We start from the raw sequence: 72089 nt of genomic DNA, 5'->3' as shown, positions 1-72089 counted from the left end.
CTATAAAGCCAGGGTCAAGTTCATGGTTAGATGAGGAAGATGGTGATGGCTCAAAGAACTCGCCCATTGGGGTAGAGAGCTTGGGAAAGGATAGCTGCTCCAAGGGTAGCGGGGGTAGAGGTAGAAGGAAATAAAATGAAAAAGATAGGACGACTGAGTCTGAAGATAATGTAGCTGCCGTTCCCCAGCAACGGCGCCAGAAAGCTTGTTGGTATTTTGTAACGTCACGAATAAAATCCGCAAGTGCACGGATACCACTGTAGCTTTCACCCAAGAGTATTCCAGGGTATCGTATCCAGTAGGGAACGTGAGTACACTACCTACGGGTTCAGACTGTCCAAGGACACACACACACTGGTGCAGGAGGATAGGAAAGAGATGACTTTCTAAGATCTAGAATCTATGTTTAGAAGAAGAGATCATGTCGCAGTTATACTTCGAGCTAAAGGTATCAACCGGCTTATACAAGCCGATAGTTCCAATATGTGCTCTATCCAATATCCGAACGTGGAGGATTACTAAGAGGCTCAAATAGGGCTGTCACCACCTGCCGGCTACCTCTATAAACCGTGTGACTATTAGACAACCGAGTGGTATAGTCCAGCCTAGACACCACGTCTACGCCTTTCCCTACTAACTCTAGAGGCATACAGGGTCATCCTTTTCTATCCAGAGCCCAAGTCTAGAGTCAAATGCTACTCGCTAGCATACACATCAACTAATATAAGGCAGAGATGATAACTTGCGATCTAAACTCTAATTCTAAATAAGCAAAGAAAGTCTCGAACACTTACAACCGAATAAGCATCCATCGAGGTACAAGCGGAGAAGAGCGCAGACAAGCCTGGCACATCCCCCGACTATCTCCCTCACTCTCGTAGAGGTACAATTTGGAGAAGAGCGCCGTTGCCGGTGCCCCTCCTGAGTACCTCTACTCCTAACTCCCTAAGACAACTCTACACCTCAAGTGAGGACTCAAGAGAAGAGTGGAATGTGTTGTGTGTGTTGTGTGTGTTGTGTCTTGTGTCTTCATTTGGACCCCCTCCCCTTGTATTTATAGGAGGGAACCACCAGCCATTCGCCCGAGAAATGAGCCTAACCGCCATTAGGGATCAACCACACCTCGCCACGTGTCATCTGAGAGGCAGTGGGTCTCGTGGGCCGTCGCCACTGGGCCGGCCGACCTGGCTGGTCGGCCGACCATGGGATGGCTCCGTTCGCCCCAGTCTTTGGTCAGAAGACTATTAGGTGGGCCCCCATGTCATGTATATAGGTAAGGGCCTGTCTTGAGTCGGTTTGGTAGCTCTGGTGGGCCTGTGGATCCTCGTGAACGCATCGGATTCGTCGAGAAGGTGTTGCCTCGGATTGATGATGTGTCACCTTGCTTATGGGCTGCGTCTCTCTCTCATGTGCAGCTGCCAAGTGGGCCCTTTTGGCCTTTGGGCTTGCTTGTGATTGGCCCAGAAATTTATGCCTTGGATAATATGCTTGTTACACGCAGTTTTGGCCCAAATTTACCTGCACACATTCTCAGACCAGCATCTGTGGAACTCGTCAAATAATCATCCTATGCTAACATTTATTCCTTCTGATGCTCGACTTTTGCACGATAGTTGCTGGTCAAAATGGGTCGTTAGTGACCGTCAATAATGTCCCACCTGCTCGACATGTTTTTTATGGTTGTCTTGCATATGTTTTATTCCATGCTTATCACCTTGATGCTTGTGAATAAAAATATTTAGAAAAGCATGCTTATCTAGGTAGTTGATGTTTGAGATATAGTTTGAATGATATGACCTCCGCTCTTAATGTTTAAGTGCTTGGGAACTTTATTTTGAACATTATGAAAACCCCTTTGCAAAGATCCTCTTTGATTTGCCAAAGTCCTACCAAAGCCATATGATGATTCATCTTGAAAACCTTATACACAAATGCTGCTTGTCTTGCATTGAGCTTTGTCAAATTGTTGTGATCCTTGAGAGAAATTTTTGTCATGATTTCATGATCAAAATTCACATGCACATTATGTACCCCCTTACTATGCTACTATGAAAAGTTAGCATTGTACCATCCACTCATTCCACAAAATAAATGCTCCACAATATGTGTTGGCCTCTCTCTCCAGTTTTTGTTAAAAATGAAGAAGAGAGGCATGGGCTATCAAGAAAAAAAAATGGACACATGAAGGTCTAAGTATTGAAAAAAAAGAGAGAAAAAATATATGGACACATGAAGGTCCATGATGAAAAAAATAAAAAGATAGCTATACTCTCAAAAGAATTTATATATAGAGATCATACAAAAGGAGTTTCCATTCCATCCACCATAATCCATACACGTGCACATCTTGATCTGATTGTATGATTTATTTTTCTCTTTGGATCCAGTTTTTGACTTTGCAAAATATGTGATACAAGTATGCCCTATCCTTCATGTCCTACCTTGAGCTCCACATATAGCCATCATTAGAGGTAGGATGAAGAAAAGGCAAGCCAAATGCCTTGGTAAGGACATATACATATTGAGTGATTTGAGAGAATCAAATGAGGAGCCAAGCAAAGGTTTGTTTTGAAAACTTATTGAAAAATCCCAAGCTGCTTGACATGAGGAGTAGAAGTGACTTGATTCAATACCGTTCCATGCCTCAACTACCCAAGATGGCATGATAGACACTTTAAAAGTTCACAAGTGCAAGGTATGTCTAGGAATATCTCTTATACTCGCTTCATACCTTTTGCATGATAGACACTAAATTTATGTTCTACCTTAGTCCTTTCTCCTTCACTCGAGGGCGAGCAAAGGCTAAGTGTCGGGGTGTTGTTGACGACGCTTAAGTATCAATTCTGCACCGTCAATTCCTGCATAAGCACATAAAATATAAACATCAACATAGTGGTAGGGTTTTATTACTTACCATTTCCACAAGTGTTGGTAATTATTTGTATTCAGGTGAAATATGGGTGAAAACACACTCCTCAGTTCAAGGCAAAAGGCGCAACCAATCAGAGCATGAGAATCAGGCTGAAATGGATCAAAAGAGGCCCAAGTGCTAAAGCAAACCAGCTTAGGACAGGCCATGACCCATGGGATTAGGACAAGGGACACCAAGACAGCCTAAATACCAAAGATGGGCTGATTCGGGGCCGGCCGACAACCATGGTCGGCCGACCAAGCCCATGGGTCCCACCGCCTCAACTTTGATGCGTGGCAGCTCCTCACTGGCTCCCAAGGTCGGTTCCAAGAGGCATAGCTACATTCCCCGGCCGAGGAGAGGGTGGCTCCCTCCTATATATATATGAGGGGAGGGGCTCCATTTCAACACATCCACCAAGTGCAACTTCAAGCCTTCTCTTTGGTTTAGAGCTTCCTAGCTTAGGGAGAGGGTAGAGGTACTCAGGAGGGGCGCCGGTCTTCGGCTCTCTTCTCCATTTTGTACCTCTACGAGAGTGAGAGAGTAGTTCAGGAGAAGTGCCGGGGTGTCGGCACTTTGCTTCTAGCTTGTACCTCTACGGATGCCGCTACATTCTTCGGGTTTAGTAAGTATTCGTGGTTCCTATCTCTAGTTTATAATTGGTATGGTATATGCTAGTAGAGCTTGTAGTTGAGTGAGATCAGTTTTGTTACTCGCGGGTTCGTCGCTCTGTATTCATATAGAGTGCTATAGTTTGCTATGGAATATCATAAGTAGTTAGACTACAGTTGTAATCAGTAGTGTAGGCGTGGTGTCTAGGCTAAGGATTATCCTTCGTTTGCCTTATATCCAACGGTTTGTTAGAGGTAGGCCGTAGGTGGTGACAGCCCTATTGGTCCTTCGTAATCCTCCACGTTCGGATATAGCATAGAGCTGTTGGCCGGAGTTCACTGGCAGACCAGTTGTAAGCCGGTACCGGAAACGAGTATTGTGCCCGAGGAATCGACCTTTAACTCAGCTATAGTGCTATCTTAGGAATCCTCTCTTCCCTTCAACCTATCTTGGTGTGTCCGTGGATTGACTAGATTAGAAGATAGTGCACACACATTCCCTGTGGATTCGATAACCCTTTGAATACTCTGAGGTGAAAGCTACAACGGTATCCGTGCGCTTCTGGATTTATTCGTGACGCTAAAATACCCAACACCTGTTTCAGCAGCCCTTTCTGCCAGGGACACCAAAGACTCCAGACAGACTTACTCCAGTGGTACACACAGTACACCTAGCTCTCCGGAAGTGTTTGCTCTATAGGCAGGGCTACAACGAGGGGGTCACAGCTCTGCAATAGTGGTTGTTACTTCACATTATGATAGGCCAGGATTTCGATATTGTTGATCTTTTCATTTGTGAGATTGAGGATGTGAAGATTGGTTTGGAAAGACGATACACCGTCAGCAACCTTTTGCCCACTGGATTAGTTGGATCCTCGCTCAGCTCGAACATAATGCCTGTATGGATCAGCTAGAGCAGTCGAGGACGAGCTTCAAGGAATATTCTCCTACTACTCCTCGTGACGGTCATCGTGGCCCGAGAGGCCAGCGTAGAGCACAGCAGAGACTCGACGAGCGAGCATTGGCCGAGGGTAGAGTGGCAGATGATCCTATAGTAGCAGAGGATGCTTCTCTTGCTACTGCAGAGGCCCAGCTCCTTGCTTACTTGGCCACAGACACTAAGGACGATGAGGACTTCATTCCCACTATTCCCATCCGCCGAGCCGCTCACGACGATGAGGTAGGCACCTCAGGAGCCCGTGATCCAGCTCCAGCACCTCCGGTTACAGCTACTCAGGTCGTACAGCCTGATTCACTTGCTGCCATCCTTCGGCGACTCACATATCAGCAGAGCAGGTTTGCCAAGGAGCAGTGTCAGCAGCGCGAGGTTCAGACTCAGTTACTAGTTGCGCAGGCCCGTCAGCAGGAGGCATAGATGCTCATGTTTCAGGAGATGAGGCAGCAGCAGGAGGCCACATGGCAACAGCTCCTTCAGCAGTCCCAGATTCAGCAGCAGATGTTTACTTTCTTCTCGGGCTGCCTCGGGACACTCTACCGACACTCTGATCTACCCGAGCCTCCGCTTCCTAGACCTCAACAGCTCCAGTACAACCCTGCTACACCTCCTCCACCTGCTGGCGGCTTCATGCAGACACCTTTGGCCTCATTCTTGATATCTCCACTCCTTCAGATCGGGGTGTTTGCAGCTCCAACTCCAGATCCAGTACTGTAGGAGGCGCAACGTGCTTTTTACCTCGAGCAGCAACAGTTTCTTTAGAGGCTTATGCACCCCTCAGCTCAGTCACTGCTGATCACCACACTCACATTTGAGTCACCCTTGCTGTTGTTGACGGTCGTTAAGTGCAAAATATGACCGTCAACTATACTCACAAAAGAAGGAAAACCATGCCTCTTACTCACATATTTGTATCACTAACCTAGCTCCATAGTTGTTTTGGAGAATTTATGTTTTCAGGAGCACTAGTCCGGAATAAGAAGAAAACATGAAGAATACTGTTGACAGCTCTTAAGTACCAAATTTAGGCCGTCAACTCCTTCATAAATACATAAAATGTAAACATCAATATAGTGGTAGGGGTTTATTACTGACCATTCCACGAGTGTTGGTAAATATTTGTATGCAGGTGAATTAAGGGAGAAAACACACTTTAAGAGCAAGGAAACACACTCCTCAATCCAAGGGAAAAGACGTCGACCAATCAGAGTGCACCATTCAGCCTCACAAGGATTTATGGGCCCACATGCATCAAGAAACTGACATACCCAAAGCTTAGACACGTACAACAGGGATAAGGGGACACGTGGCGACCCACCAGAGGAAGCTGGAGGCGGTGGGACCCAGTGGGCCGTTGGCCGACCAGCTTGGTCGAGCCCACCAAGGCTCCACCGACTCTCCCCTTTGATGTGTCACTTGCTCATTGATCCTAGAAGGCGGTTTGGCAAGGCATAGCTACAGCTCTCACCCGTGCACACCCTTGGCTCCCTCCTATAAATATGAGAGGAGGGGGTAAGAATCAACACACCACCAAGTTGGAGTTCACATCCATCAAGTGCTCATCCAAGCCTCCTCTTGCATTTAGAGTTGTCTTAGAGTAGGGAGAGGGTAGAGGTACTCAGGAGAGGCGCCGGTCTTCGGCGCTCTTCTCCAAATTGTACCTCTACGAGAGTGAGGGGGTAGTTCGGGAGAAGTGCCGGAGTGTCGGCATTCTGCTCCCAGCTTGTACCTCTACACATGCTGCTACACTCTTCGGTATTTAGTAAGTATTCGTGGTTCCTATCTCTAGTATTATACTTGGTTTAGTGTATGCTAGTAGTGCTTGTAGTTGAGTGAGATCAGTTCTCTTACTCGCGGGTTCGTCGCTCCGTATTCGTACGGAGTCCTATAGTTTGCTACGGGTCGACATACGTAGTTAGACTGCAGTAGTAATCAATAGCGTAGATGTGGTGTCTAGGCTAGGGGTTATCCTTCATTTGCCTTATATCCCATGGTTTGTAGATGTAGGTCGTAGGTGGTGACAGCCCGATTGGTCCTTCGTAATCCTCCACATTTGGATATAGCGCAGAGCTGTTGGCCGGAGTCGACTGGCAGACCAGTTGTAAGCCAGTGTCCGAAGCGAGTATTGTGCCCGAGATATCAACATTTAACTCAGCAGTAGTGCTATCTTAGGAATCCTCTCTTCCATTCAACCTATCTTGGTGTGTCCTTGGACCGACTAGAATAGGAGTTAGTGCACACATGTTCCTTGTGCATTCGATAACTCTTGGAATACTCTGAGGTGAAAGCTACAACGGTATCCGTGCGCTTGCGAATTTATTTGTGATGCTAAAATACCCAACAAATATGCAGACAAAGTCACAGAATATCGCATCCTACGTAACACAAGCAAAGGAGGCCCATCAGATAGACCAAACCGACCAACCAAGCCCCGGCACCAATCATTTGACAGCAGGACCCACCAGGCAGTGACCCAGAGAAAGACGGTGGCCAGAGGCGGCAAAGTGGGGCCGGCCGAACCACAGGTTCAGCCGAACCTGGACGAGCACCGGTCCAGGTGCATTTTGGCAGGAAGATCGATCCTATCCTCTTGAAGGCGGTTTGGCATGTTTCCATGTATGGAGATGGCGGGAACCGACCTCTCTCCAAGCTATAAAAGGGGCCTCCCACCGCTCTCACCACACACACCACTTGGAGAAGCCTCTCTCTCTCACTCTCATTGTGACTTGCACTCCTTCGGGTAGTGGAGCTAGGCTAGCACTTCATTTCTTTAGCGAATCCCGTCGTCTCGGGGTCGGCGAGCAATCCTCGGCCTCTAGTATGGCTTTGTATTCCGATTCTCGATATGCTTTTCATAAAGAGCTCATTCTTGGTTATCTTGCTATGTTCTTAGCCTGCCTAGCCAAGTTCTGTTCTTATTCAAGTTGAATTAGTTGCCTGCTTAGACCAGATGATCTGGGTAAGGATATTGGTTCGTTGTGCCTTCAGGCTTGCCTTAGCGTCTTACCTGTCCATCCGAAGGGTGGGGGACCCAGGGACGCTAGGGTAGTGACTTCGTATGCGGGCATGGGGCTTGGGTATGCGGGATCCTTCGGATATGATGGTGCTCCATGGAGTGACTGGGGTAGACCACAGGTGGTGACAGCCCGGTCGGTCCACCAGGAAGCTGCTTCTCGGTTAGCGTACTCCCCGACGTTTGGGTATTCGTATAGGAGTTCATGCAAAGATGAAATGGACTGGACATTCTCCAGTACGGGTCATTCTCCCCGATGTCCCTAATTCCCCAGCACCTGCAGCTCTAAGCTTGTGACTAACATAACATTCTCCAGTACGAGTCATTCTCCCCGATGTCCCTAATTCCCCGACACCTGCAGCTCTAAGCATGTGACTAACATAGCTTCTCTGCTAACATGAATAGTATACTAGGATCTTGTTTGCCTATGCTCCCACTAACCTTAGGTGTATTTTTTATTCTTTATTCATGAGAGTTAGCTAATCTTGTGTGTGTCACATTACCCTCGATTATCTTTATTATCACATACCCCTGTATGATCAGCAGTTTACACCTTATCTCATAATTGTTATGGATATGTATCTAGTAAACATCTTTACACACCATAGCCATCCCTTGGGAAAATATAAATTACGATACCCTGAATACTTCCGGGTGAAATGCTACAACGGTATATCCGTGTGCTTGCGGATCCTTCTATAATCATTAAGACATAAAGCACACCATCCCATGGCGTCACCGCTGTGGGGTGGCCGTCCTGGCATTTCTTGGCGCTATTGCTAGGAACTAACCATTCCTAGTGATTGTGTTAAGAAATGCCAACAAGCATTTCTGGCGTCGTTGCCGGGGATGGCACTAGGTGTAAAGATTTTACTAATACATAAACATGGCATTGTGAATAAGAGGTAGCTACTGCTTATACAGGGTAGTGTATGACTGGTTTCTCTTTGCCGACAAACTTTGTTGAAAATCCCGAGAAGCTAGTGAGAAGGGTCGGACCTCACGTCGTCCCTCCTCAGCTCTCGTTGTCGACAAGCGAGCCAGCTTTCCAGGCACCAGTAACAACAGCCGAACCCATGGCTGAGAAGACTCTTCGTGACTTTTCCGTCCCCTCAGCCGCCAATGTGGCGACTGGACCCAACGCTGATGTTGGGGACGTGAACTTCGAGCTGAAGTCCAGCCTCATAAACATGGTGCAGGCTAGCCCATTCTGTGGCAAGCCAAGCAAGGACGCCAATGGTCACTGTGACATCTCAGGTGTCTTTCCTGTTAGAACATAGAATAATATGTGAATTTATGTTTATTCATGTGTGAAAGTTTTTTTTAATCCAAAATTAGGGGTATTTTTGTAATTACAGAAAAATTACAAGTCCCTTTTTGCAAAAGTTTTTAACTTAGGAAGCAAATTCAACTTTATTAAGGGCTTTCTTGCAAATGTGCTATTAATTATTACTTTGGCAGCTTTATTGCAATTGAGTCCTAAATTTGTTGAAATTTGCTACCAAAAAGTACTTTTCCTTTATTAAATAGAGTTCTTTTGAACTTTTGAAAATATTTCAAAATCCTTTGATCTAGTGAAAATTTGTACAACATGAAATTATAGATCTTGAAAAACTGAACAACTTTCATTTTGGGCACTTTTTCATTTGAACCTTAGAATAGTGGGAATTTTTAGATTACAGTGAAGCCCCTGAGGTTTTCACAATTTCCACTATAGTCCCTACCTACTTTTCTCCTACCTCCAGCCCTGCCAGACCTGCAAAGGGCCGCCGCCGCCATTTCCCCGCTGCGGTTTGGCACCTGCGCCGCCTCTGGAGTGCCACTCGGCCTCCTTGACATCCCCTGGTCCCATTCCCCTCCTCTGCTGGCGCTCTTTCCCCATGCCACGCCGCGCCGCTGAATCGCCGCCTCTGTTTTGCCTCTCCGACGAGCGCACCGCCGCGGGAAGCCACCCCCCTGCCCCTGTTCGGCACCCCCACCGACTCCACGCGCCGCGCGCAAGGCTCCCACCGCCACTCCGCCACCTCTGCTGGCCTACTAACCCCGCGCCACGCCACCCCGAAGCCTCCTCGTCGCGCCACCTCGCCGGCCGCCGTAGAGAAGACAGCGCCATCGCCAATTTCGTCTTCTCCCAGTCGATTTCGCTCCCAGAGCTTTTCCTCTCGCTCATCCACTTCTTTCCTGGCCTATATAAAGCCTCGGCCGGGCTTCTTCGCCGGCATACACCTCCGCCGCCCCCTTCTTCTTCTCCGGCGAGCTCTGCCCACTGTCGACCTGCCACCACAGCGTCGCCTCAGCGACCCCAACCTCCTTGCCAGCTTCGCCGTGATCCCGCGAAGCTCTCTGGCCCCCTGGCCCTCGCCGCCGGCGATCACCCCCGCTGGAATAAGGCCGGTCAATGTCATCCCCATCTCTGACCCCGGCCAAGGACCCAATTGCTGGGATTCAAAACTTCCCAGGGTCCATTCTGCAAAAAGACTTTTATTTTTCTTTCTTTTTCAAATGAACTTTGAAAAATCCTAGAAAAATGTAGAAAAATCAGAAAAATGCCAAATTAATTTTGTTGTGTTCCTTTTAATTAGCTCTATAGTTTGATGTGATGAGTTTGAGTTGTTTTCTTTTGTAGCTAATTCTAAAAATAGGGTTAACATCTAGCCCTTTTTATTTATATCTTTATTTCCAAAGCTTATTTTGAGTGAGCTTTTGACCACATGCTCTTTTGAGTATGTCAAGCTCTATTTTTTTAAAAAACTATTATTGGACTCTAGTTGTGCTTTTAAAATTTCTTTTTGGTGTTTTGCTTATGTTATTCATGATTTCTTTTAAAAAATCATTTTTATTGTTTGTTGTGTGGAAATAAAAACCACTTTTCCATATTATTTTATGAAATCTATTGTGTACATCTTTTACTCTATAAGCAATTGCCCAGTAAAGTAAAACTTTTAAGTTTAATCTTAAATGTTTACTTTATTGGTTTTTCAACTTTATAGTGAAGGAAAGCTATACTTAAGCACTTCACTAATTTTCAATTATTGCATTGCATATAGAAACAACATCGTTAGCAGACGGAACATACGAGCTCATCTAGGAACCAACATCGTTTTTCAATTTTTCTGAAGCTCAGGCTAATATTCTGGAATTAACTGAAGTCCCGAACTCCGATTCGGAAGAGTTAAAGCCTACTAACTTTATAGACACCATTGAAGGCAAGCCTGTAACACCCGGTTTATAAAAGAACATAAACCGAGCAATCATATACGTGCCAGGATCAAGTCACACGTATATACAACAGAATGAACAGTATATCGCAGCACATATCACGTAAAAAAGATATAATAAAGCGAGTACGAATGTTATTTATTACATTAATGACAAAATGTCTGATACAGCGGAAGCGAAGTACAAATACGGTAAAAAAACTCTCCGAAGCTGAGCAGGGCGCCACAGGGACGTCGACTGGGAGACGAACGCCTAGAAGTCCACGTAGTCCTGGTAGCGCTGAGCGAACTCCCTTGCATCGGCAGGAACTGAGCAGCAGTAGCGTATCCAAGAGGAAAAAGTAGAGAAGAGGCAAGGGTGAGTACACCACTTGTACTCAACAAGTATAACACAAACTATGAGGCTCTAGGTTGGCTGACTGACTGCATTAGCTTTTAAGTGTTGGCAAAATTTTATTAAAGCTATTTACTATGAGTTGATTAATTACCATTAACCCAGTTACATAATAATTAATCAAAATTAATCATGTTACTACTGAGAACCCAACCAAAACCACCAAAGTAACCCCGAGAGGCACCCCCTCGTCGGAAGGAGCTAACCCCACTAATCAAAATGAGGATCTGGGCCGCTCATAACCGTGAGCACGGCTAGTATACCAGTTTTACACTCTGCAGAGGTTGCACATCTTTACCCACAAGTCGTGAGCTACGATAGTTGTTCATCACACTTCCTTAGGTGAGATGACTAGAGACTCACTACGAGGCCGTTACAAAGGACACGTTGGTAAGGTGTAACCGCTAAGGATTCAGGCAATGCAACGATGGTACCCACCTCGAGGGGTGCGCACACCAAGCCTCGTAGCCTGGGCACCATTGAGGCTCGACTCGCCTCTTGCCTTGTCGGTAAGTTACTCCCGAACCAAAATGGCCTAATTAGTAAGCCAAGACCGTCCCATTCCAGTCTTGTGGTAGCGCTGTTGTCCCAGGTTGTCACTCTATGAACCGGTCCTTATGGAGAGTGGCTAACCAGGCAGTAAGCACCATGCTGACCCCCTAAACCATGTTTCTAACAAAACCTATTTTAACGAGAAGTGAGCCACTCAAGCCACACAGAGGGCCACTCTCAAAATTAAGTTGCATATACCATTAATCAAATTAATTAAAAAGGACCATTATGTGTTATAGCGCGGCACCTAGCACAACTAACCAAAATGCAACCCAAAGGATATATATATAAAGGATGTAAAGTGGCTAGGAAATCCTTTTAGGCATACAGTATTAAATGCAGTATGAAAATGTATTTAAAGTGATAGGTTGTTCATGTTACACTTGCCTTCCTCGTACTGCTCCTGCTGCTGCTCAAAGTGCTCGGAAGACGGCTGCTCCGGGTACTGGTACTGGGGCTCCTCCAGTAACTCGGCGTCTACTCACGAACACATGGCCAAAACGAAGCACAACAATAAGCATACAAGCAAACACTAACAAAAACTAAGAAACAATACATCAATACATAAAAACAGCACACTAAACTAGTCTAAAACTATTCTACGCGTTACAACAATCGCGTGGATATAAGGAACGCTTAAAACGGAGATAAAACGCATATTCTAGGCTAAAAACAAGTTCTAGGGGCTTATCTGCGAGAAAAACTAAGTTCCAGGGGGTTTTATGCAAAAACCGAGGACTAAAACGTAATTAACGGGTAGATCTAGGGTCTAACTCGCAAAACTGCAGGGCTTGGACCTCGGGTTCTAAAACTGGAAAGCGCATGGGTCTAAATGATAAAAACAGGGTCAAACTGTAATTATTTTTGACCTGGCTGGGACGGCGGGTTGATATTGAAAAAGCCCGAGGGCTCTTTAGCAAAGTGGCCAGGGCGAAGCGGTATGGGTGACTCTCGGCCGTTGGATCGCGATCTGAGGGCTTTGATTCGATAGGATCTAAATCTAATCTTGTGCGTCCATTGTGGATCGGGCGGCCAGGACCTATTTGGGCGCGCGGGCGGCGGCGCAACCGGTGGCGCGCGGCGGCGCTGCGCGGAGGCTCGCCGGAGTAGGAGGATTAGGCGCTACCGAGGGTCTTTTGGCCTACGGTTTGGTGCAAAAGAAGGAGCACGACACGCGTGGTCCACTGGGGTGGGTAGTGGGGTGCCGTGGGGGGTCAGGGCAAGGTGCACGGCGGTGGGGCGGCTCGGCGCAGCAGGGCTCGCCGGCGTGCGGCGTCCGGGCACCTAGGGTGCGCCACGGGCTACGGGAACGGGTGCAGAAGAAGGGGGGGTTTGGGGTGTAGCTCACCGAGGGTCAAGATCGGGTGGAGCTACAGCGCGAGGTCACCGGCGTTGATGGCGAGCGGCGGCGCACGGCGCTGTGCACGGGGGCCGGGCATTGTGGAGCTCCTCCGGTCGTCCAAGCTCCACGGGTGGATGAGTGACAGCGCTGTGAAGGTTGTCCAGGGGTCAGGGGGGCTCAGGGGTCGCCGGCGGCGAGAAATCGAGAGGCGGGTCAATTACCTGCGGCGGCGCTCCGGGGAAAATCCCGGCCGCTGAAGAGGTCAGAGCAGAGGGCCGCGGGCTCGAGGAAATGCCTGGGCACGGGGCGAGGCTGCTACGCGGTTCTGGGAAGGCTGGGGCGTGGCGGAGCAGCGAAGCCACGGCGGCGTGGGGCTCTGCTCCGGGGCGAAGGTTGCGGGAGTGGGACCGAGGTTTGGGGCGGCGCTAGCGGGGAGGGTGAGGGCGCAGGGGGTCGCGGGGTGGTTTAAAGGGGCTGGCCGAGGATCTTGGCGTGGGCTCGGAAAGGAAGGTTCACCGGGGATCGTGGCCGGGGATCTCGGGCGTGATGGCGCGGGCGTTGCGCTGCGGGGGAGAAGAAGCTGCCAGGTGGGCCAGGCTGGTTAGCGGTGGAGACAGGGACGCGGGCGAGCGCGCAGTCGCGGCGGCACAGGGCTGGCTGACGGGTGGGCCCATGTGGCAGTCCAAGGGAGCGCGCGGCGCGGGCTACTGAAGTTGCCGGGGTGAAAAGCCAGCTGGGCCACGGCGCTGGAGCCGGCCCGGGAGGAGAGGGAAGCGGGCTGCGCGCGGGAGAAGGGAAGGAGGGAGTGGGCCGAGCGGGAGAGGAGTGTGGGCCGGCGCAGGGAAGGGGAGAGGAGTGAGGGCCGGCTGGGTGGGCTGCCGGGCTGGGTTTGGTTTTGGGTTTCTTTTCCTTTTCTATTTCCTTTTCCTTTTCAAACTAACTCACACTAACTATTTGAATTCAAATCAAAATTTGTATTCAAACTCCTATGCACTCAAACAATTAAAACTTATGCACCAGCATGTGTGCATCAACAAGGTTAAACCTAAGAAAATTTTAATTACTTGTGAAACAAAAAACTAGATTAAATGCAAGACTATACACAAAAAAAACCTTAGAAATTTATTTAAACACAATTAAATTTATTATTAAATACTGAAATTTGAATTAGGGTGTTACAAATCCTACCCCCTTACAGGAATCTCGTCCCGAGATTCTGGGCTGGCTAGCAAAGAGGTTAGGATATGTCTTCATCAACTCCTCTTCCTTCTTCTGGCAAGTCTTCCGGAAAGATATCCGGGAATTCGGACACCACGCGAATACCATCCATGGGTCTAGCCTCCATCTGATGAAGAAAAGCAGAAGGCTCTGTAGCACTGACTGTCACCTCTTGGCCATTAGATGCTAACAAGTGAACTGACGGCTGAGCACAATCAATTCTGACTCCCCACTTGGCAAGAGTATCCATTCCCAGAATCACATCAATACCCTTGGTGTCTATCACCATCAGATTTGTACTGAACTTTACTCTCCCTATGGAAACACTGACTCTGGGGCAGGAGATATGAGACCTCAATTGTCCTCCAGGTGAAGATACTAACATGCACTTCTTCATTGTGCTAGTATGAATACCATGATGCTCGACAAAAGACTGTGCAATAAAGGAATGCGTAGCACCAGTATCGAAAAGCACTGTAGCTGGATATGAGTTGACCATGGACGTACCAATAACCACGTTCGGAGATTCGGTCGCTGACTCGGCCGTCACATGGTTCACCTTCCCCTGTCATGGCGCTCTGGGTTGGGCTGGGCGCCCCTGCTGTCCTGCCTGCCGTGGAGCCGGTGAAAGGCGCTTCTGTGGGCAACCTTTAGCATAATGACCTTTTTCCCCGCATTGGTAGCACATGCGGTGGTGGGGAATGGCGCTACTTGGTTGACCTTCATGTGAACTTAGCATCACATCTTGCATCATTTCTGCTGCCTGCTCTTTGGCCTCCTTGTGACTGCGTGGCTGCATCACCTTCATAGTGATAGTCAACCCATCAACATAATCATGGAGAGCTTGATTCTCGACCTGTGTATCTCTAGAGCACTTAGGATCCTTTCTCTTCTGGATGGTCTGTAGCTCTTCGACTGACGGAGAGTCAAGGAAAAGGGAATCCTCTGCTAGCTGCTCTTGATAAGACCTCTTTCTCTTTGTACTGGAGAATAACCTCTGATTCCTTCTAGTTGTGGCTTCATCTCTGGTCACACGAGCTTGACGACAAGGAACGCCATAGAAGTGGCAACACGGACAAGATTTCTCACCATTCTTCGGGTGGTATGTTGTTTGCGAAGACTGATCTTGTACCGTTGTCGGCTGCTTCACGGAAACTGTTGCATGAACACTATCACCCATTGCACTGTCTCCAAGGTCTTTTTGTTCTGCCGACATCTAAGCTGGGATAAAAGGGAATACAGATTGGTAAGGTCAAGGAAGAGAGAAAGCCTCCATTATTTAAGGTTCTATCCTATTTAGGCAACACTGCACAGGCATTACTGCTGATAACTCCAGATAGGTGTTACATAAATCCGGAAACAAGGAACTAGAGCATAACTCTTCGGTTTCGTCTGAGAGATTCTCAACTTCTCTTGTACTATTTGTAGGCCGGGGTGTCACATCCCTACCCCTTACAGAAACCGACGTCCTCGTCGGTGAATCTCTGGATATCACCTTCTCTTCGCGCTATCCTTCTTCTCGACAAGACAGAAACCCAAGGCATGATAAGGTAGAGAGGATAGAGTGGATGGTTTTACCCCCAACGATCTAACTCATTTTATTAATTAATTAACTTTAACCTCAGAGTGATTTTCTTTAAACAAATTTAAACTACTAAGCTATACAATCATTCAAAAATCCAAATCAAGCATGCAGCATAATAACAAGCAGACAATTTTAACAACTTAGCCGAGTTTAACACACGACTCGACTAACACACCGCGTCGCGGAACATACTATCGTATTATTATAAAAGGGTCACCTAGCTGATGCTTATGGTGGTCAGATGACTGATTCGGGCCAAAATCTACGAAAACTATTCTTCAGAGAGCGAAATCAAGGCAAGACGGGTAAAAGTCATAGAATTCAAGGGGCATAATAGTAAAATAGTTTCAGCAGACAAGGATTGGAGAGAAGAAGTCCTAAAACTCGACCAGTTCTATCTAGGCTTCGTCCTACAGTCGATACAGCTCTGATACCACTCTGTAACACCCGATTTATAAAAGAACATAAACCGAGCAATCATATACGTGCCAGGATCAAGTCACACGTATATACAACAGAATGAACAGTATATCACAGCACATATCACGTAAAAAAGATATAATAAAACGTGTACGAATGTTATTTATTACATTAATGACAAAATGTCTGATACAGCGGAAGCGAAGTACAAATACGGTAAAAAACTCTCCGAAGCTGAGCAGGGCGCCACAGGGACGTCGACTGGGAGATGAACGCCTAGAAGTCCTCGTAGTCCTGGTAGCGCTGAGCGAACTCCCTTGCATCGGCAGGAACTGAGCAGCAGTAGCGTATCCAAGAGGAAAAAGTAGAGAAGAGGCAAGGGTGAGTACACCACTTGTACTCAACAAGTATAACACAAACTATGAGGCTCTAGGTTGGCTGACTGACTGCATTAGCTTTTAAGTGTTGGCAAAATTTTATTAAAGCTATTTACTACGAGTTGATTAATTACCATTAACCCAGTTACATAATAATTAATCAAAATTAATCATGTTACTACTGAGAACCCAACCAAAACCACCAAAGTAACCCCGAGAGGCACCCCCTCGTCGGAAGGAGCTAACCCCACTAATCAAAAGGAGGATCTAGGCCGCTCATAACCGTGAGCACGGCTAGTATACCAGTTTTACACTCTGCAGAGGTTGCACATCTTTACCCACAAGTCGTGAGCTACGCTAGTTGTTCATCACACTTCCTTTGGTGAGATGACTAGAGACTCACTACGAGGCTGTTACAAAGGACACGTTGGTAAGGTGTAACAGCTAAGGATTCAGGCAAAGCAACGATGGTACCCACCTCGAGGGGTGCGCACACCAAGTCTCGTAGCCTGGGCACCATTGAGGCTCGACTCCCCTCTTGCCCCGTCGGTAAGTTACTCCCGAACCAAAATGGCCTAATTAGTAAGCCAAGACCGTCCCATTCCAGTCTTGTGGTAGCGCTGTTGTCCCAGGTTGTCGCTCTATGAACCGGTCCTTATGGAGAGTGGCCAACCAGGCAGTAAGCACCATGCTGACCCCCTAAACCATGTTTCTAACAAAACCTATTTTAACGAGAAGTGAGCCACTCAAGCCACACAGAGGGCCACTCTCAGAATTAAGTTGCATATACCATTAATCAAATTAATTAAAAAGGACCATTATGTGTTATAGTGCGGCACCTAGCACAACTAACCAAAATGCAACCCAAAGGATATATATAAAGGATATAAAGTGGCTAGGAAATCCTTATAGGCATACAGTATTAAATGTAGTATGAAAATGTATTTAAAGTGATAGGTTGTTCATGTTACACTTGCCTTCCTCGTACTGCTCCTGCTGCTGCTCAAAGTGCTCGGAAGACGGCTGCTCCGGGTACTGGTACTGGGGCTCCTCCGGTAACTCGGCGTCTACTCACGAACACATGGCCAAAACGAGGCACAACAATAAGCATACAAGCAAACACTAACAAAAACTAAGAAACAATACATCAATACATAAAAACAACACACTAAACTAGTCTAAAACTATTCTACGCGTTACAACGATCGCGTGGATATAAGGAACGCTTAAAACGGAGCTAAAACGCATATTCTAGGCTAAAAACAAGTTCTAGGGGCTTATCTGCGAGAAAAACTAAGTTCCAGGGGGTTTTCTGCAAAAACCGAGGACTAAAACATAATTAACGGGTAGCTCTAGGGTCTAACTCGCAAAACTGCAGGGCTTGGACCTCGGGTTCTAAAACTGGAAAGCGCGGAGGTCTAAATGATAAAAACAGGGTCAAACTGTAATTATTTTTGACCTGGCTGGGACGGCGGGTTGATATTGAAAAAGCCCGAGGGCTCTTTAGCAAAGTGGCCAGGGCGAAGCGGTATGGGTGACTCTCGGCCGTTGGATCGCGATCTGAGGGCTCCGATTCGATAGGATCTAAATCTAATCTTGTGCGTCCATTGTGGATCGGGCGGCCAGGACCTATTTGGGCGCGCGGGCGGCGGCGCAACCGGTGGCGCGCGGCGGCGCTGCGCGGAGGCTCGCCGAAGTAGGAGGATTAGGCGCTACCGAGGGTCTTTTGGCCTACGGTTTGGTGCAAAAGAAGGAGCACGACACGCGTGGTCCACTGGGGTGGGTAGTGGGGTGCCGTGGGGGGTCAGGGCAAGGTACACGGCGGTGGGGCGGCTCGGCGCAGCAGGGCTCGCCGGCGTGCGGCGTCCGGGCACCTAGGGTGCGCCACGGGCTACGGGAACGGGTGCAGAAGAAGGGGGGTTTGGGGTGTAGCTCACCGAGGGTCAAGGTCGGGTGGAGCTGCAGCGCGAGGTCACCGGCGTTGATGGCGAGCGGCGGCGAACGGCGCTGTGCACGGGGGCCGGGCATTGTGGAGCTCCTCCGGTCGTCCAAGCTCCACGGGTGGATGAGTGACAGCGCTGTGAAGGTTGTCCAGGGGTCAGGGGGTTCAGGGGTCGCCGGCGGCGAGAAATCGAGAGGCGGGTCAATTACCTGTGGCGGCGCTCCGGGGAAAATCCCGGCCGCTGAAGAGGTCAGGGCAGAGGGCCGCGGTCTCGGGGAAATGCCTGGGCACGGGGCGAGGCTGCTGCGCGGTTCTGGGAAGGCAGGGGCATGGCGGAGCAGCGAAGCCACGGCGGCGTGGGGCTCTGCTCCGGCGCGGAGGTTGCGGGGGTGGAACCGAGGTTTGGGGCGGCGCTAGCGGGGAGGGTGAGGGCGCAGGGGGTCGCGAGGTGGTTTAAAGGGGCTGGCCGAGGATCTTGGCGTGGGCTCGGAAAGGAAGGTTCACCGGGGATCGTGGCCGAGGATCTCGGGCGTGATGGCGCCGGCGTTGCGCTGCGGGGGAGAAGAAGTTGCCAGGTGGGCCAGGCTGGTCAGCGGCGGAGACAGGGACGCGGGCGAGCGCGCTGTCGTGGCGGCGCAGGGCTGGCTGACGGGTGGGCCCATGTGGCAGTCCAAGGGAGCGCGCGGCGCGGGCTGCTGAAGGCGCCGGGGGGAAAAGCCAGCTGGGCCGCGGCGCTGGAGCCAGCCCGGGAGGAGAGGGAAGCGGGCTGCGCGCGGGAGAAGGGAAGGAGGGAGTGGGCCGAGCGGGAGAGGAGTGTGGGCCGGCGCAGGGAAGGGGAGAGGAGTGTGGGCCGAACTGGGTGGGCTGCCGGGCTGGGTTTGGTTTTGGGTTTTTTTTCCTTTTCTATTTCCTTTTCCTTTTCAAACTAACTCACACTAACTATTTGAATTCAAATCAAAATTTGAATTCAAACTCCTATGCACTCAAACAATTAAAACTTATGCACCAGCATGTGTGCATCAACAAGGTTAAACCTAATAAAATTTTAATTACTTGTGAAACAAAAAACTAGATTAAATGCAAGACTATACACAAAAAAACCTTAGAAATTTAATTAAACCCAATTAAATTTATTATTAAATACTGAAATTTGAATTAGGGTGTTACAAAGCCCCAGGGCATAATCCTATTATTTTAAATTATGCAACTTACTGTTATTATTTACTTGTGCATTTAAGTTATTGGAGTTGAATGAAAACCTTAGATGCATAATTCTAGGTTCTTATTGATTGAACACTAGAATCTGAGTCCGACTAGATGCTAAGCTAATAGGACCGGTAGAAGTCGAGTGATTGCCTGTCACTCGCGAGCTTTATAGGAGTTGATTGTTTAATTTCTTGCAATCACTATAAGGACCATGGACGGGATTTGGTTACGAGATTCATGGTTATATCCCGCCTGTGTAGTTGAATTTGCTAAGGCCGCAGTGTGTGGTAGTGTTGATTATGCGTTTGAAAGGACTAGCCACATGCCGTAAATATGGTACGCAGTAAGCCTAGTAACCAATCGGCCCGGCAAGTGGACATACCTCCAACTCTCTCTTAGGGATAGGATGGATAGAATGAATGATATGGAAATTGTAGCACTACACCACGGCTATGAGGGACAAGGTTGGTGCCCTATAGTCGGGGGAGAGTGGCCCTGATCCACGAACCGGAATGAAAGGCAAAAGGTTGCTTGGGAGTGACTCGACAGTGCTCCAAGCGTGTGTGTGTTAGGTTTACCTTGCAAGGATTGAAATTCGGTTCGAACTGTTCCTCCGCTCACAGATATTGAGACTACTTAATCTCTTTGCCACATAGAGTAAGAAGTGGAACAACGATGATACTCAATCTTGTTGGATGCAAATAATTTCTCTACTATGCTTGTATAGATAGATGCAAACCTAGAATGGTTAATGAAACTAGAACTTGAAAGCTAAAATTTGAAATTAAGGATCTACTCTTTGTTGCTTTTCAGCAAAAGAAACCTAAAGCCTTCACAATACTTGCATGCCTAGTTAAAGGGCTGTTATATACCCTTAGTCGGGTTAGTCTTGCTGAGTATTTGTATACTCAGTCTTGCTTATGACCTTGTTTTCAGGAATAACTTTAGAAGACTCAAACACTAGTTTAACTTGGCCTAATGTTTTACCTACTGCTTGGTCTATGGAATGGGAACCATCCCCGACCAGCAATGACTCGACTGAATGATGTCATGCTCGGGCTTACCATGGCATCTACCCTACGACGGTTGTATATAGTTGTGTTTTTCTTTCCGTTGTAGAACTTCTCTCTTATACTTAGTTTCTGTTAAACTTCTCTAAGTTCCTTTGGAATAAAGTTTGTAAAGGCTAGAACCTCGGTATACTAGCTTTAAAACTCTGATGTAAATTATACCCTTATCTATGTAATGTGAAATATTGTGGAATGTTGTATCTCTGACTCGCCTTCGAGCGGGATGTATACTTGTGTTACGATCCGATATCAAGTGGTTTCATCGGGATGTTACCCGACAGACCAATGATTATACCAGTTGAGGTATGTTTAGATGTTTAGTGCACTCGAACTGGTGTAATTCAAATTGGTTCTGCCACACCCATCTCCAGAACTTTCTGGAGCTCTGCTAGACCTTAACCATACGGGGCGTTACGGCTGACATCATCAGGCTTCGCTTGTTTCCTTTCTCCCTCCTGGGGAAAGCGAAACAATGGTTTTATCAGAACAAGGAAGCTGTCAGCACGTGGGACAACTGTTCCGCGGTGTTCCTCGCCAAGTTGTACCCGCTAGGCAAAACGAATGCCTTGCGAGGAAGAATTTCAAGTTTCCAGCAGACAGGATGGAATCCATCCCAGAAGCTTGGGAGAGACTCCAAAAGTACATACTCGCCTGTCCTCATCATGGGATGGACGAGTGGCTCGTACTCCAAAGCTTCTACAATGGGCTAACGACTACATCAAGAGCCCACTTGGACGCTGCTGCTGGAGGAGCCTAGCTCGATCTCACCATTGCCAAAGCCAAGGCCTTGATTGAGAAGATGGTCTCCAACCAGGGCTGGAACGAGGAGCGTTCCCAGCCCCGAACCACGGGCGGAATGCATACCGTAAAGGAAATGGATATGCTCGCCGCCAAAATGGACCTCCTACTGAAGAAACTCGATGAAGGGAACAAATAGCAAATGTTCGTTCTTGTCCAAGCCATAAACTCATACTCAACGTGCGAAGTTTGTGGTAATGGTGGACACTCGGGGAATGACTGCCCCGAGACCCGTGAAGATGCGGCCTACATCAACAACAACAACAATGGGTTCGGTCCACAAGGAGGCCAAGGGTGGGGTCAAGCACGCCCACCATTCCAAGGAGGAGGTAATAATTTCAACTCAAATTTCAATTCGAATTTTAATTCGAACCAACCCTCCTTGAGAGATCTTGTCTTTGGTCAAGCTAAAATCAATGAATCTTTAAATAAAAAACTTGCTGCCAATGATAAAGTTTTGGAAAATATAAACACAAAAGTTGAAACTCTTTCTTCTGCCTTGAAAAGTCAGTTAAGTTTCAACAAAATGATAGAAACACAACTGGCTCAAATTGCTACCGCCGTACCTGCTGCTGAATCCGGGAAGATCCCGGGGCAACCCAAATCTCCCGTTGAAACCGCAAATATGGTGTCCACCAGGTGGGGCAACCTTCCCCGGCGGGCCCCACGAACTAACCATGCAGGTAGGTACAACCCGCCAAGGAATGACATTTGGGATGGCATGGTGGCAGCAATACAAAAGGATCTAGGGGTTCCCATGATCAGCTGCTCGATCGACGTCAAACACTTCGAGCAATGTCTATGCGATGTAGGGGCAAGCGTGAACATAATGCCCAAGGTAATATACGAAGAACTCAATTATCCTGCTCTTTCCCCCACAACTATGCTCGTACAGCTTGCAGATTCTACAGTTCGATACCCCGAAGGGATAGCCGAACACATCTTCGTACGAGTACGAGACTCCTTCATCCTTGCCGATTTTGTGGTAATGGATATGGAGGGCAACCTTGGAGTCGACCTCGTACTTGGGGGACCTTTCCAAAGGTCTGCCAAGACAAGGATCGACGTCGAAAGGGGAGAAATCCATTTCTGCGTCGGAAAGGAGGACATGTTTTTCAAATTCAAACAAAGAGAAGAGCAACACTTCATGATACAACAAGACTGTGAAGGGAAAGCGCTTTGGGGTTCACCCGAACCCCAGCCTGAAGAACCTACGATCACCCGATCCAAAAGAAGACGATCAAGGAAGGTGTGGCGTAAGGTTGAGAGTTCGTCCTCGTCCACTTCTCCAGAACGAGCCGAACAATGGTAAGTCAGTGCAGGAGAAGGGTCCCACTCGTCAGACTCGAAACGACGAGCCTTTGCTGAAGGTAAATCGGTACTTATCTCATATTTGATTCTCCGCCAAATTTGCCTTTCTTGACATTTGAATTTTTTTTCCACTACATATTTTAATTTTCAAAACACCATTGCTTGCTAGAATCTTTTCTAGCACCTTTTCTGCTTTTATAAAAATCCAAAAATATTTTTCGAGCATTGAAATCCTTTGAAAAATATTTCTTTGAAAATCTTTTGAGGCAAAGCTGGCTCGGCACCCATTTTTCAAAGTGTTTACCCGTTGAGAAAGCAACTGGCCAAAAGGGGGGCACCAGGGGGCCCATCCTAGGGCCGGCCGACCCCACAGGTCGGCCGACCCAGGGCCAACGGCTCCTGGGCCCCACCTTCTCCAACGGCTCTGTGACCGTTGTGGCCTGCCTCTCCAACGGTGCCCGGCCATTCTCTCTTCAAATAGAGGCCGAGGGGTGGGTTTTGAGCTCTCACACTCAACTCTCATTCACTCACTCCCTCTCAAACTCTCTCGACTTTTGCTCTCGGGTTTTCATTGGATTTTTGCTCAAGTTTGATTGCAAGAAAACTCTCTCTCTCTCATTTCTTTGTTGCAAGACTGTCTACACACTTGGAGGAACAACATTCGGGTAAGAGTTTCATTTTCATTTCACTCACTTAACCTGAATCAAGTTGTTCTCATTCGTTCTTGTTTGCTCTTGTTGCAAGCATGAAGGGTGCAGGTCAAAAGATATCCGGAGCTATCAAGAGGATGACGAGGTTAGGCTAATCCCGTTCACAGGGTGAGTCGAGCTCTTGTCATTCTCCCGAACCTACACCAACACCGACTACGATGGACTATTTACAAGACGAACAAGAAGAACAATACGAAGAAGTGCAAACCGAACCACAAGCCGAGGCCACGGAGATTGATGAAGATGATGCTCCCTACCTCGACTTGTGCGACGCTCGTGAACAACAAGCCTACGCCATCATCAAGGACCGAAGTTTCGTCCACACCAGAGCCTTCGATCTGGAACTCCTCATCAAAACAGGTATGTACGAAGACTTCGCTAATGTTTGGCACGCAATTGGATGGAGCAACTTCGCTCCTGTTGAGGAGTACGGTTATTGGCTCCTCACCATCTAATTTCTTTGCACTCTTCAGGAGGTGGAAAATGGGGTTTATTTTTGACTTTTCGGGAAGGACTACTTGCTTTCTTGGAAAACTTTTGCGAGCCACCTCGATTTCAACAAACACTGGCCGATTTCTCTTGAGCAAGCTTGCTGTGGTTTTAATCGTCATGAATTTTGGGGGCAGATTTCGGGTCAAGTTGTCCATGGCAGATTTGCACCTCGGTGCAATGACATTCATAATCCAACTCTTCTCTTAATGCACAAGTGGTTAGCCATCACTCTCTTTCCAAGAGATGATGTCCGACCCGTGCGTAACGATGAGTTGCTCATTTTATATGCCATGGTCAACAAGATCAAAATCTCCCCCATGCAAGCTTTGGTTAAGCAATGGCTTTCGAATTTCAAGATGACGTGTCCTATTGAGTGTACTTCATTAATTACTCATATCGCTACATGTGTCGGTGCCTTAGAGGGAAATTTCATTCCCTGCATTGAGGGTGACCGTGTGTATATCGACGAGTCTTATTTGATCCAAGGTCACACACTCAAGAGAGGCTCGGATGACTCTTTGGTTTTCTTCTTCATGGGCTATACAAATGAGATTCCATTGCCCAATAAGGAATTCCATCTGTATATTTGCCGTTTGCTAACCATCTCTATTGTTCAACGAGAAGGGGGTCGTAGGCATAGTGTTTCTGGTTTACCTGGCAGGATGACAAGGAGCATGACCAGAAGGGAAGAAACACCAACATCACCTCAACATACTCAGACCTCATACCACCATGAGGCGGGTGGTTCATCATGGCACAGCGCAAGTATAGAGGAGTGGGCACGGCAGGCCCAAGGGTGCTGGTCCACTAGTTCCAGCTCCAGTGGACCCCCGATCTCCGCTAGACGTTCAGCCTCGTCCAGAGGTTTCACCACTCTGACTCGACAGATGGGCGAGCTGAACGTGCGCACCACCAACATCGACGAGTCGCTGGGCCAGCACATCGAGTCAACTCAGAACTGGCAGCGACACACAGGCGAGAGGATCCACAACTTGGAGCGACAACAGCAGCAGACCCAGGAGGAGTGGAAGGCCTACTACCGTTGGGCTTGGGGGAGGACCCCCACGAGAGGTAACTTGCATCAAACTCTATCTTTACCGCTTTCAAAATCTTGCATGAAACCAAATAAAAATTTGCATAACTAAAACCAAATAAAAATAATCTGCAAAACTTAGAAAAGTCAAAAATATTTTTTTCCTTACTTTAATATGTGTAGTAAGCATGGTGTGAGTTTTCCTTGTTGAGATGATGAATAGTTGCTCTGTTAATTTCCTTCATATACTTAGTTACAACTTTGTGCTCTACCTTGTTTTGGGTTTGTTGGCTATAAGTTCAAACCTTAAATCTTGAAACTTGTGGGTAGCAAAAGTGTGATCCAAATCTAAGTTGTTGTGAGCTATGATATGGTTAAATAGAGTTGCTATGATCTTTTCCTATGTGATGCTTGATATCCGGAGTATTTCATTTTTGAAAACACAAAAATATAATAAAGTTCCTCAATGATTTGAAATTCCTATCCAAAGCCATATGTTGATCTCATTGCAAACCATCCACATATGCAACTTGCTATCTCATTGAGCTTTGTCAAATTGTTGTGACCCTTAATGAGATTCATTTCATACTCCCATGATCAAGAACACATACACGTTCACACCATATGCTATGCTTCTACACTAGGAGCAAGCACTCCACTTATCCATCCACAAAATAAAACTCCATGCTATTGTATGACACCTCTCTCAGAAAATTACATCAAAGATATGGGGCTATGCAAAAAGAAATAAAAAGATGCATAGCCAAAGAAGGTATGCCATATGCTTTGGCATGTCAAAAAAAAGAAAGAGAAAATAAATGATGCATACCCAAAGAAAGTATGCCACATGCTTCAGCATGTCAAAAAAAAGAGGGAGAAAGAAAGAAAAAAAGATAGCCCCTATCCAAAAAGAAAGAAAAAGAGAGATGGTTCAAACAAAGGAGATTTATATACCCTCCACCAAAAATATCAACACACTTGCACATCTTGATCAAGATTTATGACTTGTTTCTCCTTTGGATCCGGTCTTTGACCTAGCAAAATATGAGAAGATGCCTTCAAATCCTCCATACCTACAGCTCCACCAAAAACAACCATTAGAGATAGGGTGAGGAAGAAAGGCACAATAAAAAGCCTTGGTAAGGAATTATACACATCGAGCGATCCGAGAGATCTTCCGAGGAACTTTATAAATTTCTTTTGAAAAACTTTACAAAAACTCTGGATTGACGGTTGAACTAAGGGAAGAAATACAAGCACTCTATGATGCCATTCTGACTCTCAACCGCCAAAGATGAGGTGAAGCTAAAAGCCCCACAGGAGTAAAGGTAAGAGGTAAGGACAAAAGGCCAACTTATTCAAAATCAAGGTAAGAAGCAATTAGTTGTGCCTAAAGTATAAGTTGGAAATGCAACATCGCAGCAACTCCTAATCAACAAACATTTGCCAAGTTTTGCTTGGGACGAGCAAAAGGCTAGCTTGGGGTGTTGTTGACGATCGTTAAGTGCAAAATATGACCGTCAACTATACTCACAAAAGAAGGAAAACCATGCCTCTTACTCACATATTTGTATCACTAACCTAGCTCCATAGTTATTTTGGAGAATTTATGTTTTCAGGAGCACAAGTCCGGAATAAGAAGAAAACACGAAGAATACGCAGAAGAAGTCACAAAATATCGCGTCCTGCGTAAACAAGCAAAAGAGGCCCACCAGACAGACCAAACCGACCAACCAAGCCTGGCACCGACCATCTAACATCAGGATCCACCAGGCAGTGACCCAGAGAAAGACAGTGGCCAGAGGCGACAAAGTGGGGCCAACCGAACCTGGACGAGCACCAGTCCAGGTGCATTTTGGCGGGAAGATCGATCCTATCCTCCTGAAGGCGGTTTGGCATGTTTCCATGTATGGAGATGGCAGGAACCGACCTCTCCAAGCTATAAAAGGGGCCTCCCATCACTCTCACCACACACACCACTTGGAGAAGCCTCTATCTCTCACTCACATTGTGACTTGTACACCTTAGGGTAGTGGAACTAGGCTAGCACTTCATTTCTTTAGCAAATCCCGTTGTCTCGGGGTCAGCGAGCAATCCTTGGCCTTTGGTATGGCTTTGTATTCCGACTCTCGTTATGCTATTCATAAAGAGCTCGTTCTTGGTTATCTTGCTATGTTCTTAGCCTGCCTAGCCAAGTTCTGTTCTTATTCAAGTTGTATTAGTTGCCTACTTAGACTAGATGATCTGGGTAAGGATATCGGTTCGTTGTGCTTTCAGGCTTACCTTAGCGTCTTACCTGTCCATCCGAAGGGTGGGGGACCCGGAGCTGCTAGGGTAGTGACCTCGTATGTGGGCATAGGGCTCAGGTACACGGGATCCTTCGGATATGATGGTGCTCCACGGTGTGACTGGGGTAGACTGCAGGTGGTGACTGCCCTGTCGGTCCGCCGGGAAGCTGCTTCTCAGTTAGCGTACTCCCCGACATTGGGGTATTCATATAGGAGTTCATGCAAAGATGAAACGGACTGGACATTCTACAGTACGCGTCATTCTCCCCGATGGCCCTAATTCCCCGGCACCTGTAGCTCTAAGAATGTGACTAACATAGCTTCTCTGCTAACATGAATAGTATACTAGGATCTTGTTTGCCTCTGTTCTATCCCTTGGGAAAATATAAATAACGATACCCTGAATACTTCCGGGTGAAATACTACAACGGTATATCCATGCGCATGTGGATCCTTCTGTAATCGTTAAGACATACCGCACGCCGTCCCATGGCATCACCGCTATGGGGCGGCCGTCCTGGCGTTTCTTGGCGCTGTTGCTGGGAACTAACCATTCCTAGTGATTGCGTTAAGAAATGCCAACTGTAGTATGAGCTGCTTCACCCAACAGACGTTCGTCCTTCTCTGTCAGACTCTGTTCTTATCACATCTGCACCTTTGACAGAGTCTACGAGTGTCGTTGCGGGGACAACCACGTCCTCAGCTCCTGCTACTTCAGCAGCTTTGCCGACCACTCTTGTCGTGACTCCCTACTCTTCTGGCGACTCCTCGAACGACGATGACGCCGAGCGCTTCACCACCGGACCGAGCACGAGGACCCCGTCTTCTCTAGCCCAGGACTAGCTTCGCCTTCCTTTTTGGTGCTTTGTTGCCAAAGGGGGAGATAGATAGCAGGAGTCGAGATAGGAGGAGCAAGATGGTTTGTGGCGTGTTTTGGATCTTCATGGTTTTTATGTATGGATATGTCATTTGGATATTGTGTATGTTCTCGTGTTGACATGTCTCTATATGTGCTTTAGTTTCAGTAATGCATGCTTGTTTAGTTCCTTGTCTATATTTTGTATTGCATGTGTTGTTGTTTAGCGCTTTCAATTTCATATCATGCTATCTCTCCTTTGTGTTGTCATCAATCACCAAAAAGGAGGAAATTGAAGCACATCTAGGCCGATAGATGAATATGATAAGTTTCGGTGATTTATGACAACCGTATGCGACTAACGTATGTTTTGAAGGAAATATCATTTACAAGTTAAGTCTCATATGAAATGTGAAAGGAGACCCCTCAATTCAAACAATCATGCGTGCCAAGGACTCGTTTTGAAGATCAACGACCTTTTTAGTGTCAAGTGTCACAAGGAGATGAAGGATACTTGATTTAATTAAGTATTTATAGTTTTTAGTTCTTGACCGTACTATTAAGGGGGGTTCTTGAGTTAGTAGCTTGTCCGAAATTGAGTTGGCCGTAGCAATCTAGCACACTTTCTCAAACTCAGTTCAAGATAGTTCAAATAAGTCAAAACAATACTTGGAAGAAGAAAGAATCATAGAAAGAATCAACTCCAAGTCAATTTAGCAGAAAACTAGAAAAAACAACTGTACTGGATACAGGGGCGGGCCCAGTATGTAGCAAAGGTATTCAGTTGAATCCCATTATTTTTTGTAAAAAAATTATAGATATAGGTATTCCTCAAATATATACACAAAAAATAAGAAATAAACAGCTTCATAAGCATAAATGGACTAAAAAAACTCACAACTTCCCCCTTCCTCCCCACCAAACAGCCCATGACTTCCCCCCAGCCCACGGCCCAACTCACGCGCGGCGCGCTCCTCCTTCCCTCCCCGTCCCACTCCTGCCCTCCTGTCTCCTTGCCCCTCCCTCCCGTCGGTCTCCCAATCTCAATCCCCAATTCCTAAATCCTGAGCCGGCAACCCTAGCGGCGGCAGGCCTGAGCGGCGGCGGTGGCGTAGCAAAGCAGCACACCGGCACAGCAACGGCGGCACGGCAGGACGGCAAGCGCAGGGGCGCTGGGCGTGCAGGGGCAGAGCCGCGGAGCCGACCGCCAGCGCCAGGCACCAGGCGCCTGCTCCCTGCTATGCGGACGGCGGGCAGGCAGGCGGGAGGCACAGGCGCAGCAGGCAGCGCAGGCAGCAGCACTGCATGCAGCAGACAGGGCGGCAGGCAGCAGCGCAAGCAGCAGCAGGCAGCAGGGGCACTGAGCAGTAGGCAGCAGCAGGCGGCCGGCCGGGCAGCAAGTATGTGATATGTTGAAGATGGTTCTGTAGAGGTGAAAATTGGAAAAGGTTGCTGCAATGCTACTTATCAATTTCTAAAACTCAATTGTTTGTATTGTAATATGTAGGTTTGAACCATGAAAAGAAGGAAGGGTGGTAGTGCCACTACTGATTTGAGATCTTTTTGGAAAGAACTGCTGCAAAAAAAAGACAATCTGAGCCAGGTGTTTCTCCAACTATCGATGAAAGCCAGCTGCAAATGGTGGTTTTTCAAGAACACAGTAGCAGTGGGCCAATTATTCAAGATGGTGAACCAGTGAGAGTTGAGCCAGTTGAACCCCCAATTATTGAAGATGATGAACCAGTGAGAGTTGAGCTAGTTGAACCCCCAACAATTGAAGATGATGAATCCAGCGGTGATGACAATGATGATTATAACATAGAGCATGATCCTGGGTTGAGAGCTCCTATTTCCAGCTATCCTTTCAATGACCAAGATTCAGTTAGAAGGGCATACATTGCATTGGGTCCATGTCGGCCAATGATGAAAAAGAACAACTTTCCGCAACATGATTGTGGATGTATGCGGCGATTCCAACAAAATTGGTTTGATGAATTCAAGTGGCTAGAGTATAGTGTGCAAAAAGATGCCGCATATTGCTTTGTCTGCTATTTGTTCAAAGATAGAGGTAAATTTCCTGGTGGAGATGCTTTTGTTGAGGAGGGGTTTCGAAATTGGAATATGAAAGGTAGATTTCGTAAGCATGTAGGTGCTATTAATAGTGCTCATAGTGAAGCTGAAGAGAAGTATGGCATGTTTAGAAGACCTAGCACATCCATCCGTGAGTCTGTTGCCTCAAACACTGCAGAGTTCAAGGTCAAATATCTAGCTCACTTGACATGGTCACTTAAGTGCATAAGATATCTTTTGCGTCAGGGGTTGGCTTTTCATGGTCATGATGAGGGAAAGAACTCACACAATCAAAGAAATTTTAGGGAACTTTTGGCATGGCTTGCAGGTAATTTTGAGGAAGTTAATAAGGTGGTTCTTGGAAATGCTCCAGGTAATTGTCAGATGATAGATCATAAGATTCAGAAACAACTTATTGCTTCTTGTGCTCATGAAACAACTAAGTTGGTCATAGAGGAACTTGGGGATGAATGTTTTGCCATTCTTGCTGATGAGTCTAGTGATGCATACCAACAGGAACAATTGGCCCTTTGCTTGCGTTTTGTCAATAAAAATGGAGAGCCTGTTGAGCGGTTTCTTGGTCTTGTTCATGTTGAAGATACAACATCTTTGACTCTTAAAGAAGCAATTCAGTCCTTACTTATCAGATATCAGTTGCCCTTATCCAAGATCCATGGTCAGGGATATGATGGAGCTAGTAATATGAAGGGTGATGCTAATGGTTTGAAGAATTAATTATGGATGAGTCCCCTTCCGCTTATTATGTTCATTGCTTTGCCCATCAACTTCAGCTAACCCTTGTATCTGTTGCTAAAGAGAATATTAACTGTCAATGGTTTTTTGGACAACTTGCATATTTGTTGAATGTCCTAGACATGTCTTGCAAGAAGATCTGCATGCTTCGCATAGCTCAAGCTGAATACATGATTGAAGCATTGAAATTGGGTGAAATTGAAAGTGGCCAAGGGTTGAATCAAGAGATGGGTTTAGCAAGACCAGGTGATACACGTTGGGGGTCTCATTACAGAACTGTTATGCATGTGATGCATTTGTATCCTTCGATCAAGAAAGTTATTTTTAGAGTTGGGAAAGAAGGTAAAGGGGCTGAGGCATTAGGAGCTCAGACTATGCTCAGAGTATTCAACTCATTTGAGTTTGTTTTTCTGCTCCACTTGATGAATGAAATATTTGGATACACAAATGACTTATGCAATGCCTTGCAAAAGAGGGAGCAAGATATTGTAAATGCAATGGATCTTCTGGAGTTCACAAAGGTAGAATTGGATGTTTTGAGAAAAGATGCTGGATGGGAAGAATTTCTTAAGAATGTCACTTCTTTTTGTGAGAAGCACAAAGTTAAAGTTGTTGATATGGATGGAAAGTATATTCCTATACAAAGATCAGCTAAGTTCTATAGAGGTGCCACTAACTACCACCGGTTTCATGCTGATATGTTTTTGGGTGTCATTGATAGGCAACTGGTGGAGCTGAATAACAGGTTTGATGAGGTAAACACAGAGCTACTTAGATGTATGGCAGCATTCAATCCAGCTAACTCCTTTTCTGCCTTTGATATTGAGAAGTTGGTTAAGCTGGCTAGGTTCTATCCTGATGACTTTGATCTTGAAGAAATTAACCAACTTCGTTTTCAACTACGTCTCTATATTGCTAATGTGAGAAATGATGAGAACTTCAAAAATTTGAAAAGTCTAGCAGAGTTATCTATGATGATAGTTAAAAGAGATATGGTTTCTCGGTATGGCATTGTGTACAAACTTCTCAAATTAGTTCTAGTTCTTCCTGTTGCAACTGCTAGTGTTGAGAGGATCTTTTCTGCAATGAACACTATCAAAAACAAGCTCAGAAGCAAGATGGGGCAGAACTTTTTGAATAATTGTTTGACCACATTCATTGAAAGGGAATTCTTCTTGCAAGTGAAGGATGAGGACATCATCAAGTATTTTCAAGCCATGAAGGAACGCAAAGTTATCTTGTAATTTGTAAGCATCCTTATCAATGCTATTTGTTGTTTTATAATTTGATCCTCTATTTATTTCATGTATTCCCATTTTGATATGTTGATCATTTAGTACGTCTATTATATATATATTGAACCATTTCAAATTTGAATAATTTGTGTTATCCTACTCAATTATGTGCTACTAGTTTGTACTTTGAGTTGTCAAAAAAAATGTAATACTACTTGAAATTTTGAATAACAGCTCCTAAATCCTGGGCCCGCCACTGACTGGATAAACCGATGCCCGACCATCGGTGCATCCGGAGGTCACCGGATAAACCGACGCCTCCACGTTAGCTCAATTTTCAGTGCAGAAAGGAATCAAGTCAAGAAACCCTAAGTCACCAGTTTGACCGATGGTTCCATGACATGTGTCGGTCTAATCAACATACTATTGCCCAGAGTGTTTTGGATGGATGAAACTTCACTGCAGCACCAGTTGAACTGAAGGTCGACAAACAGGCATCGGTGTATTGAACATACTATTACCCAGAGAGCCTGTTTTCCTGCAATCAAGATTGGCTTCAGCACTGGTTTAACCGATGCACCATCGGAGCATACATCGGTGCAATGACGCAGGCCTATGCACAGTGTCAGAACTTCAACAGCTACTATTTGGACGCAAAGAGACCGGTTGAACCGACGCCTACCATCGGTTTAACCGATGGTCCCAAATTTTGTGTAGTGGGTTTGGAACGGCTATGAGGGCTTCTCCACTCTATAGAAGTTGACCCCCTGGCTCATTTATGATTCCTTTGACGCATTGAATACCTGAGGCCACCCAAGAGAAGAAAAGAGAGTGCCTTGAGCCAAGAGATGAAGATCTAGAGCTTGAAATTGTTGCCAACTTGAAGAAATCAACCATTTAGAGGGTAGCAAGTGTGCTTGAGCTTATGGCCAACCTAGTCAGGGTCAAGCAAAGTCTTGAGAGCTTATTACTCTTGGTGTTTGATGGCACCTAGACGGTCTTGGTGATCGGGAGGTTCTTGGTGAGCTCTTGAAGTTTGTGGGAGCCCCAAGAAGAGAAGATTGTACATGATGTGACGCTCGCCGTTCCAGAGATTGAGAAGGAGCATTTTTAGTGAAGACTTACTTCTTGGTAGGGTGTTGACATTTCTTAGCGCAATCACTAGGAATGGTTAATTCCCAGCAATGGCACCAGAAATGCCTGTTGGCGGTCCTTAGTGCAATCACTAGAAATGAGGGCGCCGAACCCGTCCTAGCAACTGCACCCAAGGGGTGCCACTCTCGTGGTATAATCAATATGATTACAGATGGATCTGTAAGCGCACGGATATACCGTTGTAGCATTTCACGGGGAGAGTAAGGGTATCGTCATTTATTTGTGTCCCAAAGGATGGTTGTGGCAAAGGTATTGTACTCAACATTAACCATGACATTGTGCCTCAAGTAATAGGCAATGCTCTAACAGGGGTAAGTACAAATAAAGAATAAGCAAGGGTAATGTGACATAGCACACATCCACACTCCAAGAGGAAGGAATAAAGGAGAGAAACTATAAAACAAGGAACTACTCTATCCTACGTCAAGTCAGCTGGAGCTTAGGCTAGGTTAGGTGTCCTAGTGCTTCTATCCAAAGCTGGGGTCATGTTAGATCATGGTTAGGACTGCAGGTGCCAGGAAAATGGGATAGCGGGGAGAAGGTCCCGCACTGGAGAACGTCCAGTTCTGTTACCTCTTTGCATGAGAGAACCCGAATGTCGGGGAGTACGCTAAATGCAACACCGCTGTTACGCCGGACGGGCCGGGCTGTCACCACCTGCCGTCTACCCCAGTCACACCGTGGAGCACGGTCATATCCGAAGGATACCGCATACCCGAGCACCACGCTCATGTATGAAGTCACTACTCTAGTGCCCCCAGGTCTCCCACCCTTTGGATGGACGAGTAAAACACTAGAGCAAGCCCGAAAGCACAACGAACCTCTATCCGTACCCGGATCATCTGGCCTAACCAAGACCGTAGCATAACTTATGAATGATCTAAGCATGGATTGATAAACTATCAAGATAGTAAAGCAACCATGGCAGAACTCTATATTATGAATATAAGTCTGACAAGTCGGATACAAAGCCATACCATGAGCCGAGGATTGCTCAACGACCCCGAGGATGACTTGCTCGCTAAAGAGAACTAGCCTAGCTCCACTACCTAGCTAAGAGAGCAAGAGAGAGGAGAGCCTTCTTGGAGACAATGGAATGAAGTGTGTGTGTTTTGAGAGGGGGGAGAGAGGCCCTATTTATACTAATTGGAGGTCGATTTCCCGCCAACGCATATATGAAAGGTGATCAGGTGCCTTGGCCGTGACTCCTCCTAGAGATGCACCTAGACGTGTTGCAAGCCAGGTTCGGCCGACCCCACCTGTCAGTCATTCGTGCTGATCCTTTGCTGGGTGGTTGATTCGTTGGATCTTATCCTTATCCTCTAGTGCATCTTGCGTGGAGGCCCCGTTTCCTCTGACATGTGGGCCCTCTTTGTAGGGGTGTGACACCGGATGCGATATTCTACGTAGTTATGTGGCATCTGCTGCGTGTTTTCGTTTTATTCCGCTCTTGCTCATCTGAAATGTAAAAAACTCGAAAACAACTGTGGAGCGAGGTTAGTGATGTGACACCTCTGGTGTCAGTTTAACCAAGGCCAGGCAATTAACATAACTTCACACACAAATGAGCTAAGAAAACTTAAATAAGAACCCTATGTCTAGATTTTGCAAACGTGTGTGTAAATGTATGAGTGCATGTGTTTGAGTGCAATGTGCTTGAAAAATAATTTTTGGTACACTTTTAAACTTGACTTGACATGTGTGGTAATAAGGCAATAAAATACACCTTTCATAATGAGCTATAAACTTTCTATGCAAATCAAATTTAAACTGGAAAAACCATCAGTTGAAATGATTAATGGAACCATTCTTTGATTTGTGAAAATCTGCTAGTTCAAACAAAATAATAAAATGAGGCCACAAATATTCAACAAACAAATAATGCATTCTTGTATATGAGTATGTGTGGATATAAAACTAGTTCCTTTAATATTCTTGAACTTTCATGCTCAGCTGGTCACAAAAAAAATATAGAATAAAGACACACTCATATTTTTGTGACACATAGTTTAATTTAAAAGACTTTTTGGCAAATTCAAGATTTAAACAAATCAAATAAACGGGAGTTCAATTTCTAGTAATAAGGAATTTAAAATAACTTTCAAACCAATGCACTTATGCATGGGAAAATGAATATACATATTCACCATGTCATGTCAAACAAAAACTTAGTTGAAGCTTAGAAGTAAAAGTGCCAAAATTCACATGAAATGATAAGTACTTTAAATAGAAGTTTTGGAAATAATTAAATAACTCTCAAACTATTGCTCTAATGAAACAGTGCATAACACAAAAGTTGTAGATCTCGAAAAGTTGAACAAGAATGGTATTCAACACTTTTTCATATGAGGCCAAGATGAGGGAGAAAAATTGAAAATACAGAATTGGTTTTGGAACTTTGGTCTAATTACGAAAGTGCCACTGACTGCTTCTCCTACCTCTCGCCTCCCTGCACCACGCCTACGACGGCGTCCGTACGCCGGCGCGGCCACCTGGCCGCCCACGCGTCGTGCCTCCGCCGAAAACCAGCCCCGCGCCCCTGGTTTGCATGAACCCGGCCTTCCCTGGCAGCTCCCGACCTCGCCACGCGCCCCCGCCGACGCCCCTGTGCGACACGCCGACGACGGCGTCGCGCAGCCCCGCCACCTCGCCGTCGCCTTCACTGGCCAGGCCTCCCCCAGGCCGCTGCATCCCAGTACAACCTCCCCTCATCACCGTGCCTATAAAACGACCCCAAGCCCCCTGCGTGCGCCTAGAGCGCACCAGCCACCATTGCCATGGCTGCCGAGCTCGGCTCGCCGCGGAGCCCCCTTCTCCGGCCACTCTCTCCCCAAACCAACCCCCTGAATGGATCGCCCTAGACCCAGTGAACCTTCCCAGCCCGGCCGCCCCTTCCTTCCATCGCCGGAGCACCACCGCGCCGGAACAGACCCGCCGCCGTCCGCCCCTCTCCGTGGAGCCGCCGCTGCGGACCACCTCCGCTCGACCCAAGACCACTGGAAAGGTAGCACTCGAGTCCCTCTCCATTTTCCCCCACTTTCCCCTCGCCGCCGGCCAACCCCATTGCCGGAAACCGCCGCGCCAAGCCTCCCCTGTTCTGAGTTTTCCGCCAGGGACCCCAAGTTAAATGAAACGAAACTTCCAGGGGTCAAACTGCAAAATGTACATGAACTTCAAAACAGTAAACTTGTAAATTCCATATACAATCGTAGACAAATCAGAAAAATATAAACTAAACTGTTCTGGAATCCTTAGAACAAGAACTACAACTTTTGTTACAGTCACATGTTCATATTTTGCTTTTATTTTAATCTAAGAAAAAGACTAATTTAAATGGCACATAAATGTTCTAGGAGTTTGGTTCAGTAACTATGCTTGATTTTTGGATATGTTGAACTTAGTACTGTTAGAAGAACCTGGTAAAAATATGAGCTCTGTTTGAAATTGTTTGCTTGCTCAAATGATCAAGATTCCTAGATCTACTAGTAAAATTCATATATTAATTCTGGTAAAAGTAGACATGCTTTGGTTATGAAACTTTTTCTCTAAGAAAAGGATACTGAATCCTTGCTCTTGTACAAGTTTAGTAAATTTTAGATCTAGTTTACTATATATTCTAATTATTTCTTGTTTTATGAACTTAATCCATGATATATATAGTTCCTGTGCTTAGAAAAATCTAGGTTTATTGCTAAAGTTTGAGCAGCATTTACTGAATATTCTTACAGTTATAATCCATGCTTGAGATATCATGTTTAGTTTTTCTATTTTTGTTCTGGAAGAAATCTATCATTTTTAGCCTTCATCTTTGGAAAGGTTACTAGTTAGAATGAGAAATAGCTATGGTAAAAGTTTCACATGCAGTACTGATCAAATGAACTTTGAAAAATTTATACTAACTCATGATAAGTTAACTGTATAACTAATTTATCTTAATGATATAAAGCTTGATAATTTTTGTGGAATATGTTTAGCTTATGACTATGCTCTGGTAAAAATTTGAGGACCATATCCCTAGTATAACCCTCTGTATAATTAATCTTAGTTAATGGCTTGCTAAATTTTGTTCATTTTGTCACCTCTGCTGTATAAGTGAATAAAATCTGGAAAAATTTCAGTGCTGAGTAGATGCTTTGTACATTCTCCCGTAAAATTTGTAGCACCAGAACCCATGTCAAACGTTCTGTGCAAAAAGGTGAAGGAACTAGAGTAATCTACTTACATGAATAGTTATGGTAAATTGCTTTATGGTTAGATGCTGAATTTTATACCATAGATGTTAAAGTTTGGGATCTGTGTTACTTTATTTTTTCATCTCTAGCTCATGAGTAAATTGGTTGCTATGAAATAGTGAAAGCATGCTATGTTTTAATATTAAAAATGAAAACCAAACAACACAGCTCTTTTATGAAGTAAAGTGAATTTAAGAACTACTCTATAAACGATTGCCCAGAAAAATAAAGTTAACTAAGACCACCACAACAAACACATGCTATACTGGACTACAACTTTATAGTGAAGGAAAGAAATATGTTTATATCATGTTGTAACAATATCATTTCTGCATGCATATAGAAACGGTAAATCTACTCGACGGTGATTACGAGTTGGTGCCCGCGAATACTACCACTCTGGAGAGTGTCTCTCGTAATTATACTAACTTGAATCAAGACCCGAACCAATATTCAGAAGAGCCCAAGCCTACTTTTGAACAGTGCCCAAGAAGGCAAGCCCCGGTGCATGATCCCATTATTTTACGCATTATATTCACCTTACTATTTTTGTATATGTTGTAATATTTTTATTGTGCATTTACGTTTTCTAGGAGTTGATCGAAAACATTAGGTGCATGATCCCTAGGTACCTATGTTTGTTATCCGGATCTTTTTCTCGACTAGTTGCCCCGCTAACTATGTACAGTAAAAGTCGAGAGGTTTTCTGCCTTTCGCGAGATTATAGGAGTTGACTGACTTTAATTCTTGCTGAAATATAAGTACAACAGGCGGGGTTGTGTAGTTGTGATACCCCGCTGGTGTAGTCGAAAATGGCTAAGGTCGCGGTGTGTGGATCATTTTGTTAAGCGTTTGAAAGTACTAGCCACATACCGAGAAATATGGTAATCGGTAAGCTTAAGTACCTGATTGGACCAGCGAGTGGAACGATCTCGCACCCTTTTGGTAGAAGTAGGTTTATTTTTTTGTCCGGACGTACGGGTGTAGAGACGTCGGGCTCTGTAGTCGGGGAGGGTGTTCCGGATCCACAAACTGGAAAGAAAGGGGAAAAGTAGCGTGAGCGGGAGCGAAGTCGATCCCCATGCGTGTGGTCTAGGTTCCCCTGGCCAGGTTGAAATTCGATTCAGAATCGTCCGCCTCTCACGGCATGAGATTGCTTAATGTTTTTGGTCACACAGAGTAACAATTGGAACATGATGATGATAATACTGCTGGTTGATTAAATGTTTGCTCTACCATGTTTGTGTAGAGTTAGATGCAAACTTAGAATGGTTAATCCAACTAGAAGATGGCTAAATAAAATCTGAAAATAAGGATCAACATTTAGTGGTGTTTTTGGCAAAACAAACCCCACCAACCAAAAAGCCTTGCATGTCTAGTTATCGGACTATGTTATATCCGGAGATGGGTCAGTCTTGCTGAGTATTAGTATAATTATCCTTACTTGTGGCACTGTTTTTCAGGTACTAACTTCAAAGATTTGTTTGTAAGTCTTACTTGGCCGTGTACCTTGCCTCCGGGCTGGTCTGTTGAGTGGGATGGCCCTTTAGCTGGTGCTGACCACCCTCCCGCTGAGTGACGTGTTTCATATGGGCTTTATCGATACGTCATTTCCTTTTGTTAGATGTTTTATTGCTTCTGCTGAGACTATGACACTTGAATAATTTGTGTAGTTTGGAATTCTGTAATACTTTGCTACTCTGAATAGGGTTTGTAATAAATCTCTCTTCCGCTGCAATCACTCTGAGATGTATGAAATGTCCTGTGTTGTAATCTCTGGGCTCACCTTCGTGTGAGTGTTGTCTGCTGATCCTGGAATAGCGTGGCTTTTATCGAGGCTTCACTCGAGGAACTACCGGTGAGTGCCAAATTTGGGTCAGAGTTGCTTAGCAACAAAGATCAGTGCACCCGGGCCTAGTAATTTTGGGTGGTTCCGCCACAAGTGATACAAATATGTGAGTAAGGCATGTAGTTTTCCTTTATTATTGAGTATAGTTGACGGGTGAAAATGGCACTTAAGCACCGTCAACAACTCCCCCAAGCTAGCCCTTTGCTCGTCCCGAGCAAAGTTTTAGACTTAGGTTGTTGATCAGGAGTTTCTACAATGTCGCATTCCTGACTTATGCCCAAGGCACAACCAAGTGTTCTTACCTTTATTCTGAATAAGTTGGCCTTGTTCGCACCTTTTACCTTACTCCTGTGGGGCTTATAGCATCATCCTCATCTTTGGCGGTTGAGGGTCAGAACGGCTTGTAGAGTACCACTTACCACTCCTTTGTTCAACCGTCAATCTGAAGGTTTTATAAAGTTTTTTGAAAAGAAATTTGTAAGTTCCTCGGGTGATCTCTCGGATCGCTCAATGTGTTTCATTCCTCACCAAGGCCTTTTTATGTGCCTTTCTTTTTCCATCCTACTTCTAATGGCTTCTTTTTGGTGGATCTATTGGTATGGAGGATATAATGGCAAACTTGCTTCTCATATTTTGCTAAGTCAAAGACCGGATCCAACGGAGAAACAAGTCATAAGCCTTGATCAAGATGTGTAAGTGTGTGGATATTTTTGGTGGATGATGGATGAGAACTCCTTTATATGAATTCTCTTTCCCTTGTAATGTTTTTGGTATGGGCTATATTTTCTTTTTCTCTCTCTCTCTTTTTCGACACACCTTGTGGGTGTGTGGCATACCTTCTTTGGGTATGCATCTTTTCTGGGTTTTTTTACATGCCTTGTGGACATGTGGCATACCTTCTTTGGGTATGCATCTTTTATTTCTTTTTGTATAGCCCATACATTATGATGATAACTTTGGAAAGAGATAAACATGGCACATCTTGGAGTTCTATTTGTGGATGAATGTGGGATGTACTTGCTATCTTCCAGGTGTAAAAGTATAGCATGTGAGTGGACGTGTACGTGATCTTGATCATGGGCGTATGAAGTGATTCTCACAAAGGGTCACAACAATTTGACAAAGCTCAATGAGAAGACAAGTTGCATATGTAGAAAAGGCTTTTCAAACTTGTAACTCACATGGCTTTGGATAGGAATTGCATATCACCGAGGAACTTTATTCTGTTTTTGTATTTTTGAAAAGAAAGACTCCGGATATCAAGCATCACGTAGGAGAAGATCATAACAACTCTTTTCAGTCATATCATAACCCACAACAACCTAGATTCGAATTATGCTTTTCGCTACCCACAAGTTTCAAGCTTAAGGTTTGAACATCTAGCTACCAAACTCAGAACTTAGAGAGAGCACAAGGTTGTAATTAGGCATATGAAAGGAACTAACAGAGCAACTATTCATCATCTCAACAAGGAAAAACTACACATGCTTACTACACATACTGGAAAGCAAGTAAATATTTTTGGGTTTTTAAAGGTTTTGTCAATTTTTATTTGATTTTAGTTATGCAAATTTTTATGGATTTTCAGAATTTTGCAAATTTTTGTTTGGTTTCATGCAAGGTTTTGGAAAGTGGTAAAGGTAGAGTTTGATACAAGGTACCTCTCATGGGGGTCCTCCCCCAAGCTAGCTTCAGGCTCACTGCTACTGGTTGGGATTAAACCCAGCCCAATGGTAGTAGGCCCTCCACTCCTCCTGGGATTGCTGTTGTTGCTGCTCCAGATTGCGGATCCTCTCGCCTGTGTATTGCTGCCAGTTCTGTGTTGACTTGATGTGCTGGCCCAGCGACTCATCGATGTTAGTGGTGCGCACGTTCAGCTCGTCCATCTGCCGAGTCAGAGTGGCGAAGCCTCTGGACGAAGCTGTACGTCGCGGGGGTCCGCTGGAACTGGAACTAGTGGACCGGTGCCCTGAGGCCTGCCGTGCCCACTCGGTGGAGCTAGCACTCTGCCATGACGAACCTCCAGCCTCACATTGCTGTGGTTGAGGCTGAGGTTGCTGCTGCATGAACTCCTCCCTTCTGGCCCTGCTTCTTGTAACCCTGCCAGGAAGACTAGAAACACTATGCCGGCGGCTCTCCTCTTGTGGAACAAGAGGGATGGTTAGCGAACGGCAGTTATACAAATGATATCCCGCATTTGGCAATGGGATTTCATTTGCATAACCAAGCGAAAAGAAAATCAAAGAGTCATCCGGGCCTTTCTTGAGCATGTGGCCTTGAACCAAGTACGCCTCATCGATCATAACACGGGGCTCCTCAATGAAAGGAACGGGGTTTCCGTCTAAGATTCACATGTTTGATGCGATGCGGGTAACCAAAGAAGTGCATTCAATAGGACCCGTCGTCCGAAAATTTGTGAGTCATTGCTTAACCATTGCTTGTGCGGGAGAGATTCGGATCTTGTTGACCATGGCGTATAATATCATCAACTCATCATTGCACATTGGTCGTGGATCAACTCTTAGAAAGAGAGTGAAAGCCACCCACTTGTGCATCCAACGAAGAGTCGGGTTTTGAATGTCATTGCACCAAGGTGCAAACTTGCCATGAACAACTTGACCCGAAATCAAACCCCAAAACTCATGTCGATCAAAACCGCGGCAGCTTTTGTATGGGAAACTGGCAAGTGCGCGCTAAAACCAAGGAGGTGACTGAAATTTCTCCAATTAAAATAGCGTTCAACTCCAAAAAGTCGGAAAGAAACACCATCGTCGACCTCCCGAAGATTGCAAAGAAACTGGATGGTGAGGAGACGAGAACCATTCTCCTCAACGGGCACAAAACCATCCCATCCAACCGCATGCCAAACATGAGCGAAGTCAACGTCCATACCTGTTTTTTCGAGAAGGTCCGGATCGAAGGCTCTAGTATGACCAAAGCTTCGATTCTTGATCATGGCATAGGCTTGATGCTTGCGGTCGACTTGCAAGTCGAGGTACGGTGCATCATCTTCATCTATTTCCATGTTCTCGGCTTGCGGTTCTTCAGCTTGCTCCTCTATTTATTCCTCTTGTTCGTCTTGCTCATAATCCATCGTGGTCGGCGTTGGTGTAGGTTCGGGGGAATGACGGGAGCTCGACCCACCCCGTGAACGAAATGAGCTTGACCCTGCTATCTTCTTGATAGCTCTGGAAAGTTTCCGGCCTACACCCTTCATGCTTGCAAAAAGAATGAACAAGAACGAACGAGAACAACTCGATTCGGGTTACGTTAGTGAAATGAAAATGAAACTCTTACCCAAAAGTTGTTCCTCCAATTATGTGATCAATCTTGCAGCAAAGAATTGAGAGAGAGAGTGTGTGTTCTTGCAATCAAACTTGAGCCAAAATCCAAAGGAAACCCGAGCAAGAATGTGTGAGAGGGAGTGAGAGTGGAGAGAGTGAGCATGAAAGCTCATCACCCCTCTCTCGGCCTCTATTTGAAGGAAACTGGGCGAGTGCACCCGAGGAGAAGCCAGGCACAACGGTCAGGAAGCCGTTGGAGAAGGTGGGGCCCAGGAGCCGTTGGCCTTGTGTCAGCCGACCTGTGGGGTCGGCCGGCCACAAGGTGGACCCCCTGGTGCCCCTCTTTGGCTAGGTGATTCCTCAACGGTCATAAACTTTGAAAATATGGTGCACGGACAAAAGTTTGCTCGAAAAGATGTCCAAATTATTTTTTTCCAAAGGATTTTAAAACTTAGAAAATGTTTTTGGTCTTTTTGTAAAAAGGGAAAAATGCTAGAAAAATTCCAGTATGCAGAAAACAATTTTGAAAAATTCAAACATGCAGTGGAGAAAAACAAATAAGGTGCAAAGAAAATGTTGAAAAGCAGAGAAAGCAAATATGAGATAAAAGCAAATTTACCTTTGGCAAGGGCGCGTCATTTAAAGGCCGATGTGCATGACTTTTCTCCATCGTTCTTACCATTCATCGGCTCATCCTGGAGAACTGGATGAGGCCGAACTCTCGACCTTCCGCCACACCTTCTTTTCCTTCTTCTTTCTTTTAGGTGCGGAGGGTCGTTGTTCTGACTGGGGTTCTGGTGCCCCCCAGAGTGCTTGCCCTTCACTGTCTTGTTGGATCATGAAGCACTGCTCTTCCTTCTTCTTGAACCAGAAAAACATATCCTCCCTTCTGACACGAAAACATATTTCTCCCTTTCCGACATCGATCCTTGCCTTGGCAGACCTTAAAAAAGGACGCCCAAGTACGAGGTCGACTCCAAGGTCGCCCTCCATATCCATTACCACAAAGTCGGCAAGAACGAAGGAGTCTCGTACTCGTACGAAAACGTGTTCGGCTATCCCTTCGTGATACCGAATGGTTGAATCTGCAAGCTATACAAGCATAGTTGTTGGGGGAAAGAGCAGAATATTCAAGTGCTTCATATATTACCTTGGGCATTATATTCACGCTTGCCCCCAGATCGCATAGGCATCGCTCGAAGTGTTTGATGTAGATCGAGCAGCTGATCATGGGGACCCCTGGATCCTCTTGCACCGCTGCCACCATGCCATCCCAAACGTCGTTCCTTGGGGGATAGTACCTACCTGCATGGTTACTGCATGGTGGCCTCCGGAACGAGTTACCCCGTCCGGTAGACACCATGCTGACATTTTCAACGGGAGACTCGGGTTGCCCCGGGATCTTCCCGCTCTCAACAGTAGGTAACGAAACAACAATTTGTGCAAGCTGGGTTTCGATCATTTTGTTGAAACTTAACTAGTTTTTAAGAGTTAAAGACAAAGTTTCAAGCTTGACATTTAAACTTTCCAGGGATTTGTCATTGTCCAAGAGCTTTTTATTTATATTTTCGTTGATTTTAACTTGGCAAAGAACAAGTTCTCTCAAGGGAGGTTGGTTTGAATTGAAATTCGAATTATAAGAAGGATTGTAGTTATTACCTCCCTGAAAAGGTGGACGTGGCTGGTTCCACCCCTGGCCTCCTTGTTGTGGACGGTACCCGTTGTTGTTGTTGTTGAGGTAGGCGCAGTCTTCACGGGTTTCGGGGCAGTCATTCCCCGAGTGTCCATCATTACCACAGACTTCGCACGTGAAGTGCGAACCCATGGCGTAAATGGGAGCATGGATCAGTTGTTTGCTCCCTTCCTCCATCTTCTTGATTAGGAGGTCCAGCTTCGCAGCAATCATATCCATCTCTTTGACGGTATGCATGCCTTTGGTGCGGGGTTGGAGTCGTCCACCCCTGATTAGAGACCATCTTCTCGACCAATGCTTTGGATTTGGCTATGGTCAGGTCGAGGAAGGCTCCTCCAGCAGCGGCATCAATATTGGCTCGAGATGTCATTGTGAGCCCGTTGTAGAAGTTTTGTAGGACGAGCCACTCATCCATGCCGTGATGAGGACATGCCAGGATGTATTCCTGCAGCCTCTCCCAAGCTTCTGGGATGGATTCCATCCCCGTCTGCTGGAAACTTGAAATTTTCCCACGCAGGGCATTTGTTTTGCCCAGCGGGAAGAATTTTGCGAGGAACATCTTGGAGCATTTGGCCCAGGTGTCGATGTCCTTTTCTTTATAAAACCACTGTTTTGCCTTCCCCAAGAGGGAAAAAGGAAACAGACAAAGCTTGACAACGTCGGCGCGACACCCCGTATGACAACGGTGTCGCAGAGCTCTAGAAAGTTCTGCAAATGTGCATTTGCGTCCTCGTTCGGCTTGCCACATAATGGGCTAGCCTGCACCATGTTGATGAGGCTTGATTTGTGTAACACCCGGTTTATAAAAGGACATAAACTGAGCAATCATATACGTGCCAGGATCAAGTCACACGTATACACAACAGAATGAACAGTATGTCACAGCACATATCACGTAAAAGATATAATAAAGCGAGTACGAATGTTATTTATTATAATAATGACAAAATGTCTGATACAGAGTATGCCGAAGAGTAAAACATATACGATAACTCTCGTCGGAAGCTGAGCAGGGTGCCATAGGGACGTCGACTGGGAGACGAATGCCTAGAAGTCCTCGTACTCCTGGTAGCTCTGGGTGAACTCCCTCGCGTCGGCAGGAACTGAGCAGCGGTAGAGTATCCCCAAAAGAACAAGAGGAAAAAGTGTAGAGGAGGCAAGGGTGAGTACACAACTCGTACTCAACAAGTATAACACAAACTATGAGGCTCTAAAGTTGGCTGACTCAACTGCATTAGCTTTTAAGTCTTGTCAAAGTTTTATTACAGCTATTTACTACAAGTTGATGAATTACCATAACCCAATTACATAGTAATTAATCAGAATTAATTATGATACTATTGAGAACCAAACCAAACCAAGCCAACCGGGGAAACCCTCCTAACCAAAGGAAGATAACCCCACTAATCAAAAGGAGGATCTGGGCCGCTCATGACCGTGAGCACGGCTAGTATACCAATTTTACACTCTGCAGAGGTTGCAAATCTTTAACCACAAGTCGTGAGCTATGCTAGTTGTTCATCACACTTCTGTAGGTGAGATGACTAGCAAACTCACTACGAGGCCGTTACAAAGGACCACGTTGGTATGGGGTAACCGCTAAGGATTCAGGCAATGCAATGATGGGGCCCACCTCGAGGGGGTACAAGATAACACAGACCAAGCCTCGTAGCACATGGACCATTGAAGCTCGACCCCCCTCTTGCCCCGTCGGTTAGTTACTCCTGAACCAAAATGACCTAATTAGTAAGCCAAGACCGTCCCATTCCAGTCTTGTGGTAGCGCTGTTGTCCCAGGTTGTCTCTCTATGAACCGGTCCTTATGGAGAGTGGCCAACCCAGCACTAAGCACCGTGTTGGCCCCCTAAACCATGTTTCTAGAAAAACTCATTTTTACGAGACGTGAGCCCCTCAAACGGGCCACTCCCAGAATTAAGTTGCATATACCATTAATCAAATTAATTAAAAAGGACCATTATGTGTGAGAGCGCAGCAACCTAGCACAACTAACCAAAATGCAACCCAAGGGATATATAAAGGATATAAAGTGGCTAGGAAAGTCCTTATAGGCATACAGTATTAAAATGCAGTATGAAAATGTATTTAAAGGTGGTAGGTGGTGTTCATGTTATACTTGCCTTCCTCAAAGTTCTCCTGTTGCTCAAACTGCTTTGAAGACGGTGGCTACTCCGGGTACTGGTACTCCTCCGAAGGATCGACATCTACTCACGAAAACATGGCCAGAAACAAGGCAACAATATAAACATACATGCAAACAAAGTCTAACACTAAGAAACAGTACAACAATACATAAAAATAGCAAGCAAAACCAAGCTAGAACTATTCTACGTGTTACAACGATCGTGTGGACATAAAGAACGCCTAAAATGGAGCTAGAACGTGAAAACTAGGCCTAAAACAAGATCCAGAGACTTAACTGTAAGAAAAATAGAGTTTCTGGGGTTTTTCTGCAAAAACCAGGGACCTATACATAATTAACGGGTAGATCCACGGTCTAACTTGCAAAACTGCAGGGCTTGGACCGCGGGTTCTAAAACCAAGAAGCTCAGGGGGGTTCGTGCAAGATTTTGGGCTGAACTGCAAATACTTTTGAACTGCAGTGGACCGCTGGTTAATTCAAGGAAAACCCAGGGTCTCTTTAGCAAATGTGTTTGGCTGAAGCGGTACGCGTGGATATCGACCATCAGATCAGGATCTGGTGGCTCAGCTTTGATTGGATCCGAATCTAATCTTGCTCGTCGATCTGGGATCGCACGGGTGGAATCGATCCGTGCGCAGGGGCGGCGGCGCTCGCCCGCCGGCGGCTCTGTTCCATGGCGGCGCGGTTGAAGCTCACCGGAGTTCGCCGTAAATGGCCATCCGGGGGTCAAATCGACCGGAGTTTAGGTCAGGAAAGATCAGCACGTCACGCGTAAAACACCTGTGGGCTAAGCTGGGCTTGGGGGTGCTCTGGGTGGCGAGAGCGGTGACGGCGGTGGTTCTGCACAGCGGGAGTCGCCCGTGTGCGATGTTCCAATGTTCCAGGGGCTACGACCTACAAGATCTAGCGCCAAAAGGACAGGGGAGGTGTCACGGGTGCTCACCGAGGCATGGAACTGGTGGGGACGTGACCCAGATGTGCCGGCAGCGAGGTCGAGCGGGGGTTCGTGGGCGGCGCCCGCGGAGGGGGTGCTGCAGGGGTTCTCCGGCCTCTGGATCCTGTCATTTGTCGTGTGGAGTTCCTGCGGAGGTGCTATGGGGGTCAGGACGGGCCAAGGGCCACCGGCGGCGAGAAATCGAGGCAGCGCAGTGACTCACCAGCGGCGATGCGCGGGCACGATTCCGGCGATGTAGAGGCTTAGGGCCGGAGCTGAGGGCTCTGGAAGCTTTCGGAGGCTACGGCGGGGCTATTGCGGGGGTTGGCCGAGACTGGGAGGCGGCGGGTCGGTGTCTCCATGGCGGCGCGGTGAGCTCTGCGCGGCGGGGCGAGCGGGCGGTGGTGCTGGGGTTCGGTGACGGCTGTAGCATGGAGGATGAGGGCGCAGAGGGGCGCGGGGGCATTTAATGGAGGGTACCGGGGATATCGGCGTGCGTGCCCAAGATATCCGCGGCGGCAATCACAGTAGCGGAGAAACCGGATCACGGCAACGGCTCTGGCTCGATCCGTGTTCGTGTGGGGGAAGCTTCTAGAAAGGTTTGGGCGCGGGGTGGCTGACTGGTGCACCTGCAGAGGTGGGACGGCCCATGGGCAGGCGAGGCGAGGCGCGGGCGGCCGAGCGGAGCGGAGCAGAGGAAGCCGGTGCGGGGAAAAAGAAAGGAAAGGCGAGAAGAAGGCACTGACAAGTGGGCTTGCTTTGTCAGCGAGCTAAGACGAGGACACGGCGAGCGCGCGGTGCGGCGAACTGAGGCTGACGCACTGGGCCCGCCTGTTAGTTGGACGGAGGATGTCGCGCGCGGGCTGAACGGAGCTGGGTTGAGCAGGGACGCGGAAGGCGGGCCGGTCGCGTGGGAGCGGCCCAAGAAAAGGAGACCGCGGGCGGGAAGAAAGCTGGGCTGTGCAGTTTGCTGGGCTTCAGGGCGAGGGGGGAGCTGGGCTTCGGGGAAAGGAGAGAGGGATGGGCCACAGGAAAGTCTGGGTGCTGGGTTTGGGTTTCTTTCTTTTCTTTTCCTTTCTTCTTTTTCAAACAAACTCAAACCACACTCAAATCTAATTTAATTCAAACCAAATTTGAATACAAACCCTAAGCACTCAATAAATAAAACAATGCACCAGCATGAATGCACGAAAATTAGATTAAATGCAAGAATAAACATAATAAACCTTAGTAAATTAAATAAAGCCAATTAAATTTATTACTAAATGCTGAAATTTAAATTAGGGTGTTACAGACCCTACCCCCTTATAGGAATCTCGTCCCCGAGATTCAGCTGGACTGGCTAGCAAAGAGATCTGGATATGTAGCTCATCTTCTCGCTCCCATGTAGCCTCAGCATCACTGTGATGACTCCACTGAACTCTGCACATCTTGATGCACTTGTTCTGTGTAACCCTCTCTAATGTCTCCAGAATCTTCACCGGATGCTCAGTATAGGTCAGATCTTCCTGCACATCTAACCCATCTAGTGGTGCCTGCTCCTCGGGTACTCGCAGGCACTTCTTCAGCTGAGAAATATGGAAGACATCATGAACTCCGGAGAAGTTGGTAGGCAAATCCATGCGATAAGCGACTTCGCCTTTCCTCTCTAGCACCTTGAATGGACCAATATACCGAGGTGCTAACTTCCCCTTCACATTAAACCTGTGGATTCCTCTCATCGGGGACACCTTCAGATATACATAATCATCAACGCTAAAGGTCAGGTCCCTCCGTTTGCCATCTGCATAGCTCTTTTGCCAACTCTGTGCAATCCTCAGATTCTCCCGCACAGCCTGTACCATCTGCTCTGCATCTTCTATAATGTCAGGGCCAAAGAGCTGCTTTTCACCAATCTGATCCCAATACAGAGGAGTCCTGCACTTTCTGCCATACAATGCCTCAAAGGGGGACTTCTTCAGACTGGCCTCATAGCTGTTGTTATAGGAGAACTCAGCGTACGACAGGCACTTATCCCAACTAGTACCATACTGAATAGGACAAGCTCTCAGCATGTCCTCCAACACTTGGTTGGTTCTATCTGTCTGAGGATGATAGGCGGTACTGAAGCGCAGCTTCATATCCATCACATCATGGCTCTGCTCCCAGAACCGTGAAGTGAACTGAGATCCTCTGTCAGATATAATCTTCTTGGGCACACCATGCAAACAGACAATCCGGGAGATGTACAACTCTGCAAGTCTAGCACTGGAGTAAGTAGTGTTCACTGGAATGAAGTGAGCAACCTTCGTCAGATGATCCACTACTACCCATATGGAGTTGTACCCTTTCTGAGTACGAGGCAACCCAACAATGAAGTCCATAGTGATATCTTCCCATTTCCACTCTGGAATCTTCAATGGCTATAGCAAACCTGCTGGCCTCTGATGCTCACCCTTGACACGCTGACAGGTGTCACAAATAGCCACATACTCTGCCACTGAATGCTTCATCCCATACCACCAGAAGCGTTCCATGAGATCATAGTACATCTTGGTACTGCCCAGATGAATAGAGTAAGCTGTATCATGAGCCTCACTCAAAATCAACTTTCTGAGATCCTTCACATCTGGCACACAGATCTGGTTCTTGTACCACAAGGTACCCTGATCATCCTCTCTGAAATGAGGAGCCTTGCCTTTCTTGAGCAACTCATGGATCTCCTAAGCTTCTCATCTTCCTTCTGATGCTGCCGGATCTCTGCCTCTAGAGTGGGCACTGCCTCGAATGCTGCACTCGAAGTATGATGCAAGAAACCCAGACTCAACTGCTCAAACTCCTCGCATAACTCTGGAGGCATCTGGAAAGCAACGGCCATGTTGACATAGCTTCTTCTGCTCAGAGCATCTGCCACAACATTGGCCTTACCCGGATGATAGTGAATCTCCAGGTCAAAATCCTTGACCAGCTCTAACCATCTCCTCTATCACATGTTCAGCTCATTCTGCGTGAAAATATACTTGAGGCTCTTGTGATCAGTGTAGATATCACACTGCTGCCCATACAAGTAATGCCTCCAAATCTTCAGAGCATGCACAACTGCGGCTAACTCAAGATCATGAGTGGGATAGTTCAGCTCATGCCGACGTAAGTGCCGTGAAGCATAAGCAATCACTCTACCCTCCTGCATCAGAACACAACCAAGACCATCCTTTGAAGCATCACAGTACACCGTGAGCCTCTTGCTCTGGTCTGGCAGAGTAGGGACTGGCAACGTAGTCAACCTCTTTTTCAGCTCATCAAATGCCATCTGACGCTCATCAGTCCATATGAATGCTGCATTCTTCTCTAGCAAAGAAGTCAAAGGCTTCGCGATCTTGGAGAAATTCTCAATGAACCTCCGATAATATCCTGCTAAGCCCAAGAATGACCGGACTTCCTTCACCGTCTGCGGTGTCTCCCACTCGAGCACATCCTTCACCTTGCTCGGATCCATTGCAATACCTCCCTTGGAGATGATATGACCGAGGAATGGAACCTCGTCAATCCAGAACTCGCACTTGCTGAACTTAGCATACAGCTGATGCTCCCTCAATCTTTGCAGCACTAGCTTCAGATGAACTTCATGCTCTGCCTCTGACTTGGAAAAGATCAGAATATCATCAATGAAGATTACCACGAAGACATCCAGATAATCCATGAAAACCATGTTCACCAAGTGCATGAAGAAAGCCGGGGCATTAGTCAAGCCGAAGGACATGACCGTGTACTCATATAGCCCGTACTTGCAGGTGAATGCCATCTTCGGGATATCCTCAGGACGGATCCTCAGCTGAAAATAACCCGAACACAGATCAATCTTCGATAATACACGAGCACCTCGAAGTAGATCAAAAAGATCCTCAATACGGGGCAGTGGATGCTTGTTCTTGATGGTAACTGCGTTCAGATCCCGATAATCGACGCACATTCTCTTCGATCCATCCTTCTTATCTACTAGCAACAATGGAAAAACCCAAGGAGAAAAGCTGCGACGGATATAGCCCTTGGCTAGCAACTCATCAATAGTCTTCTTGACTTCCTCATGCTCTATAGGTGCCAGGCAAGAGATCAATAGAAAACTCAATGTCGCGTTCAGGCGGCATACCTGGCAAATCATCCGGGAAAACATCCGGGAATTTAGACACCACGCGAATACCATCCGTGGGTCTAGCCTCCATCTGATGAAGAAACCCCGAGGGCTCTGAAGAACTGACTGTCACCTCTTAGCCATCAGATGCTGACAAGTGAACTGCCCGCTGAGCACAATCAATTCTGACTCCCCACTTGGCAAGAGTATCCACTCCCAGAATCACATCAATACCCTTGGTGTCTAGCACCCTCAGATCAGCAGTGAACATTGCCCCCCTTATGGCTATACTAACTCGGGGGCAAATAATATGAGATCTCAACTCCCCTCTCGGTGAAGAGACTAGCAGACACTTCTTTAATGCAGTGGTAAAGAAACTATGCTGCTCAACATATGACTTGGTGATGAATGAATGAGTAGCACCAGTATCGAAAAGCACTGTAGCTGGATGGGAGTTGACCATGAACGTACCAATAACCACATTAGGGGCCTCGGCCGCTGACTCGGCCGTCACGTGGTTCACTCTGCCCTGTGCTGGCGCCCTGGGTTGAGCTGGGCGCCCCTGCTGTCCCGCCTGTGCCTTCCGGGGGCAAGAGTTGGCGTAGTGCCCCGGCTGGCCGTAGTGATAGCACGCGTGAGGAGGTGCTGGAGCCTACTGTCTGGTAGGAGGAGCTGCCTGCCGTGGAGCCTGAGGTGCTGGCAGAGCTGGTGGAGCAGCACGAGCCGGAGGTGCCGGTAACCTCGGCCCTGCCCTGCCTACTGCTGCTGCCGAGGCGGGTACTGCTGCGGCCGCTGCTGGTACTGCTGGGGCAGCCGGTACTGCTACTGCTGCTGGTACGGCTGGGGCGGCTGGAGGCGAGGACGGGTGTTGCTGCCGGAAGCAACGGGAGTGATCTTCCTTTTCTTGTCCTCCATCTCTCGGTGCTTGTGCTCCATGTTGAGCGCACTGTCAACCAGATGGTTGAAGTCGTCGAAGCGGAGGTTGAGCAGCGCGTACTGGATGTAGTCCTCGAGACCCTCCATGAAGTGCTCCTGCTTGTCGCGGTCATCCGCGACCTCGGCAGGGGCGTAGCGAGCGAGCTGAAGGAAGCGATCACGATACTCTGTGACCATCATAGTTCCCTGAAGTGAAAAGGACAGATGTATGATGAATGATTAGCTCATGCTTCAGAAAGATAGAACAAGGGGGATACTAGCTCAAAAGGAAATGGTGAAAGATTATATCTGAGTTTACCTGCTTAAGTGCAAGGAACTCCTTCTTCTTTGTCTTCATAACGCCCGCGGGGACGTTGTGGCTGCGGAACCGCTCCCGGAACTGGATCCAGATGAAAGCCTCGCGGTCCTGAACTCGGTGGGACTCCCACAAGTCCAAAGCTGCCCCTCGCAGCTGTCTTGCTGCGTACAAGACACGCTCTCGATCATCGCACTGGGCGATGTCCAGCTGTCGCTCCACTGCACGGAGCCAGTCGTCTGCCTGAAGTGGGTTAGACGTGTGGGAGAACGTCGGCGGGTGACCCCTCAGAAACTCCGCACGCCTGTCGCGGGGCTGCTGTGGTGGAGGTGGAGGCGGTGGCTGAGCGTGGACCTGCTGCAGTGCCTGAACGGTGTTGTTCAGGGTAGCCATCATCTGCATCTGAAGCTGGAAGAACTGCTCCGGAGTCAAGGGTGGAGGCATCGGCATCCCGGTACCCTAGTTGTTCTGCCCCTGCTGCTGGCCAGAACCGGAACCGGTGCCCCTGGTGTTCACCATCTGATTTGAACAAAAGATGTATGAGCAAAGATATTGCATAAATAATTTCAGATGGATATGATATCTATCTGCAAGGAAGACTTAAGCATAATAAAGTAGACAAGATAGAGTGCATGGTTTTAACCCCAACGTTCTAACGGAACGTCCAGTTCCGTTACATCTTTGCATGAACTCCTACACCGAACCCGAACGTCGGGGAGTACGCTAAATGCAACACCGCTGTTACGCCGGATGGACAGGGCTGTCACCACCTGCCGTCTACCCCAGTCACACCGTGGAGCACGGTCATATCCGAAGGATCCCGCATACCCAAGCACCACGCTCGTGTATGAAGTCACTACTCTAGTGCCCCCAGGTCTCCCACCCTTCGGATGGACGAGTAAAACACTAGAGCAAGCCCGAAAGCACAACAAACCTCTATCCGTACCCGGATCATCTAGCCTAACCAAGACCATAGCATAACTTATGAACGATCTAAGCATGGATTGATAAACTATCAAGATAGTAAAGCAACTATGGCAGAACTCTATATTATGAATAGAAGTCTGACAAGTTGGATACAAAGCCATACCAGGAGCTGAGGATTGCTCAATGACCCCGAGGACGACTTGCTCGCTAAAGAGAACTAGCCTAGCTCCACTACCTAGCTAAGAGAGCAAGAGAGAAGAGAGCCTTCTTGGATAGAATGGAATGAAGTGTGTGTGTTTTGAGAGGGGGAGGAGAGAGGCCCTATTTATACTACTTGGAGGTCGGTTCCCCGCCAACGCATATATGGAAGTTGATCAGGTGCCTTGGCTGTGACTCCTCCTCGAGATGCACCTGGACGCATTGCAGGCCAGGTTCGGCCGACCCTAGGTGTCGGCCGACCCCACCTGTCAGCCATTCGTGCTAATCCTTTGCTGGGTGGTTGATTCGTTGGATCTTATCCTTATCCTCTAGTGCATCTTGCGTGGAGCCCCCGTTTCCTCTGACATGTGGGCCCTCTTTGTAGGGGTGTGACGCCGGATGCGATATTCTGCGTAGTTATGTGGCGTCTGCTGCGCGTTTTCATCTTATTCCGCTCTTGCTCATCTTAAATGTACAAAACTCAAAAAGAACTGTGGAGCGAGGTTAGTGATACAAATATGTTAGTAAGGCATGTAGTTTTCCTTTATTATTGAGTATAGTTGACGGGTGGAAATGGCACTTAAGCACCGTCAACATGGGGCAAGGGAGCAAAACCCTTGTGTGGGCTCTTCAACGTGGACTAGGGGGGAACGTCAACTCCTCGATACCATGGGAAAAAATCCTGTTGTCTCTGTTAAATTCTAGCATTTAAATTGGCTTGTGTTTGATCTTGCTCTTAGTTGCTTGCTCCTTGACTGGTAACTCTCCATGCTAGTGTGCTTTATTAACTAGGTTGATTATTTGCTAGTGTGATCTTCACTAGGAAAAATGACCATGTTAGTGTGTTTTCCAACCTAGGTTCATGATACTAGTGTGCTCTAGTTGATAGGTTTCAAATTTGTCGATTGGGCAATACTTGTGCTAGCTTAAAGACTAGCTAGAAATTTGGAAATGTTCCAATGCAACCACTCCTTCTTGGGCCTCGATCCTTTCAATTAGTATCATAGCTTAGGCTCTCTTTGGTAGGATTAAAATCCTAGAGATGGCTCCGGGGAGTAGTAGACCCCCAAAGCTCAATGGGAGAAACTATAGCTATTGGAAAGCTCGCATGGCGGGTGTTGATGGTCACTAACAATTCATTTTGACCGTCAACTCCTGCACAAAACTCAACCATAATGTGAAATAAATGCTAGCATAGATTAATTTATTAACGAATTCCATAGATGTTGTTTGAAAATGTGTGCAGGTGATTTTCAACTAATTTTGCAGCAAAACGGTGTGGCATGATCCAAGACACGATGTTCTGACAAATCAGAGCGCGACATGTGTCATGACATGGATTAGAGGGCCCACCAGAGCAAGGAACCAACGTAACAGAAGACATTCCTCGTACGATTGACAAGTGAGCCCAAGACACAGCCCGTCAAGACAAGGCTGAGGTCGGTTGGCCTCACTGGGTGGCCGGCCGACCACCTAGTCGGTCGACGGCCCAGTGGGCCCCACCGCCTCAAGCCTACCATATGTTGTCTCACCATTGGATCACAAGGTCGGTTCACCGAGGCATAGCTATAGAAGAGGCCTCCCTCGGTTGTGACTCCCTCCTATAAATATAAGGGAGGGGGTGAAGAAATGCAACACACACCACACCCAACACATACCTCTTCTCTTCCTTTGGAGCTTGAAGATCTTCATCCTAAATGCTTTAGGCAGCCTAGAAGTGTAGGAGATTAGGAGGAGAGTGAGGAGGAGTCGGGGGAAGTGCCGGGTTTGTCGGCACTCTTCTCCGCTTGTACCTCGACGGATGCTTATTCGGTTATAAGTGTTCGAGACTTTCTTATTTAGAATTATAGTTTCGTTGCAAGTTATTTCTTCTGCCTTCTATTAAATTGAGTGTATGCTTAGAGTAGCATTTGATCCTAGCTTAAGGCTCCAGATATAGAAGGATAATCTTGGCCAGGGTTAGGATTAGTACAAAATAGTGTAGACGTGGTGTCTAGGCTAGACTTTACCACTCAGTTTTTCTATATTCCCACGGATTGAGAGGTAGCCGACAGGTGGTGACAGCCCTGTTCGAGCCCAAGTAACCCTCCACATTCGATTATAGGATAGAGCATTATTACCAGAGCAGCTGGCTTGTTTAAGCCAGGGGAACCCAGTAGCTCAAAGTACAAGACGAAGTTATCTCTTCTTCTAAGCATAGATTCTAGATCTTAGGAAGTCCTCTCTGTCCTATCCCTCTTACACAAGTGTGTGTCCATTGGATGAGCCTGAACCCATAGATAGTATACTCACGTTCCTCGGTGGATACGATACCCTGGAATACTCCTGGGTGAAAGCTACAGCAGTATCTGTGTGTTTGCGGATTTTATTCGTGACGTCACAAAGTACCAACAATCTTTCTGGCGCCGTTGCCGGGGAACGGTAGCTACATTATCTTCGGACTCAGTCGTCCTCATACCTTTTTCTTTTTCTTTACTTCTACCTCAACCCCCGTTATCCATGGAGCAGCTATCCCTTCAACAGCTCTCTTCACCCAAGAGCAAGTTCTATGAGCCAGCGCCTCCCACTGACCCAATTCTTTCTACCAGCTATGAACTCAGCTCAGGCTTTATAGCCTTAGTTCAGGAAAATTCCTTTTCAAGAAGGGATAGTGAAAATTCCAATCATCATCTGCGCGAATTTGAGCAAGTGTGTTCGTGCTTTAGGAGAAAGAAATCGTACCCCCGGAGTTCCCATTCAACATTGAGGATATATTCTACGACTTTGGGAACACCACACTACATCCCCTCCAGAAAAGGCCTCCAGTCCCTTTAGACCCACCAGGCGATCTTGATATGATTTTCCTTAAAGAGACCGTAAAGAGGGTAGCCGCTGTCATAAATAGTGAATGATTACAAGAAGGGGAAACTTCACCTGAAATAATTCAATTTCATGCCCCTTCCTTAACTATTCCTTGTTTCGTTGAGGGGATTGTAGTCATAGCCCTATATAACCCCACAGTTGGAGTAAACATCATTTCCACCACTTTTGCTTCCGATCACTTGAAAGGAAAATGCATTACTCCAACCATAAAGTACCTCAGAACTGGACCACGCTCCGTTATAATAGGGATCGGGGTTATACATGATGTGCCAGTGTGGCACATGGACTCGGAGATTTCCTTGGACTTTCATGTCTTCGAAGTCCAAGATTTCGACATCCTGATAGGGCACCCTGTAGAAATACTTTTCCTTGATGTTTCTACTCTAGGAAAGTTAAATGTCTCTCTTGGGGGAAGATCTTACACATTGCCTATCGGCCAATCAAAGAACTCCTTGGCCGAGCCAACCCCCCAGGAAGGACCATCCGAGGAAGTGTTGGCAGTCATGCCCGATGACACCTCTAAACCCTCCCTAGAATGAGATGCCGAACTTTTTATACAGGAGGAAGACGACCTAGAGGAAAACCTTGAACATCCCATTCATGAAAAGCCAACATGACCTCCAATAGAGCTAAAAACCCTTCCTGCTGGCCTGCTATATGCTTTCCTGAATGGTGACACAGAAACCCCCATCATCATTAATAACCACCTTTCCAACAAGGAGACAGCTAAGCTCTTAGCCGTTTTGGAAAAGCATAGACCTATCTTCGGGTATTCACTCGAGGACCTGAAGGGAATCAGTCCTGCCCTCAGCACTCATCGTATCCCTATAGATTCTTCTTGTACACCTTCTAGGGAGCCTCAATGTAGGCTAAACAATACGACGAGAGAGGTTGTTAAAAAACAGGTCCTTTAGCTCTTGCACGACGGGATCATCTATCCCGTGCCTCATAGTGAGTGGGTAAGCCCGGTCTAGGTTGCGCCCAAAAAGGGAGGCATGACGATCGTTGAGAATAGTAAGAACAAACTCATCCTTCAACGACCCATCACAGGGTGGAGAATTTGCATAGATATTCGGAAACTTAACTCGGCAACAAAGAAAGACCACTTTTCACTGCCCTTCATTGATTAAATGTTAGAGCGGGTGGCAAAGCATTCTTTCTTTTGTTTCCTTGACGGGTATTCCGGTTATCACCAAATTCCCATCCACCATGACGATCAGTGCAAGACCATGTTTACTTGCCCATATGGAACCTATGCCTATTGTAGGATGTCTTTTGGGCTCTGTAATGCTCCTGCATCCTTCCAACGATGCATGATGTCTATCTTTTTGGACATGATCGAGGAGATCATGGAGGTTTTCATGGATGATTTCTCCGTCTATGGAAAAAACTTTTGATCATTGTCTAGAAAATTTAGACAAGGCCTTGCAACGATGCCAAAAGAAGGACCTGGTTTTAAATTGGGAAAAATACCATTTCATGGTCTGTGAAGGCATCGTTCTAGGACACCTTGTGTCCGAAAGGGATATTGAGGTGGACAAACCTAAGACTGACGTCATAGAAAGGCTACCACCTCCTGTAAACATCAAAGGGATCCGTAGCTTCTTAGGTCATGTAGGGTTCTACTATCGCTTCATTATGGACTTCTCTCAGATTGCTAGGCCCCTCACAAACCTTTTGGCTAAGGATGCACCCTTTGAGTTCACCGATGAGTGCCTTAGAGCATTCGAAATCCTAAAAAAGGCATTCATCTCGGCCCCAATCATCCAACCCCCAGATTGGAGCCTGCCGTTCTCCAATCCCCTGATTGGAGCCTGCCATTCTCCAACCCCCTGATTGGAGCCTGCCGTTCTCCAATCAGAATGCGCAGCGTTGGAGGATTTTACCATAACTCTTCACACCGATCTCCAAAATTCACGATTCTTGATGCGTTGGAAAGAAGGCTTGATGGAGCTTTACAATATACAATTTTCTTTCATGGTACTTCTCTGAACATGGATGAAAATCTCATCACAACAGCAGAACTTTAGGGATGATGATGATCCGATCGTACGATTTTCTTTTTGGGCATACTTCATCACCTATGGCTTGGACAAAGAAATCTCCAAGAGACATTAGCCAAAATTGACACGGTGACATACCTTTTTCATCTTTACTTGTTTTGAGTGTGGGCTCGATAGTGGATGCTGGGCCACTAACAAAAGTTAGCACCTACCACTAAAGAGCGGGTCTTCACGTAGCAATCAACTTGCTTGAGTGAGATTGGACGTGTCAAAATACGGACGTTGAGAACTTCTCAATCGCTTTGTGTCTAGGGTTTTACCTGCATTCATGGACACAAACAAGAAACATAGGATATATGCAATAAAAAAATTAGGGTTAGTCCAAAAAGATAGATAGATATCCCTAGGGTTCGAGTTCCCGATCCCCGGCAACGGCGACAGAAAAGCTTGTTGACACTCCTTAGAGCCCCAATTTACGTACCGCAAGCGCACGGATCATGGTAGCTTTTCCCTTAGAGTACTCCCCCAAGGTTTATCAATCCGTGGATCGGAAGCGAACCGACTAGAGTTTACCATCTAATCTATCAAACATATCCTAAACATGAAGCAAAGATTGTATATAAACTAAACACTTGATAGATATGAATGAAGCATAAGTGTTCATCACACCCACAACCGTAGATGAGATAACACAACCAAGGAGCTAGGGCCTATCGTCTCTAGGTACAGTTCTAGTCAAAAAGGTGATCAAAACATAGATTGCATCTCAACTAAAGGTACACAAAATCATCTCTCAGAAAGGCGGCTCGCAAGCGGCCTACTTTCCCAAGGTCGCCGGTGCAAGGTGCGTGTTGACGCCTAAGGTTTCCCAAAGCTTTACCCCAAACACCCACCAAGTGCTCTTACTCGAAGCTCCTCCTCTTGGTGGCCGCGCCACGACTCCCATGATACTCGCCATCGATCCTATTCCACATCATGTCGTCGCTAGGGCTTTTCCCTCCGCCATGCTGCCACCACACCGGGGTAATCAACCAACTAGCTAAAACACGCTACCTCAACGTATCCGCAAGATATAGACTAATCACCACGAATAGATCTAATCTTACTATGAACATATGGATGCATCACATATGAGAAAGAAAGCATGCATTGAAGTAGACCAAAGTCGAGACAACTAGAATAAAGAGTAGATTGATATCACCATCGTGTGTGTACATACCCCGACGAATGTTGGGGATGACTCCCGAACTCCACCATGGCACAACCTCGTAGGGAGGCCATGGCGGCTAGGAGTGGCCTAAGCCATCTCCTAGGTACCTTCGAAAACTTGCGGCGGCCGTCGTCTCCCTCCAGCCTTGGCCCTAGGTTTTCGTCGAGTTCTGGGTGGATTCATGCCCCGAGTTGAATAAGGTGCGAGCTATTTATAAGCCGAGGAAGCCACCGGTCGAAGGGGAGGCCGAACTGCCTCGGAAATGGGCTAGGCCGGCCGGCCTCATGGGCCTAGGCCGGCCAGCCTACCCTCTTTCGGGCCCGCCTCGGTCTCATCTTTCGCGTGTAGACTCCTCGCATCTTCTAGAGTTTATATCCTTCACGATTGCACCCCTTTGGACGTCGTTATCTTGGAGATATCTTCAAGGAAAGGATAGGATAGGGAATCCTTCCTTAAATCTTTATTTGCTTTGCTTAATCCCGAAGTATCTTGATCTCATCTTTGTGAGCTTGGTCCTTTGGGCTCTCTTGGAGGATGGATGTTCATGAATGGGCTTCGAATCAATATGGGCTTTGGTCCTTCGTTTGGCTTTGGCCTTCGTCTTTCTCCGTGTTAGCGCTCAATCACAGGCCTCGTCATTTCATGCTCCAAAATAGGCCAAAAACCTGAAAAAACAAAGTTCCTCCAAAATATATGTGCAAATGTGAAAATGACCAATAATTAGGCCGGGGTTAGGATGGTTAGTGATTTTGATATTAAATTCATGCCATTATCAAGGATAAATAAGGGATAAAATGGATACTTAAGGAGCGCCAACAGTATGCAAGTCACTAACATGGAAGAACCTCCAATTAACGACTTCCTACGTGACGACATGCTGCTCAAGGTGACTGTGGCAGAACCACCTGAATTATCCCGGCTCAAGTGCGCAGGCCATCACCATAAAGGCAACACCGGCTCAAACGCACTTCAAACGGAACAATTCTTGGTCTGTCGGGTAACGTCCCGATACTACCACCGGTTCTCGGATCGAACAAGCATACCCTGCACGAAGGCGAGTCCAGAGATATTACAACCACAATTTTACAACACAGGCAAAATAGTGATTACAAACCAGTTCAAACCATTATTACAAAACCTAACTTAGTAAAACAGTTATACAAGCCATAACTTTAACTTCAGAGTTTGAAAAGCAGCGGAAATAGAATACGACGGCTACAACACGTCGTAGAAGTATACCAAGCTAGCCCAAGCAAGGTATCACTCGTCAGGGTCATTGCCGGCCGAAGAGGAATCCCACTCTACGGACCAGCCAGGAGGGAAGGAGCAGGGCCAAGACAAACTAGCGACCTGGTCCTCAAAACTCATACCTGAAAAAGGGTTTCAACATCAAGGCTGAGTATTCTAATACTCAGCAATACTTAACCGTCAACGGGTATACATAGCCCACCTAACTAGACTATGCAGGGTTCTGTTAGGCTCTGGTTTTCCTTTTGCTGAAAAGCAATAAAGAGTAGGTCCTTACTTTCAAATTTTAGCTTCCAAGATTCTAGTTGATTAACCATTCTATGTGAGCAACTACTAATCAACCATGGTAGATTTATAAGCAAACATCAAGATTGATCATAATAATGTTGCTCTTATTACTCTGTGTGGCAAAGAGATCAAGCAGTCCCAAACTGTGGGAAGCAGACGATTCGAATCAAATTTGTTAACCTGGCCAGGCAGACCTAACACACACGTTTGAAACACCGTCGGGTCGTTCCCAAACAACTGTTTGCCTTTCTTTCTGGCTTGTGGATAGGAACACTCTCCCCGACTACAGGGCTCCAAGATCCAACCTTGTCCCTCCTAGTCGTGGTTTTGATCAACATAAACATAAAAACCTATCTCTAAAGAGAGAGTGTCAGTATATCCACTCCCCGGTCCAATCGGTTATTAGGCTTACTGCGTACCATATTTACGGCATGTGGCTAGTACGTTCAAAAACTTAACCAGCACTACCACACACCGTGACCTTAGCAAGTTCATCAACATAGGCGGGGTCTCACACAAGGTCATGATATCGAACACAATCCTGTCTGTCGTCCTTATATTGATAACAGAAAGTAAACAAGCAGTTCCTATAGAGCTCGCGAGTGACAGGCAATCACTCGACTTTTACCGGTCCTATAAGCTTAGCAATTATTCGAACTCAGGTCTAGTATTCAGTACATAGGTTCCTAGGATCATGCATCTAGGGTTTCAATTCAAATCCTAAGAACTGTAAATGCACACGTAAGTAATAACAGTAAATGATATTAATTTGAAATATAGGTTATGTCCGGGGCTTGCCTTCTCGGTAGTCACTAACTATTTCAGCCCTGGGCTCTTCCGAACTTTGGTCCGGGGCTTCAGTTAGTACAGCAGTGTTCACTTGAGCTTCGAGATCACCTCCTTCGGAATCCAGGATCAGCTCGTACGTCCCGTCCGATAAAGCAGTCGTATCTATATGTGATGCAAGAACAGTATTATAAACACGCTCACGATGGGGTGAAGCTAAGCAAACAAAATTAATACACACATGGCAATCGTTTATAGAGTAGTAACTCAACATATCTAACTACACAAGGCATCATGATCAACGGCACAAAAGAAGCTTACTAACTTCATAAAGTAAGTTGTAGTGGTTTCCTATAACAAGTAAACTATGGTTTGCTAATAAATAAACAACTCAGTACATAAATTGCAACAATTTCAGAAAAAATTACTATAAACAGAAGGTACAGAGAGAAATCTACTCTGTAAAAATCATGTCATTTCATGCATCCATTTAATCATAACAATTCATTTCCTCAGATAACACCTAGAAAAAGATTAAATTCTACAGAACAAAACACAACACTTATGAAGCTCAAAATTGTTCAGAACATACTTCATATGATTATGAACACCTCATAAAATTTTCGGAATTTATTCTAGAGAGAAATAATTATGAGAAAATAAACAAAACAGACATCACTTTAAAAATATTCATTTTTAGCTTCTGTTCTATTCATGAACTCGGGCTCAAACTTCGTGGGCAAGCTAAAATATTCAAAAAGAACAATCATAAATATTTTAATGATTTATAATCAATATAAACTATTTATCATAATTAAAGTCTACTAAACAATAATTAAATCAAAGAAATAGCTACACATGAGAAATGACCACGGAATTTTTATATAAATACTATATTCACATGATTAATTCACCATAAAAATTTCACTGCAAGACATGGCTTCAAGCAATAGTTAAGAAAAAGATAAAACAACTAGTCTTTATACACCTAGTGACACAAATCAATTTGTACAGCAAAAACATTCAACAAACATCCATCATATTTTGATTCTACTGCATAGAGTTGTACACAAGGATTCCAGAACAACTGGATTTTCTATTTTACGAATTTTCTACGAATTTCTATTGAATTTCAAAGTTTACAGCTAGAAATAAAAAATAAGTCCCTAGTAACACTATTCACTTGAGTCATTGACTAAGCAGATAGCCCCCTGGCGTTTCTCGAATTCTAACAACCAAGTCCCTAGCCATAGTAAAGGAACAGAGGAAGGAATCGGCTGGATTCCCGGCGGCTAGGCTCGCCGGCGGCGATAGGGATCCTGGGGAAAACGAAGAGGAGGTCGAGGCGGACCCCTAGGTACCCTTGGCGCAACAGGAGAGGGCCGGAGGAGGCGGATCGACGGAGGAGGGCGGTCGGTGGCGGAGGAGGCTCGTCGGCGGGGCTATTCCGGTGGGAATTGGTTGACGAGAAGTGGTCGGGAAGGTACGCGAGGGTGAGGCGGAGCTGTAGGTGGGGTTGGCGTGGGCAGAGCTGCTCTGGAATGGCGGGTCGACGGCGGCTTATGCTCGCCGGCGTTCGGGGTGGAGCGGCGGCGGCGTTCTGAGGCGTCAGAGCGAGGAAAAGGTGAAAGAGTGAGGGGAAAAGCTTGCTGAGGTTTTTATGGTGCTCATGCGCGCGAAAGATCGAGAGCTGGGCCTCTGAGTTGGGCTCTCCACGGCGGCGGCGAGGTGGCGGCCGCGCGGTGCGCTACTGCTGCGTGGCACGGGTTGGAGAGCTCCAGCGCGTGGGCAAGAAGCGGTGGAGGAGGTCGGGAGCAACGCGTGGGCGCCAGCACGAAGCAGGAGGTGGCTCAGGGGCGGCCCAGAGCGGCGGGCGGCGCGGTAGTGCGCCGGTGAGAGGAGAAGCAGAGAGGCAGGCAGGAGGAAGGAGAAGAAAGGACTAGTTTGCAATTTCCGAAAATTCCAGGTACCCAAATGTAAAACAGCAATAACTTTTAAACTAAAACTCAAATGAAAAAGTGCCCAACATGAAAGTTGTTCAACTTTTCAAGATCTACAACTTTGATGTTATGCAAAAATTTATTTGACCAAAGGATTAAGAGCTAGTTTTTAAAACATAAGAGGTATTTTGAATTCAAAGGACTTTTGTCTTTTTCAAGGCAAATTCACTTTAAACTTAGGCTGAAATGAAAGATTTCCTGCAAAGCAATGGTTGCACAGAATTTTGCAAACAAACCCTCCACAAAAGCTATAATCACCCATCCTATTCAAATAAAACTATAAAGAGGACCTTGCATAAAATCATAATTACACATATAATCTTTATATTTACAAAAAGATCCTTTTTCAAGCAAATCAAGCACATGATGCATAAAATAGATACACAACTACTGTGTAGATACCTAGGGTGTCACAGTGATGGACACAATCCCATGGTACGCAAATATTGTGAATTTCATGGTTGCAGGATATGTACCACATGGGGAAAACAAGAAGTTGATCTTTGAAAGCAGACGTCACCTTTGGGACCCACCATATCTGTACAGGGTATGTACAGATGGGTTACTAAGGAGATGTATCCCAACGGCGGAAGGGATGCAGATCATAGAAAAATGTCATACTGCAGCATATGGAGGCCACTTTGGAGCTTTCAGAACACAAGCAAAGATCTGGCAAAGTGGCTTCTTTTGGTCCACAATGTATGAAGACACCAGAGAATTCATTCGAAGGTGTTGAAGATGCTAGCTGCAAGGAGGCATTACTACTCGCAATGCAATGCCCCTCACATACAACCTTCAAGTGGAACTATTCGACATTTGGGGCATTGACTCGGACATTACCCTGCCATAGACTACATCTCCAAGTGGGTAGAGGCATTACCCTGCCGAGCTGCGGACACCAAGCATGCTAGGAAGATGTTCCATGAGATCATTTTCCCTCGGTTCGGAACATCAAGGATGGTTATAAGTGACGGAGGGTCTCATTTCATTGATAAGACCTTATGGCGCTTTCTAAAGGAGCTTGGCGCAAAGCATAATATTGCTACACCATATCACCCCCAGATCAGTGGACAAGCAGAAACTTCCAACAAACAAATCAAGAGTATTCTGCAAAAGACGGTGAATGAGATGGGGAAAGGATGGAAGAACATGCTACCTGATGCACTTTGGGCATACAGGACAGCATATAAGACCTCCATCGGCATGTCACCATATCAGCTGGTCTATGGGAAGACTTGTCATCTTCTGGTCGAGCTCGAGCACAGGGCCCACTGGGCCATCAAGAGATGGAACATGGACTTTAAGCTGGCTGGAAGAAATAGGCAAATGCAGCTGGCAGAGTTACAAGAATGGAGAGAGAAAGCATATCATAGTACCCAAGTATACAAAGGTCGAACCAAGAGATGGCACGACAAAAGGATCAAGCCCAAGGAATTCAAGCCAGGTGATAAGGTATTAATGTTTAATTCCAGGGTTAAGCTCTTCGGGGAAGAAAAACTTCGCAGCAAATGGAAGGGGCCATACACCATCATCAACACGTCCTCTCACAGGATGATCACACTCCAGAACTACGACGGTGAGTACTTCAAGGTAAATGGCCAACGCCTTAAGCTCTTTTATGAACCATTTCATTCCGACGAAGTTTTCGATGAGATTAAGTTAGTAGACTTTGATTCCACGCACCTTCTCCTTAGAAACAAAGCCCATGCACCCCATGATCACCTAACACATGACCTTGAGAGCCCACACAAGAAAGACGAGGCCCAGCCGAGCCCAGAGGGGGGCGGCCGAACTCAGGGTTTGGCCGGCCCCACGTGGTGGCTGTTGGAGCCGAGCCTTTGAATTCAAGCTTGTCCAACGTCCCTTTTATGTTCCCTTGTGTGGAGACGCTGAAACTCGGCAAGTTTGACACCAATTTGATCCTCTTTTCCCTTTAAATTCAGCCCTTCTCTTCCTCTTCTCTCCATTCTCCTCCAAGCACGAAAATTCTTCCTCTCCTCAGCCTTCTCACACCCACAACCACTGATTCCATGGCCGGCAAGTCACTCGTTCTGTTTGTCAGGTCCGAATCCAATTTCGGGCTCAACAACGAGCCGTCACCGGCCAACCAAGCTTTAGCGAGCCCTGCTGTTGAAGAAGAGGCGATGCACATCGCCACGTCACCCCTGGTGATCTTGCCGGCACCAGGGAAGAAGGCGACGACCGAGAGCGCCGACAAGGGGTCGGCCGACTCCATGGATCGGCCAAACCAGGGGGGAGGCCCCTCGGCTCCCCCTTCGGCACGACGCACCTCCAAGAAGACCACTGCCCAGAGAGGCCGGGGAGGCCGCTTTGGCGCAACACAGAGGCCGACGACGGGTGATCTTTGGCCAAAAGACGCCGCCGTACGCCTCTTCGCCGATCCCATGACACCAATGCCAATGGAGGAGGGCACGCAACACGCATATACTGTAAAAAACAAGAGTGGCGATGTAGTTAGCCACCATTACGCCTCCTCCTTCTCACCTGTTAGTGATAGCGTGCCAAACCATTTTTGGGTGGTAGGGATCCGTACCCCAGGAGGGGGATATGGTAAGGGTCTCTTTCCCGCACTCTCCGCCAGGGAGAAGGGAGAGGCCGAGTCCGTAGCATCCAACCCAAGAGGTTGAAGAGGCACCTATCACCTCCTCCCATCACACGCCCTGGTGGGCAATATGAGAGAGAGGTTGAAAAGGTCCTCAAGGGACCAAAGGTTGTTCAGCTTCTCAGGACCGTAGTTGCGCTAAAGAAAGAAAATCAGAAGCTGGTCGACCAGATTGCGGAACTATCCCTAGAGCTCAAGTCGGTAAGGACGACTTTGAGACTCTCCGCCGTGGCCTTTGCTCCAAGGTTGCACACCTATAGAAAGGCAAGGACGCCACCTAGGATGCATGTCATCCTTAGCGACAGGGCGCATTTTGTTTTCATGTTTATTTCTAAGGATTAGTTCCTGCATATTGTAATTAGCGCCCTTTTGAATTGAATTGAAATAAATTTTGAACTCCCTGGATCCAAACCTGCAGAGTTCCGTTTTGTGTCCAATCTTGTCTTGAGTTATTGTGCAGGCACAAAAACAAGTGTGGGGGCGATGCACCCCAAGAATTGGCGACACAGAACCGACACGACCAGCACGCGAAAAGGGTGGACGAGGTAGCCCACCCCAGGGTCGGCCAAACTCCTGGGTCGGCCGCACCATAGTGGGGCCCACTCGGCTCCATCCAACTCCTATTCATCAGTCTGTGTCTCAAGTCCTTCACACCTCCCTGCGTTCATTTAAAATCAACTCTGTTTGTCTCAAAATTCATTAAAATGAACACCTCACACTCCTCTTGCTTCCAAGAATAAGACTTGCATAAATTTTATTCCTAGCTTTCTCTTCAACCTTGTGAATAAATTCTTTTATAGGGACCCCATGCTTTCTAAGTAGTTGACTAATGAGATATGACTTAGCTTGATGGAACCAAGCTCTTCCTTTTGCAAAGCACATGTTTTCTTTTGCAAAAATCTGAGTAAATACAGCTTGTCTCCTCAAATTAAAAATTCCTAACAAGGCCAAAGATAGTTTTTACATGATCAAACCCTCATGTGCAGTTTGACTTTGCTTTGAGTTTTGTCAAATTCTTTGACCCTTGTTAGAAACTTGCCATACTCTCATGATCAAGAGCACTTACACACATTATACTTCCGCACTGGAAGATGGTAGTCATATCCATCCACTCACAAAATAAAACTCCATGCCATAACCCTTTCTCTCCAAACAATCAAGAATGTGGGCTATGTAAAAAGAAATAAAAGATGTCTACCCAAAGAATGTAGGCCACATGCTCAAGCATGTCAAAAAAACAGAGAGAGAGAGAGAAGAAAAAGATACATACCCAAAGAAGGCATGCCACATGCTCACAAGGCATGTTAAAAAAACAACACAAGTGAAAAGATAGCCCACATCCCACATGCTCGCAAGGCTTGTTAAAAAAAACAACACAAGTGAAAAGATATCCCACATCTCAAGGGAGAAAGGAGCCATGCAAAGGAGTCCATCCTTTCATCCACCATAAATATCCACACACTTGCACCTCTTGATCAAATTGTATGACTAGTTTCTGCTCGGATCTTGTTTTGACTTAACAATACAAGCAAAACAAACATGCCTCTCCACTCCTACCCTGAGCTCCACAAAGGCCTTTCTAGTTGATAGGAGAAAAGAAGGCAGCAACTTTGCCTTGGTAAGGATTAGAAAAGAAAAGAAAAGAAAAGAAAAGAAAAGAGCGATGCTAGAGAATAATTTGAGGAGCAAGGCTATCTCTATTGTTTTCAAAAATAAAAACTCAAATTTGCTGAGCAAGAAGAGCTAGGAACCTGAAATCTAAGTCGTTCCATTTTTTAGTCAACCAAGACAGCATGGTGGCCACTCAAAAATTCACAAGGGTGAAAGAAAGCTTGGAATTACTTGTATGCAAGTTACATTCAAGGAGTAGCATCCACCTTAGTCCTTCAACTTTTACTCGAGGACGAGCAAAGGGCTAAGTGTGGGGGTGTTGTTGACGGTCCTTAAGTACTAAAATTGACCGTCAACTCCTGCAGCTTTTCATAACTTCTAACCACCAAACTTAGATATAGGGCTTATGACTAATTGAATTCCACGAGTTTTAGTGAATTGTGATCCACAGGCACCTACATCTGTAAAACAAGGAAAATGCAAGTGAACACACGGTGAAATGCACAAAATATCAACACCCAGATGTGTCACTTACGTGGAGGGCCCACAAACCAGAGGAAACGGGCGCGCCAAGGAAGATGCACCTCAGAATCCAAGCAAGGGCCCACCTGTCAGCATCCCAGAGGAGGATAGACCTGGGGAAGGTCCAACAGGGGTCGGCCGAACCCCTGGTTCGGCCGAACCTAGTCTGAACCCCGCCCAAGTGCATTTCGACGTGACAGGCTCACTCCACCTGATCACATTCCATATATGCATTTGGCGGGAACCGACCTCTAGGACTATAAAAGGGCCCCCCTTCACCCTCTCACAACACACACAATTTTATCATGTGAGGGAGAAGAGTAGAGAGGCTCCACTTTTATATCTTTAGCCTAGGGAGTGTGTGAGGAAGGAGTACGGAGAAGAGCCGGACTTGTCGGCATCTCTTCGGCTTTGTACCTCGAGGGATACGGTACGTTTGGAGTACGTATTCGGGTTCTTCTATTGGTGAGTTCTTGCTTAAGTTATTCTTTTGTTCTCATTTGTTTGCAGGATCATCGTCCATTCTAGTAGCGGATACTCTAGAAGAGGGCCCCTGATAAAGATGGGATAACCCTGCGCAACTCTAGAGTAGTAGTCGAAGGCATAGGCATGGTGTCTGGGCCTTTGATTACCTTTGTTTGCTCCGAGCTCCACGGTGTTGAGGGGTAGACGGTAGGTGGTGATGGCCCTGTTCGTCTGCTACAGAGACAGTCTGCGTGGTTAGTGTATTCCCCCACATTCGGGCTTGGTTAGTACAGTAATAGCCGGAGGTCCTTGGTAGACCAAGGTCAGACCGGTGCCCGAAGTAAACTAGTGAGAACCTAAATTTATCTTACCTTGAATCCATCCGTAGATCAAAATCACACTATCCTAAGGTCTCTCTATCTCTCATCTTCCTCAAGGTAACCTAGTTAGAAGATAGTTTCACACCCATTCCTCGTGAAAAATATGATACCCTGAATACTCCCGCGTGAAGTGCTACAACGGAATTTCTGTGCCCTTGCGGACTTCTCTGTGAGAGTTAAGAAATACCAATATCTTTCAACCGCTCAAGACCGAGGAATGAAAAACGAACAAGCCCCATCCTCCAGAACCTTAGGTATGAGCCAACTTATTCACAGTACATACGGGAAGAGTATTATGTTGTGCACAAGGTACCTGCAGGGTGTGAACATCGACGCAACTCTTGATCCACCGAGCCTTAGTTTATACTTTGCTCGAGGACGAGCAAAACTTTAAGCTTGGAGGGGTGTTGACGGCCATTATTTCACATTCTGACCATTAACTTCTCAGAATAAATTGAGCTTTACACTATGTTCCATTCATATTTTATTTATTTCTAACGAGTTCCACAAATTTTGTATGAGTTTTAATTTCAGGAGATAATGTACCAAAAATGGACGAAAATGGGCGAAAACCCAGGCCGACAGGCCTCTCCTAGGCCGGCCGGCCTGGCACCCCTACACAGGTTGCCACGTCTTCAATCCAGGGGCAAAGTGACACCCACAATGCATCTGAGTCATGAATTGAATGTCGGTTTGATCGAATGAACCGAAAGGCTTGCACAAGGATCAAAGGACCCACAACTCAGTAAAAACTCGTGTCCAAGTCAGTGATACACCACCCAGGGAAGATCACAAGCATACAAGTGTAACGTCAGTGCAACGGAGGGCTGATAGGAGCCAGAGGGAGGCCGGCCAGCCTCCCTTAGGCCGGCCGGCCTAGCACGTGTGTGCGTTTGTCCTAAGCAACTACCACGACCTCAGGAGCAGATCGGATACGTCCAGGAGAAGGCGGTGGCCACGTGGCCACAATCCCAGGCCAGTCAGCCTAGGAGAGGCCGGCCGGCCCCACCCTGTAGCGTCTCGTGTCCCGGCTTCGCATGGAAGAAAATCTCAACCGCCATACCTGCTTACCACTGACGTCAACTACCTTACCGGCCAAGAACCGACCCTGGAAGTCTATAAATAGAACCCCCATCCATCACTTGTAACACACACCATTGGAGCTCTTCTCTCTTTACTTTCTAGAGTAGGATTAGTAGTTTGGGAGTTTGAGTCAAGTCGAGCTTTGCTCGGGATTCCGGAGTCGTCGGAAGTCTGGTATATCTCTTGTATCCTTCTTTTGACTTTATTAATATATAAGTAATCTTCTTTATTTATTTGAGTCAACTTTACTTTCCTCATTCTTTTATCTTCTCAAGTCTAAGTGTTCAGCTTGAGCGCGGAAGTAAGTTTTACCTTTAGCTTAGGCTAAGTTATCTTTTTTGTGTTCGGGATCTTATCTTACGAGTTTTCTCGACTGGACTAGAGAACTCAAGTTAGTTCTCTAGGTTGAGGGAGATTTCTCTCGAAGGCCTCGAGAGAAATCCTAACACATAGTACGGATGCGGTGTCTGAGCTCAGTGTTAGCTAGAAAGTGTGTTCCACCCCGCGGAACCATTGTGGTAGGCGGCAGGTGGTGATTGCCCTATCCGTCCCTCGTAGTCCACCATGTTCGGGTGTTTTCATAGCAGTAGTTGCTGGTTGCCGTTGGACTCCCCTCTCATCCCTTTCTGAAGTCCTTCCTCTATCAGCCACCGAAGTAAGCTCTAGGTTCCAGAAGATTAGTCAGGTGTTTAGTCTAATCTAGAGAGGCTAGCTCGATAGTTCAGAAGTGTATCAGGTGTCTTTACTCGCTCGTTGTCCTCCCACCTACTACCTCTCTAAGGAGTTGAGCCTCTGTGTGTCATTCGCTCATTGACTGGCCATTATCTTATCTACCTAACTGGCTTACCCCCGTCTAGTTAGTTGGGTGATTAAACTA

At 46.5% G+C, this 72089-nt stretch overlaps 1 protein-coding gene and 2 non-coding genes across 5 annotated transcripts; 2 read left to right on the top strand and 1 right to left on the bottom strand.

The window, feature by feature from the left end:
* Window positions 1-21377: 21377 nt before the first annotated feature.
* On the bottom strand, window positions 21378-21483 carry LOC120657820. Its single transcript, XR_005668355.1, has one exon. It is a non-coding gene; the product is annotated as a small nucleolar RNA R71 (small nucleolar RNA).
* Window positions 21484-30467: 8984 nt separating this feature from the next.
* On the top strand, window positions 30468-32624 carry LOC120655691 (zinc finger MYM-type protein 1-like). 3 transcript variants are annotated; one of them, XR_005667693.1, is made up of 3 exons: window positions 30468-31880; window positions 32291-32372; window positions 32595-32624. XR_005667693.1 is itself a non-coding variant. In XM_039933636.1 (2 exons), exons 1-2 carry the CDS (start codon window positions 31110-31112, stop codon window positions 32315-32317), a joined length of 798 nt encoding a protein of 265 aa, XP_039789570.1. In that variant the 5' UTR covers window positions 30468-31109; the 3' UTR covers window positions 32318-32505. The 3 variants fall into 3 exon arrangements, 2 of the variants coding, with proteins under 2 accessions (XP_039789570.1, XP_039789569.1); XM_039933636.1 differs by lacking the exon at window positions 32595-32624 and having other exon boundaries at window positions 32291-32505; XM_039933635.1 differs by having other exon boundaries at window positions 30482-32372.
* A 12362-nt stretch (window positions 32625-44986) lies between these two features.
* On the top strand, window positions 44987-45095 carry LOC120657913. The gene has a single exon (XR_005668443.1). It is a non-coding gene; the product is annotated as a small nucleolar RNA R71 (small nucleolar RNA).
* Window positions 45096-72089: the final 26994 nt, after the last annotated feature.

Source organism: Panicum virgatum, chromosome 1N, assembly GCF_016808335.1.
Source record: "Panicum virgatum strain AP13 chromosome 1N, P.virgatum_v5, whole genome shotgun sequence".
NCBI classification, from domain to species: domain Eukaryota; kingdom Viridiplantae; phylum Streptophyta; class Magnoliopsida; order Poales; family Poaceae; genus Panicum; species Panicum virgatum.
This window is presented reverse-complemented; position numbering and strand designations above follow the sequence as displayed.

Excerpts from the sequence above, each read along its gene's own strand:
- LOC120655691 (XM_039933635.1), top strand. The coding sequence starts at position 31,110 with ATGGATGAGTCCCCTTCCGCTTATTATGTTCATTGCTTTGCCCATCAA.